Source organism: Hordeum vulgare, chromosome 2H (genome assembly GCF_904849725.1).
Source record: "Hordeum vulgare subsp. vulgare chromosome 2H, MorexV3_pseudomolecules_assembly, whole genome shotgun sequence".
In the NCBI taxonomy this organism is placed as follows: Eukaryota; Viridiplantae; Streptophyta; class Magnoliopsida; order Poales; family Poaceae; genus Hordeum; species Hordeum vulgare.
In genome coordinates, this window is record NC_058519.1 from 597,855,141 (window position 1) to 597,927,229 (window position 72,089).

Here is a 72,089-nt window from a genome sequence, read left to right on the forward strand (position 1 = left end):
GAAAAGTTCAAGCAATTTCAGAGTGAAGTTGAAAATCATCGTAACAAGAAGATCAAGTTCCTACGGTCTGATCGTGGGGGTGAATATCTGAGTTTCGAGTTTGGTGCTCACTTAAGACAATGTGGAATTTTTCACAGTTGACACCGCCTGGAACACCACAGCGTAATGGTGTGTCCGAACGTCGTAATCGTACTTTATTAAAGATGGTGCGATCTATGATGTCTCTTACCGATTTGCTGTTATCGTTTTGGGGTTATGCATTAGACATAGCTGCATTCACTTTAAATAGGGCACCATCAAAATCCGTTGAGACGACACCATACGAACTGTGGTATGGCAAAAGGCCAAAGTTGTCGTTTCTTAAAGTTTGGGGATGTGATGCTTATGTCAAAAAGCTTCAGCCTGAAAAGCTGGAACCCAAAGCGGAAAAGTGCATCTTCATAGGTTACCCAAAAGAGACAGTTGGGTACACCTTCTATCTCAAATCCGAGGGCAAAGTGTTTGTTGCTAAAAACGGAGCTTTTCTCGAGAAGGAGTTTCTCTCGAGAGAATTGAGTGGGAGGAAGATAGAACTTGATGAGGTTGTCGAACCTCTCATCCCTCTGGATGGTGGCGCAGGGCAAGGGGAAACCCCTGTCGTTGCGACGTCGGTTGAGGAGGAAGTTAATGATGATGATGAGGAAACTCCGGTTCAAGTTCCTATCGAACCACGCAGGTCGATGAGACCACGTGCTGCTCTAGAGTGGTACGGTAATCCCGTTTTGTCAATCATGTTGTTAGACAACAATGAACCTGCAAATTATGAAGAAGCAATGGTGGGCCCAGATTCCAACAAATGGCTGGAGGCCATGAAGTCCAAGATAGGATCCATGCATGAAAACAAAGTGTGGACTTTGGAAGTACTACCTGAGGGCCGCAAGGCTATTCAGAACAAATGGATCTTTAAGAAGAAGACGGGCGCTGACGGCAATGTGACTGTTTATAAAGCTCGACTTGTGGCAAAGGGTTTTTCACAAGTTCAAGGAGTTGACTACGATGAGACATTCTCACCCGTAGCGATGCTTAAGTCCGTCAGAATCATGTTAGCAATAGCTGCATTTTTCGATTATGAAATCTGGCAGATGGATGTCAAAACGGCGTTCCTTAACGGTTTCCTTAAGGAAGAGTTGTATATGATGCAACCCGAAGGTTTTGTCGGTCCTAAGAATGCTAACAAGGTGTGCAAGCTCCAGCGATCCATTTATGGACTGGTGCAAGCATCTCGGAGTTGGAACAAACGCTTTGATGAGGTGATCAAAGCATTTGGGTTTATACAAGTGGTTGGAGAATCTTGTATTTACAAGAAAGTGAGTGGGAGATCTGTGGCGTTTCTAATATTATATGCGGATGACGTATTGCTGATTGGAAACAACGTAGAGTTTTTGGAGAGCATAAAGGATTACTTGAATAAAAGTTTCTCTATGAAGGACCTAGGAGAAGTTGCTTACATTCTAGGCATTAAGATCTACATGGATAGATCGAAACGCCTGATAGGACTTTCACAAAGCACATACCTTGATAAAGTTTTGAAGAGGTTCAAAATGGAACAGTCCAAGAAACGGTTCTTGCCAGTTTTACAAGGTACGAGATTGAGTAAGACTCAGTGCCCAGCAACTAATAAAGATAGAGAGCATATGAGCACCGTCCCCTATGCTTCAGCCCTAGGATCTATCATGTATGCAATGTTCTGCACTAGACCGGACGTTAGCCTGGCCATAAGTATGGCAGGCAGGTTCCAGAGTAATCCAGGAGTGGATCACTGGACGGCGGTCAAGAATATCCTGAAGTACCTGAAAAGGACTAAGGAGATGTTTCTCGTGTACGGAGGTGGCGAAGAGCTCGCCGTAAAGGGTTACGTCGATGCAAGCTTTGACACAGATCCGGACGACTCTAAGTCGCAGACCGGATACATATTTATTCTTAATGGGGGTGCGGTAAGCTGGTGCTGTTCCAAGCAAAGCGTCGTAGCTGATTCTACATGTGAAGCGGAGTACATGGCTACCTCGGAGGCGGCTAAGGAGGGTGTCTAGATGAAGCAGTTCATGACGGATCTTGGAGTGGTGCCAAGCGCACTGAATTCAATAACCTTGTTCTATGACAACACGGGTGACATTGCCTTAGCAAAGGAACCACGGTTTCACAAGAAGACCAGACACATCAAACGACGCTTCAACCTCATCCGCGACTACGTCGAAGGGGAGGACGTAAATATATGCAAAGTGCACACGGATCTGAATGTAGCAGACCCGCTGACTAAACCTCTTCCACGGGCAAAGCATGATCAACACCAGAACTGTATGGGTGTTAGATTTATTACAATGTAATTCACATGATGATGTGAGGGCTAGATTATTGACTCTAGTGCAAGTGGGAGACTGTTGGAATTATGCCCTAGAGGCAATAATAAATATAGTTATTATTATAATTCCTGTATCAAGATAATCGTTTATTATCCATGCTATAATTGTATTGAATGAAGACTTATATACATGTGTGGATACATAGACAAAACACTGTCCCTAGCAAGCCTCTAGTTGGCTAGCCAGTTGATCAAAGATAGTCAGGGTCTTCTGATTATATACAAGGTGTTGTTGCTTGATAACTGGATCACGTCATTAGGAGAATCACATGATGGACTAGACCCAAACTAATAGACATAGCATGTTGATCGTGTCATTTTGTTGCTACTGTTTGCTGCGTGTCAAGTATTTGTTCCTATGACCATGAGATCATATAACTCACTGACATCGGAGGAATGCTTTGTGTGTATCAAACGTCGCAACGTAACTGGCTGACTATAAAGATGCTCTACAGGTATTTCCGAAGGTGTTCTTTGAGTTAGTATGGATCGAGACTGAGATTTGTCACTCCGTGTGACGGAGAGGTATCTCGGGGCCCACTCGGTAATACAACATCACACACAAGCCTTGCAAGTAATGTGACTTAGTGTAAGTTGCGGGATCTTGTATTACGGAACGAGTAAAGAGACTTGCCGGTAAAAGAGATTGAAATAGGTATGCGGATACTGACGATCGAATCTCGGGCAAGTAACATACCGAAGGACAAAGGGAATGACATACGGGATTATATGAATCCTTGGCACTGAGGTTCAAATGATAAGATCTTCGTAGAATATGTGGGATCCAATATGGGAATCCAGGTCCCGCTATTGGATATTGACCGAGGACTCACTCGGCTCATGTCTACATAGTTCTCGAACCCGCAGGGTCTGCACACTTAAGGTTCGACGTTGTTTTATGCGTGTTAGAGTTATATGGTTGGTTACCGAATGTTGTTCGGAGTCCCGGATGAGATCACAGACGTCACGAGGGTTTCCGGAATGGTCCGGAAACGAAGATTGATATATAGGATGACCTCATTTGATTACCGGAGGGTTTTCGGAGTTACCGGGAATGTACCGGGAATGACGAATGGGTTCCGGGTGTTCATCGGGGGGGGTGGGCAACCCACCCCGGGGAAGCCCATATGCCTTGAGGGTGGCGCACCAGCCCTTAGTGGGCTGGTGGGACAGCCCAAGAAGGCCCTATGCGCCATGGATAGAAAATCAAAGAGAAAGAAAAAAAAAGGAGGTGGGAAAGGAGAGAAGGACTTCACTTTCCAATCCTAGTTGGACTAGGATTGGAGGAGGAATCCTCCTCCCCTTGGTGCGCACCCCTTGGGGCTCCTTGAGCCTCAAGGCAAGCCTCCCCTCCCTCCTCCTATATATATGGAGCAATTAGGGCTGATTTGAGACAACTTTTCTAAAGCAGCCCGACCACATACCTCCACGGTTTTACCTCTAGATCGCGTTTCTGCGGAGCTCGGGCGGAGCCCTGCCGAGATTAGATCACCACCAACCTCCGGAGCGCTGTCACGCTGCCGGAGAACTCATCTACCTCTCTGTCTCTCTTGCTGGATCAAGAAGGCCGAGATCATCGTCGAGCTGTACGTGTGCTGAACGCGGAGGTGTCGTCCGTTCGGCACTAGATCGTGGGACGGATCGCGGGACGGTTCGTGGGACGGTTCGCGGGGCGGATCGGGGGACGTGAGGACGTTCCACTACATCAACCGCGTTCACTAACGCTTCTGCTATGCGATCTACAAGGGTACGTAGATCGGAAATCCCCTCTCATAGATGGACATCACCATGATAGGTCTTCGTGCGCGTAGAAATTTTTTTGTTTCCCATGCGATGTTCCCCATCACTCGATGAGTCCCTGCCTCCGACCAGATCCACCGCGCACGGTCTATAGTGCTCGTGCCCAAGCCCTCCCTGCAATTGGGTTTCGGGCATGGCTTCACCTTCATCGACGGCGTGGCTCTAGTGTCCGTGGCGGCTCCTCTCTATTGGCGGATGTGCACGACATGTGCTACAAAATTTTCATGGTGAGCGTATCTTTTTCCTTTGTTCTCCGACAGTGTGTGTACACCATGTAGTTCTTCTCATTGTCATGTTGATGTTCATGTAAGCGTAGATGTGCGTACACCATCTCAAAAAAATCATCTTGCTTCCTTCTTGGTTTTGCTTACCTTACTACTAGTAGTTAATTCTATAAATGAGAAAAAGTGCCACATCATCAGTATGTGAAATACCGATGGTGTGGCGGTACGAGCATCATCGTTATTTTGGTAACAATGGCACTATATTAATGACGTCGGATGCCTACGCCAGCAAGGACTTTTTTAGAACGCTAACATTAGGCTTTTCTACACTAGTGCAATGAAAAAAAATCTCCGCTATCGGATCTTTTCCCGACAAGATGGTTATAGCTTTGACGCTTGAGTTGCCGGCTGCGAGCTTCTCTTCGCGAAGCTCGTGCATGCACCACTGGCGCTGACCACAACCACCATCGCCTCCCCTCGGCTCTTGGAGGTTGCACTACCACTACTCCCCACGAAGCCGCCCCAGCCACACCTCCTTCCCCCAACAACACCTTCTCCCCAGCATGTCTCCTCACCACAGCTTCAAAATGACTACCACGCTGGATGGATTGGAGCTTAGGTTGTCGAAATGGGTATACTTTAGTGAATTTGAGGAAAGGATGCAAGAATGGGTGGAAATGGACTAGATCAAGCGAAAAACAAGAAGAGCAGAGAGAGACGCGAGCAAGCACTCGCGTCGTGAGGAAGAAGACAGTCGATCTTATCCCCACCTCTTCGGACTCACGTTGGCCGAAGACTACTCTTCGGTCGCAGGCTGATCGAAGTTACTCTCCTCGACTTACGACCCACCAACAACGGCTCGTCGCCTAGTTATACCACTCTTCGGCCCAACTTAAACCCCAAAAATCCCTTTTTTGCGATCTAGTATAAGGTTTTTATTCCATAATAACAGAGTTACAACCTTCAGCGAGTAAATCGCTAATGCATGGGGGAGGATGACCCAGTCAACAGGCTATGCTATCACCACATCTATCATAGTTCGTTAAACAATGTGCAACTCTATTTTGTTCACGAATAATTTTGACAGGAATAACCACCCTAGTACTGAAGTAAGATTTGATCTCCGAAACCAAATGGCCATACGCCGAACTATCAATGGAAGCCTCAGAAATCGTCTTGAGAGCCATCGCACAATCAGACTGGAGCAAGATTGTGGAATTCGTGTGTTCCAACGACAGCTTGAGACCTTCCATCATATATTGCAATTCTACTTCGAGGGCTTCATTGCAATGAAAGAGTTTGCGATACGAAGCAAAGATAACCCCTCCTTTCTCATCTCTTAGAATCATGCCTGCTCCTGCCGAATGGTCTGCAGGATTGAAACAACCGTCTACTCACAGTGCGAACTCGCCCATAGGTGGATTAGGCCATCGCTTGCAAGGCGCAAATGGTTCTATGAATCTGTTCTTGTTTGTGCATATAAGTTGTTAGAGGAGTTTTCCCTTTGATAATATCCTCAACACTCAACGAAATTTGATTGAAAGTGTTGAAATAACTGGTCAGAAACAATCGAGAAACTTCCAACGGTGGGATTGGTTTACCATGTTAGAGCTCGTTTCGGAGGTGCCAACTTGGCCACAGAACCATAATAATCCTACTTCTGACTTGTTCATGTGATTCAGCCAGTAGATGAAGAAGCCATTCATCCCGTGTACATGCGATATCCAGTTTGTTCGGCAAAGGCCAGACCGAACCCATCGAGTCCCATAAGAGAGCAGTTGTAGGACACGCGAGTAGGGCATGAAAAGAAGATTATATGTCCCGGTCACACGGACTGCACTACGCGAAATCTCCTATGTGTCTCCTGAACTTCTCTGCATTAGCTGGAAGAGAGGCAGAAGTAACTTGCCAAGCAAAGTGTCGCTTCTTGGGAGGGACAGTCGCGCCCCAAATCAACCTCCATATGGGGCGCCCTGAGAGGGGAGGAACTAGACGCCCCTATACCCTCATGGTCGCTGGACACTACAAAATTGTAGACACTCTTCACAGTCAGGTTGCCTGATCTATCCCATTGCCATGATACGAAATCCTGATGTTGCCGCGGAGACGTTCGGATCATCATAATTGAATCAATGTCTGCTTGGCAAAAGAATTGTTGCAGCAGGTCCATTCTCTAGTTACCCCTAACATTGAGGAAATCTGAGACTCGTTGAGACGGCAATTTCGCTTAGGCAGAATTGAAGTAAACGGCGGGCCTTGGGGTCCAAAGGTGACCGGAAAGCTCATCTTCGGCCTAACAAACAACAAATACTCACTCTACGACATAAGTGTGGTTGACGGGGTTATAGTTTTCCTTTCCTGGAATTAGGGCATACATATTTAGGTCATGTTTGGAATATCATTTCCACGAGCAATACACCTGCAAATAATACAGGTGTCCCTTCGTCGTTTTGCTTTCAGGCGGGAATCACTACTGGCCCTGTAAGTTACACATGTAAATTAAATACAGACGTATTTAAATACACCCAATTCACACACGCCTTTAAAATATGTTATAAAAAAATATTTACTCCGTCTTAAAATTATTGTCTTAGATTTGTTTAGATGTGAATGTATCTAATCAAGTTTTAGTACTTAAATACATCTATTTCTAGACAAAGCTAAGACAAAAAAAATAAAACGGAGGAAGCAATATTAGGAAAATCATCAAGCCGGCCAGAAAATGCCACATCAGGAACGACCGAACACGATACCATCCAGTGCCGGTGCTAGGCTGCTGCTAGCCTATGGTAACTCCTTGCAATTGCTGTCGATACTGGGAGCTTTGGAAGTACCCCTACAGCTTCTAGAAGGATGGAAGGAAGGACCCAAGAAGGTGTGCTCCGCTCGGGACGTGGACTCTGAAAGCATATCCTGCACGCAACGCAAGGCAAGGCAGGGCAGCGAGACTTTTCTTCCTTCCGGCTCCGTTGCATCCGTGCGTGGCGAGACCGCGACCCGCGTGATTGATCGGCCGATCGACCCACCTTGTGGGACCCGTGATCCTCTCCTGGTCCACGGTCAAAGTCCGGCTTGACCTTTGACCAGTCCAACTCCCTTCGTTATTTTATTTTATCTTTAAGCCGGTAACCTGTGTGGCTTGTGGACGTTGTGTTGGAAAATGGGAACAGACGGCGGAACTGCGGGACAGCTTGGATCGTGGCCTAGCTGTGAGGTTTTGCAGCGTGGTATGAAAACGTGAGGTTCTAGAATCCGGAGCAAATCTTAGCACCAACTTGTTCCCTGTATATAATGTCACTCAAAGAGACAAAAGCTTCCATTATAAGGACCTAGGCAAAGTTTGATATGCTCGCGAAGCATTGAAAAAATCCCAAAGTATTGAAGAACTACTTCGGCTGCTCATAAATGTAAGATGTTTAAAATATTCTAATACAAACTATACATACGTCCTGGAATGAGTACGGACTAAAATAGTTAAAGAAAACACATCAAAACATGTTTAAATACTACATTCGATTATAAAACAATTAAAAAATAGAACAACATCTTAATAGTGAACAGAGGGAGAGTAATTTAACTTGTTGGTATTGAAGAGTAATGCTATCACCACACTTTTCATCCAATCTTCGTACGACACATATAATCAAACCGTTTTGTGCATGCAACCAAGTGCATCAGAGCATTGGATTCTAGACCATTCGTCACCGTACACACACTAGTTTCGGCTACGAAAATGCTATGTGTACGACCCTTCGCCTTCTCGTGTGTGAAGAAATTAACGAACTGTACTATTCGTCGTACATTAGAGCATCTTTAACAACCGCACTCCGACGCACTCGTATGAAATGTTCCAAAAGCTCATTGTGAGGATAGTTTAGATTTTTGTCACGCCCATTCTCGATGATCATGTTATGCATCATCATACAAACGTGCATGATGTACTAAAGAATCTTTTGATCGCAAAATCCAGCCGGTCCTTTCATAATAGCAAGTTGGGCTTGTAAAATCCCAAAAGCTCCCTCCACATCTTTTTGAGCCGCCGTTTGAGCATTGTGAAGATCTAGATTTTTCTTACCTTCTGGTTTTCAACGGCTTCACAAATGTTTGTCATTTTGGGTAGATACCATCCTCAAGACAGTAGTCATAATTGTATGTATTGCCATTTGCTACAAACTCCACCGATGACGGTTCACCATTTGCAATCTTATTTATAAGTGTTGAGCGGTTAACCACGTTGATGTCATTCAAAGATCGAGACTATCCCAAAAAAGCATGCCAAATCCAAGTTTGTTGACGGGCCACCGCTTTAAGGATTGTAGTAAAACTCTTTTTCTCGTCGTGGAATTGCCCATGCCATGCCTTAGGACAATTCTTCCAACTCCGGTGCATGCAATCTGTTGAGCCAAGCATACCTGGGAACCCGCGAGCTTTGTTCATCTCCAATAACCTTGCGATGTATCCAGCATTTGAATCTCAAATACTCTCGGCCAAACACTTGTTCAATTCCGACTGTGAAGCGCTTGAAACACATGATGGCCTGACTCTCATCCATGGCGAGATGGTCATCAACTAGATCACCCAGAATACCGTATGCCAACATACGCAAAGCGGTTGTCACCTTTTGAAAGGTGTTATGTCCGAGTTCTCCAGCGACATTCCTCCTTTGCTGAAAAAATCGATCATGCATCGTCAGTTTATTTTCAAGCCGTGTGTGAGTCGTCGTTGTCCAGCACGCGGGAGCGGGCGCTCGAAATAAACGACGTACGAGTCGTTCCGTCCCGCACACTGAATCAATTATGCCGCGCACGCATTTTGTATGCCTTCATTGTAACATCTGAAGCGGTTGCGCACGTAAAAAAAAAGATGCCTTTTTTCAACACGACGTTTATATAACATGGTTGTTAGAGATGCTCTTAGAATTTTGACCAGTCTGATTTTATCGTACCTGAAGCATCGTTCAGTCTGCTAGGATCAACGTCCCACTAGAAAAAAAAAAAACAGAGTACGATCGACCCTTCGATAAGCACGATAAGGTGCGGGATCATTATCAGCGCACCTAACATCCCGTCAATGGCATGACCGCTCGAGCTGTAGAAATGCAAGTTTGAAAACACAATTGCTGATCTTATCTAGGCTGGAAGGCATCCTAAACGACAGAGACAGGCTTGTCACGGTCGAACGCCACCAAGCCGTTTCTCCATTTCACTTTGATGACTTCTACGGGCAGCAAGCTCGTTCATCCGCCGTAGTCAAGATCCCAAGAAAATCACGTGCTCTAACGGCACCTTATTTTATCCCCTCACATACCCGTGATGATAAACAGAGATTTTTCTCGGCGTGTCAAAGTTAAACCGGCGACTTCTAAAGTTCAGTCTGCGTGAAAAACACTGAACCCGAAGAGACATGGTTAAATTTGGTTGTGGTGGCAAACCCTACTCTTGGCACTGAAGAAAAAGTAGTACCCCTCGTCCTCTTGCAAGTATAAAATTCACACCCGCAAAAAGAAAGTAATACAAAACTTCACGACGATTTTTTTTAACGGGATCGGGCCCTACAAAACCGTCTTTATCGTCATGTGCGCGAGCGAAAGGAGCATTGTCCAGAAGCATTGCACCGCATGACTTCTACGCAATTTCTTCCTCCGATGGCAAGCCTGAGGTCCACTCGCATTCAATACGGATCCATCGTTTTGTCAGGGTTCAGACGGTCGACCTTTTTTCCTTCCGGCAAAGGCAGATCAATTCGGAAACGAGGACAATGAACAATCACGTAGCCTAGCCCGTGCCGAGCAAGCAGGTGCTATTCCAAGTCCTGAAGTTGATCAGTGTGGTGTGGGAGTGAACAAAGGTGCGCGCTGGGGTGCAAGCAGCCGTCAGATAGCAAGGTGACAAGAGAAGTGAATTGCAGATACTCCTATCCTACTGCACGAGAGGGAATAAAGCAAAAGCGGGGGGATTTCCCGACGTGAAATGCAGTTGACAAGAGAAGCGATTCCGCAGAGATTTCGACCGAACAATGATAGAGGAGCATATATAAAAGAACAAGTCCATCGTAGTATGAATAATGAATCCGAGAATATGGGCAGAGGCCAGAGCAACGCAGCGGTTGCACCGCCACTGCAATTCTAGAATAAAGCATGGGAATATGAATATCAATCGCGCCCGCGCATGCATGTCCCCGCCTCACGATCGATCGCGCCAACGCTCTAACTCCAACGGTGGCGGCCTGGAGGGCCGACGACGTCAGCACTGACGTCACCCCCACCTGCACGGGGCTACCCAACAAAAAACGAAAACAAAACAAAACATGATGAGCAAAAGGCGAGGGCAGCGGCAGCCGCTCCGTAAAATACTCCTCCCACTAAACTAAATTATTATTTTTTGGCTAAAAACTATCTGGACCCTCGCTGCCTCTTGTTCTAGATCACTGTAAGTATTGTTATTATTTTGCTGGTGGAAACAGACCCATTCCGTCACGTGAATCCGGGGCGGGAAAGTTCAACGAACCAGGACCGGGAGGGGGCGAGCACGTCTCCACTTATATATAACCCGCGACCCCGGCCCGATCACACCATTCGACTCCACGCAATCGCCTCGTTCACACACAGTGATCAGCTCACCCACAGACCAGACCACCCCGGAACGCAACAGAGCAGAGGATGCTGCTGAACCCGGCATCGGAGGCGCTGGTGCTGGACAGCATCAGGCAGCACCTCATGGAGGACACGGCGGCCGCGGCGCCGGCGCTGGCGGAGGCGAGGAGGCAGAGGCCGGCCTACTGCCGGAGCGCCAGCTTCGGAAGCCTGGTGGCGGACCAGTGGAGCGAGTCGCTCCCGTTCCGCGCCGACGACTCGGACGACATGGTCGTCTACGGCGCCCTCCGCGACGCCTTCTCCTGCGGCTGGCTCCCCGACGGCTCCTTCGCCGCCGTCAAGCCGGAGCCCCTCCCTTCCCCGGAGTCCTGCTACGGCGGTTTCCTCTACCCGGACACGCCTCCGGCCACGTCTGCCGGCGACGGCGAGGGCGACGGCGAGGAGGAGGAGCCCGCGGCGCTCATGGGCGAGGCGGCGGCCGCGGCCGTGGCCAGGGGGAAGCACTACCGCGGGGTGAGGCAGCGGCCGTGGGGCAAGTTCGCGGCGGAGATCCGGGACCCGGCCAAGAACGGCGCGCGCGTGTGGCTCGGCACCTACGACACCGCCGAGGACGCCGCCGTCGCCTACGACCGCGCCGCGTACCGCATGCGCGGCTCCCGCGCGCTCCTCAACTTCCCGCTCCGCATCGGCTCCGAGATCGCCGCCGCCCACGCCGCAGCCGCGGCCGCCGGCGACAAGCGTCCGTCCCCCGAGCCGGCGACCTCTGACTCGTCCTCCTCGTCCGGGTCCCCGAAAAGGAGGAAGAGGGGCGAGGCCGCGGCCGCGTCCATGGCCATGGCGCTGGTGCCGCCGCCCTCCCAGCTGAGCCGGCCGGCCCAGGCGTGGTACCCCCGCCGCGCCGGCCGAGCAGGTGGCCATGGCGCCGCGCGTGCAGCAGCTGGTCAGCTAGGCGACCCCGCTCGCCAGCCTAACGGCGCTCGATCGTAAAAGACAATGTGCAAGTGCATGGATGCGACAGCAACGGGAGCCCGCCTTTCACTGTTGCGCGGTGCAAGGTGGCGATGGCAATGGAGTGCGATGGCGAGCGAGCAGTGCAATCAGGCAAAGCGACCTCAGCGACGGCTCCATTTGGATATCTGGATGGGTCGAGGATGGAAGATAAGCTTGGAGCAACTGCTGGGTGCTGCAATTTGGCCTGGAATGATAGATATTTCCTGCTCTCTCTGTTAGTGCTCGGTGCATGCGACTCGCCCAAGTGGATCAAAGCGGAACCGTGCTAGTATCGGGGTCGGCGTGGTTCCTTCTGAGTCGTAGGGTTATATTTGCGTCACTGTCCGTGTGCGTGTGGTAAAAATTACACCCTTGTGATCGAATTCGAGCATAATGGAAGTTGTGAACCCGTACAAACATCTGTGAGGCCTTGTTTGGTTAGGCAGGGTTTGAAGAGATTTCTCTTTTTTGATTTTTCATGGGGGAGAGCTTCCTCCATATGAATAGATTGATCTAGGTGGGCTGAATCCTAAAATCCCACATAGTTACAATACACACATTCATGAAAAGGGAGGAGGAACAACTAAGGGAAGAGAGCACCAATCCATGCCTCTAAGTGGTGGCGATGAACAGCCGGCAACCGTCCGCGCCACATCAGCATTAACTCCAGCCCAGGCTCGACAACACGGATCGCGTTGCCCAAGGTCTCCGACGAAGATACCTGCCACGCCCATGCCGTCACTCTTCCAAAAGTCTTTCGCAAAGGGGTAGCAAAACATCAAGTGATCCGTGGTTTCTACCACCGTCCGAGAGAGCGAAGAACCGGCGTCCGCCGCCACCAAAATGCACTTCCAGGCCATGACGTCTTGGGTACGCGTCGCTGCACCAAGAGCCCCAGATCATGTCCGCATAGCCCGCCTCCTCGCTGCCAAACCACATCAACATGTATGTCATGCTTGAAGACAGAGTCCCCCGAGGACCGGAGACATGACGAAGAAGCCGTTCGTCAAGGCCACTTCGGCCCAGAAGACTGTCACACAGGGTGGAGACCATCGCGAGCTCACACTCACCCAGAGTGGCCCAGAAGACCGTCACAGAGGGTGGAGACCATCGCGAGCTCACACTCACCCACCCGAGTGAGCCGAAGAACAACCGAGGCCGCGATCCCACGCGATCGGACCTGCCACACCGTAGCCTTCAGGTTGGCGGCATGTGAGAACAAGGCGTGGAAGGCCGCAACGAGAGACCTGGACGAAAGCGAGGAGTCCGGCCAGAAGGAGTAGGTCTGCCCGTCACCGACCACCACCGAGGGGAGCTCCCCATAGAGAGGCACCAACCCCCCCCCCCCCCCCCCCCCCCCCAAGCGACCGTAGGTGCTCCCCAGCCGCCCGGGCGCCTCGGGCAAGAAGCGAGGGGCAACCCAGGCGGCCGACCGAGACTGAGGCATCGCATGGAGGCGGTGGACCATCTTCAGAAGTAGGCAATTTGTTCTGCCTGGCGAGGTCTCGGACCCCAAACCAGCCCCCAACCTTAGACCGTCACACCCTCTCCCATGCAACTAGGCATTGTGCCCCACAGGCGGGTTCTGCCACGTTCCAGAGAAAGGAGCGGCGAAGGCCGTCAAGCTCGTGCAGGACGGCTGGGGGAGCAGCAGCGCGCCATGGCATATGTGGGGAGAGCGTTGAGAACAACGTTGATGAGGCCGAGGCGCCCAGCCGACGATAGAAGGCGCGCGACCCAGCCAATGAAGGTCGTCAAGCTCGCGGTCCAGGATCGTGCGAAGCCGGGCAGCCCCAACGACACACGCCTTCATGACGATCAACGTGTCGTCAACGTATTGAAGCACCACTGTCGGTGCATTATCCAGGCACAGAACGATGTCATGCCTTGATCATCTCTTGAGGGAGATCCGCGACAATCAGGAATAGGTAAGGGGTTTGAAAAGATTTGACGGGGGTTGAATAGGATTAAATCCCTTGCAAATCAAAATCCTCCTCGAACCTCTCCAATTCCTTTCAATCCTGTGATGAGGAATTAACCGTACATGGCCTAAGAAGGATTCCAGGGAGTGAATTCTTACTACTCCTACTAGTGCTTTGATGATCAATGTATGGGCGTCACGATCGGAGTACTAGCTTAACGGAAACACAAGTCGAGCAGCAATGGCAAGGCAGAAAGAAGCGGCCCTCGAAAACCCCCAAAAAAGACACGAGGCTCCCCAGGTGGAGCGGCAACATGAGCTAATCAATCAATCTCCCATAATTCGAGGGGCAAAAGTTAGCCCGTTGGGGCAAGTGGGCGGGGCGCGAAGGTGTCGCCTTCGGCTTTTGCAACTACGCCGGAGACGATCGAGAGGTGAGAACGAAGGAGAAGCAAAATCCTCGTCGACCTTCAACTGACGACGTCCAACATATAGAAAATGAAATAAAAAATCTTGAGCCCGTGCTTATCCGTGACGTACTTGTAAAATCAGCGATGGTCACCGTCTGACGACGGTGCACTGCAGAGTTGCCCTGCTTCCAGGCAAAATATCCAGTACTAGTGTAGGTCAGGTGTGGTTTTCTGCAAAAGAATATGTCAAAAAAATCAAAGTAGTGTGTGCTGATTGAACTGATTGGAAATATCGAGCAGTGTGTATGTGCTGATTGAACTGATTACAAAGATCCAGTGGAGTACTCCTACTGGAGTGCTGCCGTGTTGCTTCACAGCTGGCTTGGGGAAGGGGGGCTACAGAACACCAGACAGTTCGATGGAGGATCATTCATCGGTGACGCATGTCTGGGTGGAAAGGGGGCTAAATGCTTTCCTGCAATCCGTTCGTAGCGCCTGATTTGATGAATCCAGCGCATGCGCTTATGATTATCTCGTCAGTAGAGGATGATGATAATGGTGGTGTGCAGCCAGTGCAGAAGAAGAGAACACGACAAATGGTCGATGAATGATCCATCACCAGATAAGATCATGAGAGTACGTTGATGTGCTGGACTTGATGAATAAGTTTACTTTTTTTCTTTTCCCTCTTTTTCGCGAATGTGTTGATGAATCTGGTAGGCTTTGGCGTCGCGCACTGGATACTGGGGCTCGGGAATATTCATGGCATCCACTTTCTGATCGGCTGAGGCGAGGCGAAACTAAAAATAAGCCTTTTTCTTAGGAAAAAGGTACAAAAAAAAGTGACGAAAAATAAATGCCTTTTTTTTGTGACGAAAAAACAAATTAATGCGCGATTGTCTGTAGTTGGACGCCTTTCTGATGGGCTGTGACAAAAGGTGATTCCCATTCTTTATTTTCTTGGACATTCCTTTTGAGATGTTATTTGCACCGTCCTTTTGGTTCGCATGCGAAGGACGCACGGGGGCGGCCTTATTTCTGGCCTTCAGCAACTCCGGCTTCTGACTCGCCGGAGGGGAGCGAGATGGGCCGGCCCATGCGCGCGGCAGGCCTCGGCCTCTTTTCTTGTTTTCTATTTTCATTTTACTTTTTTTTGTAATTTTTATACTTTAAATTATATATATGTAACACTGTATAAAATACATTTGAAAAATGTTGAATAAGTATTTTAAAAATGAAGATATTTATTAGAAATGAAGATATTTTATTATAAATATTAGAAATGAAGATATTTATTAGAAATGAAAAATGTTGAATAAGTATTTGAAAAATGTTGAATGTGCATACTAAAACTGTTGATCATTTATTAGAAATGAAGATATTTTATTATATACATATATATAATCTTAATTAATCATTTTGAAAAACAAAATATTGAGTAATTATATAAAAAATGTTAATAAAGCATTTGGGAAATGTTGAATGTGTACAAAATAATGTTGACCATGTATTAACATGATGAACGGATTTGACCACTTATATAAAAATGTTAATCAAGCATTTGAAAAAATAAACAAGAATTTAAAAACATTGAATATGAATAGAAAATTGACCATGTATTTAAAAAATGATTTTTTTTATCATGTATATAAAAAATCAATCAAGCATTTAAAAAATGTTAGTCAAGCGTTTGAAAAATGTTGGATGTGTTAATAAAAATTATTGATTGTTGTCACAGGATTTTTACCTTGTGTGGTGTTGTCGCGGGCCTCTCCTGGCATGCCTTTTACACGGCCTAACCATCGCTTGAGCCCCGCTGAGAAAACGGAGAGTATCCTTCCATAACTTTTGCCTCTTGCGCTGGATCTGCGCCGATTCACGTGGCAGATCGCCGGCACGCCGACTCCGCCTGCTGATTGATTGCTGCCCCGCTAATCCGCTATGGTAAAACCTACTCTATCCCACTTCGATCTTTCTTGCTCTCCCTAGCGAGATCGCCGGCCGGTAGTTGGCTGCTGCCATCGCCGATGCACAGGAAGCGTCCGTCGGCCATGCGTGCGCGCGGCAGCAAGCGCCCTCGACGCACAGCTGACGCCGCCGCCGCCGCCTCTGATGCCTCCGGGTGGGCCTCTCTTCCCGCAGATTTAGTTGGTCTGGTCGGGTGGAGGGTGCTGGCCGGCGACATCCGTGACTACGTCCGGCTCCGCGCAGTTTGCCCCGACTCGCGATCAAGCTCCGACTGCCCTCGCGGCCGCGGCGTAGTCGACCCGCGGTTCTACCCGAGCAGGTGGATGATGCTGCCCGAAGGCCACGGCCTGTATCCTGGCCACGGCAAGCTTCGCGGGTACGTCCGCTTCTTCAACCTCTCCACCGGCGTCATCGTCCGCTGCCTGCTCCCGCTTTTCAAGAATCACTGCATCCTCGACTCGGTCGACGGCCTCCGCCTCCTGCAACGGGACGAAGACACGGCCATCCGTCTCCTCCACCCCTTCACCGGCGACATTGTGGACCTCCCGCCGCTCGCGACCCTCCTACGCCTTCCCGGTGCCAACTTGACCCTCGTCGAAATGGCCCGGCCGTATTTGAGAAGCATCGGTGCCACCTCCGTTAGTGTTTGGGCAGATGAGATGGGGTCATCACTGTCATGATTGTACTAATTTATAAGATATCCGTGTTAGCCTTTGCTACCACGGCATGTTACAAGCTGGAGTCTGCCACCAATTGGGAGGCTGATATCATCCCAAGGCAAGCTATACATGATGGACAGTCCCACATTTCACACTGGTGTTCATGGGGACATCCAGATTTTCCAGATCAGCCCGCCCGAGCACGAGGGGATGGGATCAGGTTCGTCTCTGATGCCATCAAAGAAGTTGATTGCCACATGCCCGGATGGCAAAATGCCTGCCCCTATGCACCTGGCACAATGTGACTCAGAGATCCTGGTGATTGGGTATAGGGACGGATTCATGATGCACCCCTTGGTTTACAGACTGTCCGACCTTATCCTTGACAGGATCGTCCCGGTAACTAGTATCCAAGGCAATGTTCTATTCATTGATGAGAGGATTCTTACTGTGAGCTGTAGTGCCTTGCCGAACCTTGTTGGTGACTCCATTGTAGCCATTCATCCCGTCAAATTATATTTGGCAGAATGCCGCCCCAATACTGATACATGGTTACAGGCAGCGGATGGATGCATCGCAAGATGTAATTTATCGAGGCCTTACAGCCTCATTTATCATATCTTCACTTGTTGCCACCGTGCTTCTTGGTGAGCTAGTTATCCTCCCTAATTTGTTGTTCAATAATCAGGGTCTTTTGTGTTACTTGGCGAGCTAATTATTTTACCAAATATGCCTACAGGAACAAAGGTACAATTCTTTATCAGTTTAAGAAACAGAATAATTGGAAAGTGAAGAGAAAGTGGCGACAGGGGGTAAGTCTCACCAGCAATACCTTTATTCTAGTGCACGCATTCCTTGCTCTTTCCACTTCTGCTGATGATCCAGAGTAAAAGGCGCTGGCGATCTGAGAACTTGTCTTGCGGGTGCACTTAAGTCCCACTACTTGTAAACCGAAAAAACCCGTCACGGAACTTGTGTTGCGGGCTTATCTAGGTCACAACCGTCATTTGGACCGGCCGGCTGCCTGGTTTTCTCCGTTCGAGGTCACGCGAGGCGCATGTGTGGGGTTATTTGTGCACAAAAGACCCTGCTTCCTGTGCTAATCAGTTGGGGACGTCCCTGCCTGCCTTCGTTAACATGTTTCCCGATGTGGGAGGCAACTGGCGGCGGTGCTGCGGGTGCGTCGAGCCGCCCTCGTCGCCTTCCTCGTCGGCATGCCCCGGTACCGGATCTTCACCGTGCAGGGCAGCAGCGCGCTCCTCGAAATCTTCCGGGTGTACGTTGCTGCGATCAGGAACAGGAACCTGCAGCTCCCTGAGAACCCTGGCGAGCAATACGAGATCAGCAGAAGCAAAGCTGCACCTGAGGTGGAGTTCGTGTCCCACAGGGACATGCCATTCAGGTTACGTTCATATTCATTTCCTTCTGCTGGTGTGTGTGGTGTCTACATGCAAATGCGACGATGTTTACTGAACAAGTGTATATGCTCAGGTTCCAGGACAGGGCGGCGATTGTTCAGGCACCGACGGCGGAGACGCCGAGCCCGTGGCAGCAGTGCCGGGTGAAGCACGTGGAGCACGCCAAGACCGTGCTGGCCATGGTGCCAATCTTCTGCAGCGCCATCATCATGGGCACCTGCCTGGCCCAGTTCCAGACCTTCTCCATCCAGCAGGGCTCCACCATGAACACGTGGGTCGGGAGCTTCCAGATGCAGCCGGCGACGCTGCCCATCTTGGCCGTGCCCATCTACGAGCGCCTCTTCGTGCCCTTCGCCCGCGGCGTCACGGGCCACCCCAACGGCATCCCCTACCTGCAGCGCATCGGCGTCGGCCTCGTGCTCTCAATCGTCTCCATGTGCATCGTCGCCGTCGTGGAGATGTACCGCAAGAAGGTGGCCGTCCGTAACGGCATGCTGGACGCGATCCACATGGTGCGCCCGCTGCCCATGTCCGTCTTCTGGTTGGCCCCGCAGTACGGCGTGTTCGGCATCGCCGACATGTTCACCTACATCGGCCTGCTCGAGTTCTTCTACTCGCAGGCGCTGCCTGCGCACAAGTCCATGTCGTCGGCGTTCCTCTGGGCCTGCATGTACCGGGGCGTGCCGACGAGGAAGGCGATGAGGGTGAGGCCAGTCGCAGCTCGACGCACCCGCAGCGCCGCCGCCAGTCGCCTCCCACATCGGGAAACAGGTCAACGAAGGCAGGCAGGGACGTCCCGAACTGATTAGCATAGGAAGCAGGGTCTTTTATGCAAAAATAACCCCACACGTGCGCCTCGCGTGACCTCGAGCGGAGAAAACCGGGCAGAAGACCGGTCCAACTGGTGGTTGTGACCTAGATAAGCCCGAAACGCAAGTTCTGTGACCGGTTTTTTTGGTTTACAAGTAGTGGGACTTAAGTGCACCCGCAACACAAGTTCTCAGACCGCGAGCGCCTTTTACTCGATGATCCACTACCCAGCCTTAATACAGCAACTTGTATAAAACCATCCACAATCCAAGATCAAAGGGCCGGCCTTTTTCTTGACCTTTCATTATCATCAAATTTTGCGTGACATATTGCCAAATATAAAAATATTTCTAAATCAGACTTAATTCTTATACTACATACTTTTCTTGGCATGCTGAAAGCGATTACGTTATGGTTATAAGTTACGTCCATTATTTCGTCAACTTATGCTCCACAATCAACCTTTGTGATGTACTCATGCAACAACTTCGGTCTTCGCAAGTTTGGAATTGTTTTTATAGACAAACAATGCAAAAAAGCAGTATCATTTCTCAAGAAATTTCTTATTTTGTCTCTTCACAGCTGTAAAATGCACTTGACCTTGAATATTTGTTCATCAACTCCAGATCTTGTACCAAAAATAGTAGTATTTACACCAAAGCAAACTAAATGATTTCTTTGTTTTACATCTCGACGCATTGTTTTTGGCGCATGTGTAGAAGCTCATAAATTCTCTGTCTCGATAATACTTCCTTTTGCATGTTTTCTTCTTCCTTTGCATTTAAATCAGATTGGTTTGGATTTTTACATGTTCTCTTTTTGCTAGGCATAAATGATTACGAACCACATACGTGGTGGTTGGCTTTCCTCTACATCGCTGCTACCAAGGAGGAGAGGAGAGGGGGCTTATTTGTTTGCTTGCTTTGTGGTAGCGACAGACAAATCGTAATATTTTGCATTACGTTCTTGTTGCTTTGGCATGGATGTCATCTTAAGAATTACTATATGATGCTGCAAATGTTGCTCCAGGAACCTTTTTAAAAAAAACCAGTGTTGCTAAGAAACACCTAAAACTAATAGGAAGCAAAAGTAAGCTTAAAAACAAAACAAATACAAATGGTATGAAAATTAACTGCAGTTAAAAGAATGTCATTTCTAACAAACATATGAAGGGTGAACCACATAGGTATGCTGCAATCGCCAACACATACTACCAATACAAAATCTAATGCAAAAAAAAAAAAAAAACTTATGACTAACATGCTTGAATTGATGTTTCCGACTTGCTTATGTGGCATGGTTGCATGTCTAAAAAATAGATAGTGAGTTGTAGCCATTTAGAAATAGATGACTTGAATGCATGACTTGTTTATGTGACATGGTTGCATGTCCAGAAAAAATATGAGTTATAACTATTTAGAAATAAAAGATTAGGAAGTATTGAATTGCTCAACGGGCTTTGCGGACAACAACAAAGCATGGACACCACACGATGGAAATTAGCATCTTCAAACAACTAAGGCTCCGTTTGGAAGCTAAGTTTTTGAAAAACCTAAGCATTTCAACACTATAGTTTTTTATACCGATGACAACTAAAGTATTACTTAGGCAGTGCCATGTTTGGCAATCAAAGTATACAATGTTGTATTTACTAACCGCATGAGAGAACTTTTGTTGTGTTTCTCAGTTTTTTTTTTTTGAAAGATCCAGCTTCGAATGCTGGCATATATTAAAACATAGCAGGTAGAAAGGCGGTTACAAAAGGGTCGGGGGATACGATCGAAAGATCAAGGAGAAAACGGCAGAGAAAGGAAAAAAATGGAAGAGGAAATAACAGTGTCGATCCTTCACGGTGGTTCCCAGAAAGGGTGCTCTAAGAATGATGCTCCAGCTTGTCTCCATAGCTCGACGGTTCTCGTGATTGCGCTCTTTATATCTTGCATGTGCGCCTGCTTGTTTGTGAAGGTGCAATCGTTTCTGTGCTTCCAAATCTCCGATAGGATCAGGACGATCATCGTCCTGGTAGCCTTGCGGTGTACTGGTTGAGCCGTTTCTATTATTGTGGCTATTTTTTCTGCTGACCCCGTCTTTGTTGCCCATGTGGGAGGGTACAAAGAGGCGCATCCGGCCCTCGAGGCGGCGTGTGTCCAAATTTGCAGTGCCATGGGGCATTCCCAGAACAAATGAGTTGATGTCTCTAGGTTCCGCAGGCATAGCTGACAGAAATATCCGTTTGGCCATCCTCGTCGTTGCAGCCGGTCATTGCACCATAGCCTGTCGCGTAGGAGGAGCCAGGCAAAGATCTTGAGCCTAGGGGGTGCCCAAGTCTTCCAGATTATCTTCTTGAAATCGGACTTCATCATTCCTTGGAATTGTGCTTTGTACGCCGATCTAGCTGAATACGATTGCGAGGCCTCAAGGTTCCATGTGATAGTGTCAGCAGTTTCTACATGGAGTTGAAAATTCCTATCTTGTAGCCATCTATGTAGCCTAATCGCCTCCTCCCAAAGGTGCGCATTGCTACCATGCGCTAAGTCTGCTAACCAGGTGTTGTTCCGAAGTGCCTCCTGCATTGTTCTGTATTTCCTCCTGGAGTGCTTAAAAAGGGACGGGAACGTCGTCTTGAGGGTGTCTGTTCCCGTCCACGAGCAATGCCAGGAGGATGCCGTTGCGCCGTTGCCTAGGGTCACAGTTGTTGATGCGTTGAACATGTCTCTGTCCGCTTCATCACAAGGCAGATTCATGCCCCGCCAGGCCCTGTCATTGCTCGTCCATTCCAGCCAAAGCCATCTTAGCCTGAGGGCTCGACTGAAGCGGTTTAGGTCAAGGATGCCCAAACCCCCATTCTCCATAGGGGAGTAGACTGTAGGCCAATTTACTTTACTCTTGCCTCCACCGAGCTCGTCGTCTTCTTGTGCCCACAGAAAACGTTGTCTAGCTTTGTCTACCTCGTCGAAAAACTTCCTTGGCGCCCTTAGCACAGAGAGTGCGAAGGTGGGTAGGGCTGAGAGGACGTTACGGACCAGGACTCGCCTGCCGGCAACGTTAAGTAGTTTTCCCTTCCATCCAGCTAGCCTAGCTGTGATCCTGTCTAAGATGAACTGAATGTGGACTAGCCTAAGCCTCGACAAAGTGATCGGAAGCCCTAGGTAAGTCAGCGGGAAAGCGACAACTTTCCCTCCGAAGCTAGCTAAGGTGTGTTGCAGGTCTGTGTTGTCGCATTTAATTGGAGCAGCTGTGGATTTTGACGGATTGATGTGCAGCCCCGATGCTCGTCCAAAGTCACGTAGGATAGCCATCAGAACTTCGATTTCTTCTCTCGCCGGATTGGCGAAGATGACGGCGTCGTCTGCCTAGAGGCTCACTCTGAGGGGGATTCCCCTGCCTGGTAGCGGTGCAATTTCGTGCAACTCTGTTGCCTTCTCTAGTAGTCGGTGGAGGGTGTCGATGGCGATGATGAAAAGCAGTGGGGAGAGCGAGTCTCCTTGCCGTAGGCCTCGCTGATGTGTGAAGTAATTGCCGATAGTGCCGTTTAACATGACGGCCGAAGAGGCCGTGCACAAGAGCACGGAGACCCAGTCCCGCCAGCGCGCCGGGAAACCAAGTTGTTGCAGTACCTCTAGAAGGTACTCCCATGAGACGCTATCAAAAGCTTTTGCAATGTCTAGCTTAAGCAGTAGGGCTGGTTGCTTTTTCCTATGCAGAGATCGCACTATATTCTGCACGTAGAGGAAACTATCTTGCGTTGATTTGGAGCGAAGGAATGCTGATTGCGCCGGTGAGATTATGCTACTGATCACCGTGGATAGGCGCTTGGAGAGGACTTTGGTGATGAGCTTGGCCACCGAATAAATTAGACTAATAGGTCTGAAATCCTGGATCGTATTTGCACCGTCTTTCTTTGGTAACAGTATTACCAGAGCTGTGTTTAACTTGCCGAAGTCCCCTCTAGTCAGGTTGTAGAAATTAGTGAATGCTGCCATGATGTCCTCTTTGATAATGTGCCAGCAGGATCTGTAGAAGACCCCGGAGAATCCGTCCGGCCCTGGGGCCTTCTCCGCCGGTCATGCTTTGATCGCCTCCCAAACCTCTTCCTCAGAGAAAGGGTTGTCTAAACCTCTATTGTGGACAGAAGGTAGGTCGAAGATCGACGAGTCTACTTGTAGTGGTCGCGCTACCCTGCTACCCATGGAGAGCTTGAAGTGGTTGTGAATGGCCTCCTCCTTGTGTTCGTGAGCCGTTAGTACGTCATCCCCTACTCGGAGGCACTGAATAAAATTTTTCCGCTTCCTTGTCGTCGCCTTGGCATGAAAGAACTTAGTGCCCGCATCTCCTAGCCGAAGCCAGGTGAGCCGTGAGGCCTGTCGTCTGCGAGCACGTTCTAATGCCGCGAGTCCCAGCAGACGGAGCTTGAGCAGCTTACGGAGGGTAAACTCCGCGTCTGAGAGACGGCGTCTCTCCTGTGCGACATCGAGACGTAGCACTATTTCTGCCGCCATGTGGAATTGTATCTTGGCTTGACTAAAGAAACTCTTGCTCCAACTCTTCAGCTCCCTGGCAGTCCTAACCATCTTCGTGGCGAGATGTTGGAAAGGACAAGAGGACTGCTCCGGCCTTTTCCACGCCCGTTCCACCGTGGTATGGAAACGAGGGAAACTCGGCCAGAAGCTCTCGAATCTGAAGAGGGCTGTCCGGGGGGAGGCGGATGTGTCAGCTAGAATCAGCGGGCAGTGGTCTGATGTTGCTGTCGACGTTGCGATGAGTGACACCGATGGGGAAATGCATTCCCAGGATGTATTGCAGAAGAACTTATCGATGCTCACTAGGGTAGGATCTTGGTGCTCGTTGCTCCACGTGTATCTACGGTTCTTACACTTAATTTCCTTTAAGCCCTTCGCGTCGATGGCTGATCTGAACCTACCCATCAACGTACGGTTGAGATTGGTGTTGTTCTTCTCACGCGCCTCGTATATGAGGTTGAAATCCTCGTTGATAAGCCAAGAATCGTTGGGTGATGGCGCCGAGAGTGAAAGTTCCCGAAGGAAATCTTCCTTTCTCGCGTCGTCCGCCGGACCGTAGACCGTCGATAACCAGAAATTTTGGGCCTGTCCGAGGAAGGTCACTTTAGCTGTAATAGCAAAGATCCCTATCGCATGCGATGAGACTGTGGCTAGCTCCCTGTCCCAAAGGATCGTCGCACCTCCGCTAGTGCCTATTGCCGGTAGAGTGATACATCCTGTGAGCTTGGCGCCCCCTATCTCGCGGACTAACTCTGGTGACCAGGCGGCGATCTTGGTCTCCTCGATGCAGAGAATGGCTATGCGGTGGGCGGCCGCCATCTCCCCGACTGCTGCCCTCTTGGCTGGGTTGTTTAAGCCATGAACATTCCAGCACATGATGGGGTGAATCTTGTCATACATCTAAAACACGAAAGTAGCTCCGATGACTAAAACTAGACGGCCATAGGCCTAGAAATGACACCACCATCATAAAAGCTGGGGCCGGCGCCCACCAGCAGAACCCAAGATGTGTCGGCTCTAATGATCTATCCTACTGCCCATATGAACTGGGAACCAAACTAGATTGAACCGGTCGGGGATCGGTCGCCATCGGAGATAGAAACTATGGACGACTAACATGATCACACGGTGGCCTCATCGGCAGCTCCGTCGGGGCCGTTCATGCGAGCCATGACCCGCAGTGCCTCACTATCCAGGTGGGTCAACCTGGCGATGACCGAGATGTCGCTGTCGGACAGGGGCTCTTCGAAACGCTGCACGAGCGCCTTCGCGACTTCTGCCGTCAGCCTGTCCCGAGGGCCGAGCAGGCCGAGCTCCTTCACGATGCGCAAGGAAGCGTGCTGTGCCACTGGCACTGACGACCCGATGGCAGCTTGCCGCGCGCTAGAGCGAGTCGGGGTAGAGGTGGCCCTAGTCTTCGGTGGCGCCGCGGGATGGCGCGCGGGTGCAGTGGCAATGAGAGGCTGCTGCTTGGAGGTCCGGAAGAGGCCCCGCGACTCCGGCCCGGCTGCTGCTCCTCCGATCTCCAGCTCCCTGACGCGTCCAGTAACAGCCCCGAGTTGGACCTCCATCGTGCTGGCTGCTGATGGGGTGGCCTTGTGAAACTATCCCAGCTCGGATGTCGCGGCCGACAGTGTCGGACTGAAGGCGTCCAGCTTCACTGACTCGCCCGAGGCCTAGAGCAGGGTTGCGTCGACGAACTCGAGGGGGGCTGCCACTGCCGCCTCCGCGGCGATGTGGACGTCGGTCGCCAGGCCGTCGACGACGACGGAGGCCAAGGTGGGCTTCTTTGCGGTCCTCAAGAACTCCTCGACCGGGTCCTTGCCGCTGGCACTGGTCCTCGCGACTAGTGTGGGCTGGGTGGCCGCCGCAGCGGAGCCCGCGTTCTTGGCAACCACTGCCCGATTTGCTCTTTCACTAGAGCGCCTCGACTGGCGCCTAGCTGGCGCAGTGTTCCTCCCAGCTCCCGAGCGACGGTCCGAGGACTCCCTCGAACCGCGTCTGGCCGGCGGGGATCTGCTACGACGGCGCTACGAAGGTGAAGCGCGAGGGGCACGCGAGGCGCCGCGGCGAAGGAGGACGTCCTTCCAGGACCTGCGGCCGCCTGCACCCGGTCCTCCCTCATCATCACGGTCCCTCGGACGGCCGTCTCTAGGTCCGCCCCGGCACCCTAGGCTGGCAACGGGTGCACGAGGCAGTCGCTGCGAGCGGTCTCCCCCCTGGCCATCTTCCACCCCCGGCGTCCAAGACAGAGGGGCCACCAAAGGGAAAGGAGGGCCCTCGTCGTCGGAGCCGGACGATGGCAGACCGCTCTGGGCGGAGTGAGATGAGCGCGGAGAGGGCTGCGTCCAATCCTCCACCCCGTCGACGTGAATGAGCATGGCGTACTCCGCCGATGCCGGCGGTGGCGCAACTCTCCTGTCTGGTGGGGAGAATCCCTCCATCTCCTCCACCCTGCCGGCTCCGCGAGGAAGGACCCCCAGAGTGTGCGACGTCGGAATGTCAGCTATGTCCCTGGCCCAGACCCAACAGGCAAAGGTCTTGGTGTGACCCCGCTCTAGGGTCCGGCTGTCGAGACGGTCGACGCGCACCCGCCTGCCGAGGATCTCTTCCGCCCCCTCCACCGACCAGAAGTGCATGGGAACCTTCTCGATGACGACGCAGACGTGGAGCAGAAGGGAGTCGAACGTGGCGAGGTCGTCCTCGTGCCACGGGCTGATGTTGAAGCAGGCGCCGTCGACACAGATGGAGCCCCGGCGCACGGCGTTCACCTGATGAGTTGGCTGCGTGAAGGTGACGAAGAAATGCTCGGGGTGGTGAGCCGTGACCCGCAAGGAGTGCACTAGCACAGAGAGCTGGGCCTCCAGAGCCTTTCCCACAGCCATCGGCGAGGAGACGTTGACCCCATCAGCTGCGAAAAGCGTCACGGCGTGACTGCGGAGGAAGAACATGGCCTGATCCAGAGCAGGGGAGAGCACCGTGGTGGAGCGGCTCTCCCTGGGGCGCCGAGATGGGTCGAGGTGGCGGAGCATGGATGGCGCCGACGGAGCCATGGCCGTAGGTGGTGGAGGAGGGTACCGGAGGCGGTCGGACAACTGAATCGCGCGAGGCGTCGGACCCAACCTATCCCTAAGCGAGCTACTTGCCTTACGATTTCGGGGGCACCGAGAGGCGATGTGCCCTGCTCGTCTACAGCTGAGGCAGTGAACTGGGTCGCGGCAGGCAGCTAGGCGATGGCGCTTGCTAAGACAGCGAAAACAGCGACCGGCGAACGGGTTTAAAAGGTGCGGCGCAGCTTGCGGGCCACCAGCAGAGGGGACGCCGCGGCGGTCCGACCGGCGCGTACCTCGGAGAGACCGGGGGACCGAGGGCTCCGCCGGTGTCAGGCGGCTTCCCCGCCGGGCCACCTCAGTCCAGCCCGGATCCGGACCCGAAATGGTAACCTCGGTCCCCGAGGAGTCAACGATGATGGACTTGACGCGCGGGCCTTGAAAGCGCCCGGACTCCTGTGGGACAGGTGATGGATCCCGATCCCGCGGATCCCGTCCCATGCCCCCCATCGGCGTCGGGGAGGAGGCACGCGGCAGACCGTCGGTTGCTGCGTAGGAGCACTCTCCTCGGAGCAACATCCTCGGCGTGGGAGCTGGATCTGGTAGGAGACGGTGAAGAACCCGGGACGACGCAGGAGGTGTAGGCGATGGACCGCGGGGCGGTGCGGCGTCGCGCGGACCGGCGCCTGGAGAGGCCGGGAGAGCCGGCGGACCGCCGGGGGTAGGCCCGCCCCGGCCGGTCATAAGTGCTTGGAGGGTGGCCGCCGCGGCCGGAGTGGCCAGCGGCGCGGGGTGGGAGCGCGTGCTCTCTCGAGCAGGGTGGGACTCTCTCGGGGACCCGAGCAGATGCGTTCTTAGTTTTTTTTCAAAAGAGGTCTTGACCTCTTTTTTAATACAGCAAAAATACCATGGTTTTGTGCATACTATGGTTTATACTCCGTGCGTTCCTAAATATAAGTCTTTTAAGATATTTCACTAAGAATCTACATAAGAAGCAAAATGAGTGAATCTACACTCTAAAGTATATCTATATACATCCGTATGTAGTCCACTAATGAAACCTCTTTAAAGACTTATATTTAGGAACGGAGGGAGTAATATGCAACTTTAACTAGAACCAAACACTGTTGTATTCTTGAAATACTTTGAAAATCCCTTTGCAACCAAACCCACCCTAAGCAATTGTTAGATCCCTAGGGAAAAGGCCTAATCGGCTGTTGGATCACCATCTACTTAATGGTAAAGTATAAATAAACTATTGATTTTGATGGCTAGAAAGACTACTATAAATACTCACAGTCGATGGCTACCGTAGAACTGTACACGTGAAATTATTGAGCTGAAAGATGGATGCATATGTTGTATTTTATTTTGCTAAATGATATCAACCGAATGGTGTGTCAGTTTCATAAAGTGCATATACAAATAAATAAATCAACAAAGAAAATCTAATATTTTAGATAGAAAAACATTTTTCCTATCTAATATAAAAGAATGTACACTTCTATCCAAATTTCGGTAGTAGTTGAATAATTGCAAAGTATTGTTTGGCAACGTATTAGAACAACCACGTGTTTCGGTAATACCCCCTTTTTAATACATACAAAAAAATGTTTCTATGTTTTGAAAAAATCTGGACAAAAAATCACTCGCACATATCTCGAGTAGAAACTTACCCATTCATCCTTTCTTTTTTGCCAGTTGTTGGGATTTTGGGCCTATGTCGTGTTATGTTTTTATTCTATTTTTTGAGTTATGGGCTTGGCCCGTTTATTGTTTTCTATTGTTAGGCTAAGATTTGTTCTTTATGTTTGATTTTATGCCACAAGTCTCATTGCTACTTCTTTATTTTATCCTTTTTTTGTTTGCTTGGTTGCTCTTTGATACTTGTATTTTTACGGAGGATCATTGTTTGTCGGATTTGGCAAAATCGCCTAAACGCTAGCGAATGCGTTTGTGAACATTGACTGGTCATTCCTCATCTCTATGTGTGCATAGCCGCCCCCCTCATATCCGGTCCTGAAATCCATATTACCTATGCAACGTAAAGAGAAACTACTACGTAGATCCACATTGCAAACATAACGGACATAAGATTATCCATACATAAGTCATCGCATTTCCTTGAACAAAGCAATAAAATTTCATCACCGGATAGGACACCCTCAAGATACATAAGCTAAATACTAAACGGAGACGACAGTCACCCGTGTGGCTATAGCCCTCCGCGTAGGCGTCGTTTGAGTCGTCGGAGTAGTCAGTGAAAATATCGTACAAGGAGGAGATGATGTCGTCCATATAATGGATGGTGCGCGCCTGCTACTTCGCTAGCGAGGCGGCTTTTGATGCCGAGCTAGAGCGGGGAGGTGTTCTTGCGGTGGAGGCATCGCGCATATGTCTCTGCTATGATGTGCGTTCGGTGGAGGACCATTGCAAGGATATGATACTTTGGATCTACCAGCATGGCGATGCGGTGTCAGCAGGAGGAAGTTGCCTTCGTCGGCACCGCCCTTTGCCTGGTTTGTGTCTGGGCTTAAAGGCTGGGCACGCGGACCAACCCGTTTACATTTTTTATTTTATATGTAGTTATTCTTCATCCGAAATAATCATAAATAAATTACATTTAAAATAAAAATAGTTATATTTATATTGATTCACTACATAAGGTTTGACATAAGAAAACAAAAATATAGGTCATAAGACCAGAAAATATAGTTTTATGTATATTTTACACTATGTTTTTGTGTTTCTAATTTTACATTAGATAACATATTTTTTATGGTGATTATTTATTTATTACGGTCTTTTTTTTATGTATTAAATAAGACAAAATTTATGGAATGTAAAATTACCGTGCATTGATGTGAAAATAAAAGAAAGTGAAAATAACTATTCCTCACCCCTTGGGTGAGGAATAGTCATATACACACATATAGAGAGACCAACAGATCAAAATTGCCCAAAAACAGCCTAAAATTGACTCAAAATCGGACCTGACATGCCAATAGACCGATCCGTATAGGTTCCGTACAGTATTTGGATCTAAAAGTTGCGCACGTAGATCGAACGGTACCTAATATTCGTATTTGGACGAGTCGGGTTGTGTCAGGCCTGTCCACGGCAGGGCCGGCCCTTTTGGCCAGGTAACACCACTGATGCTTCCCCAGGGGACCGTTCGACACGCGGCAAATCGAACGGCCACAAGCCCACAACCTCGTGCGTATCGCCAGGCGGACGAGGGCGACACCTCACCGGCCACGCCAGCACAGGTGTCGCGGCGCGCCCGACACGAGTGCTCGCATGCGTCCCACGCGGCCGCTCCAGCTCCGGCCTCCACGTAATACCATGCACCGCGCTCCTCTATAACCCCACCCCCCTACCCTCCGCTTCCTTCACTCGCAGCGACCGTGCTCTGGTAGTGCCCATCTCTCCTCCACACGTACCACCTTCCTTCACATGGCGGCTGAACACCACAGAGACAGGGGCGTCCTAGGCGGCGGCGGCGCCTTCGCCGACCGCAGTGGCCAGGGCGGCTACGGCGGCGACCACCACGACCAGCAGAAGCAGCCCGCGATGATGTGCGCCCTGAAGGCCGCGACGGCGGCCACGGCCGCCGGGTCGTTGCTTGTGCTGTCCGGGCTGATCCTGGCCGGCACCGTCATCGCGCTCACCGTGGCGACGCCCGTGCTGGTCATCTTCAGCCCGGTGCTGGTGCCGGCGGCCATCGCCCTGGCGCTCATGTCCGCCGGCTTCGTCACGTCCGGCGGGCTGGGCGTGGCTGCGCTGTCCGTGTTCTCGTGGATGTACAAGTACCTCACCGGCAAGCACCCGCCGGGCGCCGACCAGCTGGACCACGCCAAGGCGCGGCTCGCGACCAAGGCCCGCGACATCAAGGACGCCGCGCAGACCCGCATCGACCAGGCGCAGGGGGCTTGAAGAGAGAGGTTCGTGCTCCGACGCGCGGCCGATGCGTCGATGGTGAACGGTGTAGCGCACGGTTGCGCGCGTTCAATCGCCGCCGTGCCCGCCGCGCGAGCAAGTCGACGACGACGACGTTTACCGCCTGTTGTGTTATCCGACCGAGTGCGTGTTTAGACTTTTGTTGCCAAGTAGTTGTTGTCCTACTACAGTAGTACCCTAGCAGTATGTTTCCGTGGTCGGAAGTCGGGAGAGGTTCTGCATGTTGGATGTATGCTGTCTGAGTTTGTGGTGAATAAATTGCCTGAGTCCGGGCGGAGTGTGTATATCCATCTCTACTGAAATGCAACTTGCAGAAGAGACTAGGTCCTCCTCTCGCGTTTTTCTACATGTTAAAATCAACTTAATACCGACTTGCCAAGTGACTCTGCAAGCATACGGTTAATTTGTTAACAAGAGATCTGATATCGCAGAGATTGACAATAACATACTCTAGTGTTTATGAAACGTTGAAGTGAACACACAAAGCAATTATTTTCGTTAAAGTGAACACACGAAGCAATTATTTTCCAAAGAAATTTATGAAGGAAATGCTTGTCGATGTTTCTAGTAGGTTGGATCGCTTTCGGAGTGATACTATTTCAAGGGAGGACTGAATATTCTGTTGCTCTGTTCTGATGTACGCACCTAAATGTAAAGTCTTTTTTAAAATGTATATAGACATATTAGAAAGATGTATATAGACATATTTTAGGAAAATATTAGAAAGATGTATATAGACATATTTTAGGAAAACTCGTTCGGCCGTGAACCGGCTCCTGTGTCAGACAGCTCAAATCGCTTGTCGACGTTTCTAGTAGTTGTATCGCTTTCGGAGTGATACTGTTTCAAGGGGGGACTGGATATTCTGTTGCTCTGTTCTGTTGTGATGTACGCACTTCAATATAAGTCCTTGTAGAGAGGTATATAGACATATTTTGAGGGGTAGGTTTACGCTTCTGTTGTGATGTATTCTTCCATCTTAAAATAAATATCTTAACTTTATATTAGCATCTTAACTTTATATTAGCATTAATATGATGACCCCCCGACGCGGCGTTTCGCCTCTCGGTTGCACCCGCGCCGACGAAAAAATCAAAATAAATACTAAACAAATTCATTTTTTTGTCTGGTAGATACTTTGATGCGTGAGGTTCGTTTTAAATTTCAAGTTATTTGAACATCTGAGCATCTTTCGATAAAAAAGACAAAATTTGGGTCTGTGAAAAAGGTTGACTGTACATAATATTTTGACCCGGTTTTGTCTTTTTTGCCGAGAGCTGCTCGGATGTCCAAATAACTTGAAATTTGAAGCGAACCTCATGCATCAAAATATCTATCATCCAAAAAAATGGAATTTTTTGGATTTATTTAGTATTGTTTTAGAGTTTTTTCGTGAAAGGGAACACATGAGCTCGGGCTCAGAAGAGGATTTCTCGACCCCCCCCCCACTCCTCTATATATATGATGCATTATTATACCAATTTAATCTAGACCTCTCAATTTACTAAGAACTACAATAACCAACTAGAACTTTTCATTCCATGTGCTTATTTTATTTTTTCAGGTTTTCTTCCATTTCAAATAGCCGTCGGGCTGGTCCATTGTTAAAAACCAGCCCTTTTATGACTATTTCTCTTTCGTCAGTCCTTTGTTTTCATTTCCTTCTTCTTTTTCAGAAATGCTCACAATTATAAAAAAAATGAAAATTTAAAAGACTGTTCGTTTTTTTAAAAACAAAATCAAAAGTACAAATATTCATTTTTTGAAAAGTAAATATATGTTAAAATTTTATTCAGTCAAACAGGAAAATGCTCACATCAGTGTAATTAAAATTTTGAACATCTATTAAATAAAAAAAAATCCATTTAAACAAAAATGTTCATTAAATAGAAAATTTTCACATAAAAAATTGATCACTTTTAAATTTTGCGAACTTATGTTAAAAATGAAAACAATAATATCAATCAGTGATTGGTTTATTGTTCTTTTTTGTTTCTTTTCCATTCTTATTATTTTTTGTTTTCCCTTTTATGTTCTTTCTAATTTTCTTTAGAAGATGCCCAAATCAATATAATGGATCAAAAAAATTCTGACACACTAGCATCACGCTGCAACATGATGCAACATGCCAAACATGACGAAACATGCGTTTAATGAAACCCCCTAAAAAGTTAGGTCCGTTTGATGAAGAGGACAAACATATTCGCATTATAACACCCTTCCGCCTGTACCGATACTTGTGGTTTGCACATGATGTAAATGCATACATGCATGAAATCTACCCAACTTTTGCAGCCACGTGTTAATAGCCATCCAAGTGTCTCATGCAAAATTTGAACGAAACCGCGTCACGTCTGGCAAATGTGCTTGCGTGTTTTCGCATGAAAAATCATAGAAAATGCGCGGAATGTTAGAAAATAAAAAAAAATTGTCATGCCTCCTTGTGATGATCATTAGAGCGCGTGAAAAAAAGCTGGGTTCGTTTGATGAAGAGGAGAAACATCATCACATTATAACACTCCTTCCGCATGTATCGACATCCGTGATTTGCATATGATGTACACGCATACATGCACGAAATATACCCAACCTTTGCAGCCAAGTGTGAATGCCCATCAAAGTGTTCCACGTAAAATTTAAACGAAATCGGTGACCAAACGCACATTGCGTCACGTACGGCAATTGTTGTTGCGTGTTTTCGCATGAAAAATCATAGAAAATGCACGAAATGTCGAAAAATAAAAAAATGCCGTGACTCCTTGTGATGATCATTAGAGCGTGTGAAAAAAAGTTGAGTCCGTTTCATGAAGATGAGAAACATCATCGCATTATAACGCCCCTTCCGCCCGTACCGACACCCGTGGTTTGCACATGATATACATGCATACATGCACGAAATGTACCCAGCTTTTGCAGCCATGTGTGAATGCCCATCCAAGTGTCCCTCACAAAAGTTGAACAAAATCGGTGACCAAAGGCACGTCGCGCCACGTCCGATAACTATTTTTGCGTGTTTTCGTATGAAAAATCATAGAAGATATACAGAATGTCGGAAAATAAAAAAATGTGTGCCTCCTTGCGAAGATGAGTAGAGGGTGTGAAAAAAAGTTGGCTTCATTTGATGAACAGAATAAACATCATCGTATTGTGACAATCCTTCCGTCCACGCTCGTGGTTTGCACATGATGTACATGTATACATGCATGAAATCTATCAAACTTTTGCAGCCAAGTGTGTATGCCCATCCAAGTGTCCCACCCAGAATTTGAACGAAATCGGTGACTAAACGCACATTGTTTAACGTGTGGCAAATGTTCTTGCGTGTTTTTCATGGAAAATTATAGAAAATGCACAAAATGTCAAAAAATAAAAAAAATTAATGTGCCGCCTTGTGATGACCATTAAAGCGTGTGAAAAAAAGTTGGCTTCATTTGATGAAGAGGAGAAACATCATCGCATTATGACAATCCTTCCGCCCGTACCGACATCCGTGGTTTACACATAATGTACATGCATACATGCATGAAATATACCCAACTTTTGCGGCTAAGTGTGAATGCCCATCCAAGTGCCCCACACAAATTTTGAACCAAATCGGTGATCAAACGCACGTTGCGTCATGCCCGACAACTATTTTTGCGTGTTTTTGCATGAAAAATCATAAAAAATGCACGAAATGTCAGAAAATAAAAAATAATTGGCGTGCCTCCTTGTGATGATCATTAGAGCATGTGATAAAAAGTTGGGGTCGTTTGATAAAGAGGAGAAACTTCGTCGCGTTATAACCCTTTTCGTCTGTACCGACACCCATTGGTTGCACATGATGTACATCCATACATGCGTGAAATCTATCCAACTTTTGCAGCCACCTGTGAATGTCCATCCAAGTGTCCCACACAAAATTTGAACTAAGTCGGTGACCAAACGCACGTCGTGTCACGTCCGAAAACTTTTTTGCGTGTTTTCACATGTAAAATCACAGATAATGCACTCGATGTCAGAAAAAGAATTGCCGCGTCTCCTTGTTATAATCATTATAGCACGTGAAAAAAAGTGATGGTTTGGATAGGCCGGTAGGACAAGTCTGGATGCACTTTTTCTTCACATGAATAAAATGGACCCATTTTTTTTGCACACACTAGTTTCACTATGCCAAGTATCCATGATAAAATTATTTGAGTTATAACATTTTATGCATTTTGTACCATTTTCCCGTGAGAAAATAGTAAAATAATTCGCTCTATTTAAAATATGTATGTGTTAAGACATTCTGAGCAATTTTGAAAGACACAGACTATTTTTGACTTATCTATACAAATTTTTTAAATGCAAATATTTTTAATCTATGAGCAAAAAATTAAAAGGCAAACATTTTTTAAGAATTTAAACAAAATGCAATAAGCGTGAGCATTTTTTGAGAAAACAAAAGGAATGAAAAAGTAAAAAAGAATGAATAGAAAAATGAAAAATAAGATAGTGATAAAAGGATCAATTCAACAATGGGCCTGCCCAGACGCAAATTCAAATAGAAGAAAATAAAACAAAAAGTAAATATTCACAAGCACTATGATGTCCAAGGTGGTTATTGTGGTCCTTCTTATAGCATGAGGTCTTGAGTTCAAATCAAGTTATGTGCTCTTTTTTTTCTTGTAAAGAAAAGTGAAAAGCAAATCAAATCGAAAAGTGAAAAGCAAATCAAATCCAACGCTATTGTATACTCTTTGATAGATATAGCGCAACCCAAGTTAATCCCTAATTCTTATTTTACAAGTTCTTAATAGGTCTCTTTTTTCTTGTAAAGAAAAGTGAAAAGCAAATCAAATCGAAAAGTGAAAAGCAAATCAAATCAAACGCTATTGTATACTCTTTGATAGATATAGCGCAACCCAAGTTAATCCCTAATTCTTATTTTACAAGTTCTTAATAGGTCTCTTTTCTTACCCCATTAATGTGTAAGGTTTTCAATGCAAACTTTGATGGATATCAAATGGGTGTTCATCTACCTTTATCCTTGGAAGCTTAGACGGAAGCCCACAAGAACTTTTTTAAGACGTATTAGCCGACCCGGCTTACGAATTTATACCAACTATCAAGGAATTCCTAAAGTTTTGGGTGGAATGGAGACACTTAATTTGGGACGTAGGGTATTTACATGTGTACATGATGATTTATTGTGATGACTATGATCGGGTTTCGAGTCAAGGGGTGTGCTTCCAACTTGTATGGCGAGAACACCTACGGGCATGTTGCAACTCGATTTATGACTTGCAAGTGGGACAACACCTTCTACGAGCCCAGTTGTGATTGAAGTATGGACTTGCAAGTGAGTCCAAAAAATGGTGAGCATAGTTGTGAGTCGGGGGTGGACTTGCAACTAGTGTGAAAATAAAGGATTGAGCGTAGTTGTGAGTCGGGGGTGGACTTGCAACTAGTGTGGAAATAAAGGATTGAGCGTAGTTGCAACTAGAAGGTGAACTTGCAACTATGAAAAAACTTTGAGCCCCGGTGTGGGTCGAGGGTGAACTTGCAACCGAGACAGAATAAAGACCAGGCTGAGTTGCAAGTTAAGAGTTACTTCGCAACTAATACAAAAAAGTTGGGCCTTAATCAAGCGTAGTTGCGAGTTGATGATAGACTTGTAACTAATGTAAAAAAAAGGGTCATGCCCAGTTGCAAATCAAGGATCTGCTTGCAATTGGGTCAAAAAAGGTCGAGGGTGACCTTGCAACTAAAGAGAAAAAAGGTAGGGCACTAGATCGAGCCCAGTTGCAAGTCAATGGTGGACATGCAACAGACACAACAAGAAACTTCAGCCTCAATTACGAGTCGAGGATATATTGAAAACTTGGACAAGTAAAAATTAGGCCGAGTTGCAAGTCAATAGTAGATTTGCAACTAGGACAAAAAGAAAGTTTGACCCCAATTACGAGTCAAGGATATACTTGCAATTGGGTAAAAATGGTTGCCCCCCGCTGCTCCGTTGAAAAATGTTGCGTGTCGAGGACAAACCTGCAATTTAGGACAATAAAAAAAGAGCTGATAATTGCATATCGTGGTATGGAGTTGCAACTCGGATAAAAAAGGGTCGGACATCTTAGTTGCATGTCAATAGAATGCACTTGCAAAAATGGAACAAAAATGGATCAGTCAAAGTTTAGTATAGACGGATGGACTTGCAAATGGTACACAAAAGGCAGCTCAGCTGCATGCCGGGGCTAGAGTTACAATTAAGACCAAAAAAATTCACTTTATAAAATAAAGAATTATAAAAATGCAAAATCATAAAATACAAAATGTCAATAGGGTGGCCGACTAGTGAACACCATACATATAATGAGACATGGGAGTATGGATAGGCGTGACACATAGCCCGTGACCAACATTTGCACAACATTTCGAAACAATGAGGAATTTAGATGAGACACTTTCCAGTTTGTTTAAAAAGTTCATGGATATAAAACAAGTAAATAAAGAGGGGGGAAATAAGTAAATATATGAGACACTTTTGAGGTTTTAGCACCGAGTGTTCTTATCTATTTCATCCGTTCCTAAATATAATTCTTTCTAGATGTTCAACTAATGGACTACATACGGATGTATATCGACATATTTTAGATTATTAATTCGTTCATTTTGCTTCGTATGTAGACGTCTAGTAAAATATCTTAAAAGATTTATATTTAGCTAGTACGGAGGGAGTATGAGAAATGTTTTTCTCTATAAGGGCATGGCCATCGCTCCAGGGTGGACCGCTGCCTCATGAATCCACGTCGGATGAGCTGCTGCCGTGGAGGAGAATAGGTAAAAGGCAGTCGCTTGCAGAGCCAAACGGGCTCTTGCAGAGGAGTCCGCTTCCTCGTTGAAAAAGGCAGAAGGAAAGCACAGACCGGAGGAGAGAGGGGAGAAAGAATGAGCTATGAAGTAAAAAAGTAGTGACGGAGAGAGAGATAGGTGGACCACTAGAAGAGGTGCTGCTTGTGATGGATGTGAGATAATCATACGGTGGTTTCATTATTATTTTTCTTAGGTGAAGGCTGGAACCACAGCGAGGTGATGCCCCCATGGATCATCCCCTAATGACCTGCAATCACTCACCCAGTCCACGTTTCTCTGTGAAAAAAGAACGTATGTCCCCATCTTCGCCACGTCACGGATCCGCACCACCAGCCTCCCACCGCATCCCACGTTCTGATCACAATCCAACGGCCCGACTCCACCATCCCACGGATCGACCCAGCACACACCTCCCGCCTCCGACCCCCAAAATTTCGGGCCTCCCTCCCAACTCCTCCCCATATAAACCGCTCACCACCGATTCCCCAATCCATCACTAGCTTCAACATCCGCGCCACTCCCTTCTTCTCCCAAATCCAGCGACGATGTCAGGGCGCGGCAAGGGCGGCAAGGGGCTGGGAAAGGGCGGCGCCAAGCGCCATCGGAAGGTCCTCCGCGACAACATCCAGGGCATCACCAAGCCGGCGATCCGGAGGCTTGCCAGGAGGGGCGGCGTCAAGCGCATCTCCGGCCTCATCTACGAGGAGACCCGCGGCGTCCTCAAGATCTTCCTCGAGAACGTCATCCGCGACGCCGTCACCTACACCGAGCACGCTCGCCGCAAGACCGTCACCGCCATGGACGTCGTCTACGCGCTCAAGCGCCAGGGCCGCACCCTCTACGGCTTCGGAGGCTAGATCCGTTGCGTAGTGGAGCAACTTCCTCGTTTGCTCTCTGTGATCTGTGCTGTGGTGGATGAGATTTACTGATTTTGTGTGCGTCGTTGTGTTCTGCCTTGGGTTCAGTAGGCTGTGTAATACCATGTTCTGTTCAATGCAATCAGTTCGGTTCTGAATCCTGACGAAATGCTTCACTGTTGAATTGCGTTTTGTTTTTTCTAATACTGATTGGCTCTATCTGTTTGGACACTGCAGCTGCACTGACTTAAGTACTTGACACTCATTTCTTCCCAGATTAGATTGTACTGCTACTGAATCCGGCTTTCGTTTGTTCAGTTATTTGGCGCTAATTGTTTCTCACTGAAAAGTTCTCTGTTTAGATCGCTTATCTGTACTGAATCAACATTCGTCTATCTGGCACTCGTTGCAATCTGTAGAAGAGATGGAATTCTTCCGCTCAGGCAAGTACAGGGTCCGGTGTTTTGGTTTGGCATCACTGCGGAATGAACCTCGAATGTTTCTGTTGTTTTCAGTGGTATGAATACTCAAAAATTTGGCTTCTGTTCCTGAAGGTCTTCACCAAACACATTTCTTTGTCCTAACTGTACTGTTCCTTTGAGAAATAAACAGTAGAGATTATATCCTTTTCTTAAAAATTTTGCTCCTCATCAGTGCAACCAATTCATAGGTGTTGTTTCTCAGTTCCTTTTGAGATATTGTGTGGCATTATTGTTCATTCTCTAGGGTAGGAATTGTGTGACTCAGTTCCTTAATCTTCATTAATCAAGCTAAAAGAAAGAAGATCCTCACTGATGTGATATCGCCAGGGCCACCTATGATTACTGATCAGGACTGTTATGACTCAAGAATAAGCTATCTTGAAGGTCCAAGATACGAAGAAGCTCTTCCCGGGGAGTGGGAATACACTCGTTTATTTGTTCTCGAAGAACATTGACTGCCACCACACCTTTCTCACTTCTTTTTTTTACAACGAGCCTCCTAGCCATTAAAAAAACCAGACAAGGCCAATTCTAGTTTACTACATACTCCCTCCGTTTTTAAAAATCTTGTCTTAGATTTATCTAGATATGAATGTATCTAGTCATATTTTAGTATTTTGATACATCCATTCCTAGACAAATTTAAAACAAATTTTTTGTGACGGAGGGAGTATAAAATATGCACATGTTAATAACTTAATATTACGAAGGGCAAAAGATAAGTAATACTTTGGGTCTATTAACCCCTTTTATTTTGGGTTCAAATTTGACCGTAAAATTAACTTGGAAAATACTCCCTACATTTTTAAATGTAAGCTTTTTAAATATTTAACTAGGAAACTACATACGGATATATATAAACATATTTTAGAGTGTATATTCATTCATTTTGCTCCGTATTTAGCCCCTTAGTGAAATCTTATACTCCCTCCGTCCCAAAATTCTTGTCTTACATTTGTTTAGATGTAATTGTATGTAGTCAAGTTTTAGTATTTTGATACATTCATTTTTAGACAAAGCTAAGACAAGAATATGTCACAAAAAGTGTATTATGGGAAGACTCCATTAAATACGAATCCAACAATATGTTTTTATATCATATACGTAGTTTATATTTAAAAAAAAAACCTGATAGCTGAAACAAACTCCCACTAATCATATTCGGCGCCACGTCATCGATCCAGTCCACCACCGTCCCGCCCATCCCACCCTTCTGATCTGAATCCAACGTCCCATCCCCACCCTCTCACGGATCGACCCAGCAAAACCTCCCGCCCGAAGCCCCCCAAAAGTTCGCGCTTCCCTCCAAAATCCTTCCCATATAAACCAGCCCCCACCCTGAAATCCCCAATCCCACCACAAGCTACAGCCCCCAAAGGAGTTCCTCTTCTTCCTAATCACACACTCTCTCGGAGCGGAGCGGAGCGAAGCGGCGATGTCAGGGCGCGGCAAGGGCGGCAAGGGGCTGGGCAAGGGCGGCGCCAAGCGCCACCGGAAGGTCCTCCGCGACAACATCCAGGGCATCACCAAGCCGGCGATCCGGAGGCTGGCCAGGAGGGGAGGCGTCAAGCGCATCTCCGGCCTCATCTACGAGGAGACCCGCGGCGTCCTCAAGATCTTCCTTGAGAACGTCATCCGCGACGCCGTCACCTACACCGAGCACGCCCGCCGCAAGACCGTCACCGCCATGGATGTCGTCTACGCGCTCAAGCGCCAGGGCCGCACCCTCTACGGCTTCGGAGGCTAGATTCTTGCCGTGCTGTGCTGTTGGCAGCTGTATGCCCTGTGTGATATGCGCCCTGGTGGATGGGATTTACTTCTCTGTCGTTCGTTTGTGCTCAGTACGCTGTAGTAACAGTATATGCGTTCAATGAAACTACTCCGATCCTGAATTCTGATGAAACTCTTCAGTTATGAATCGTGTTACCGTTTTTCCAAGACTTTCTGATTTGATCTGTGCAGCTAGAATTTTACACAGTTGCAATCTGATCAGTCTTTTCTTTTGTCACGCATTGCAATCTGGACCAGTGCTTCTGCTATAGTTGCCATGTTTTAATTTGGGTTAAGTGGGAATGAATCCTTTTCTTTTCTGCAGTATTGTGGGTAAAATCCCTTTCTTCCGCTGTAGTAGTACACAAGGATCAGGATTCGGCATCTAAAGATGCTGAGATGGTGGAGTGCTGCAAATATTTCTGAATGAAACCAATGAAGCATCTATCAGTTGAAATGGTACATGCTACATTTATAAGTCTGTAGAATGCGGAACAACTATCTGACGCTCTGCACTAAGCAGAATTTTTCTTCTTAGTAATATTCTCATTCCTCAGAGGATTATACTGCAGAGATTATCTTCTTTTCCTAATAACCTTGTTCCTAAAAGGGAGCCAACTCACAAGATGGTTTCCATTTTTCTTTCTTCGAAATTGCAAGTTGCTGTCACTAATTCTCTAGAGCAGTAAATGCTTACCGGTGTATGTTTTGCCAAATTCCCAAGCATCGGCCACAGCACTAAAATTGGTCACTGATCAGGCTGCGCGGTCGCTTGAGGCCTGTTCGAAAGCAACCTACCCTATGTGATAATTTCGGCCAACAATCTCACATCTGTTTATATGTTCTTTCAACAGGCTATTACCAGTGGATTTATTACCTGACCACGTGAATTTTTGTTGCTCTGAAACAGTGGTGTAGCTGGCTCGGTGAACGAGGGTGGTACAATAATAAAAATTTCATTTAATTTCATGCATTGTTAAAAAATATATATCTTTTTTTTACCCTACATATTGGCTATGATGGAATTTCAGGATGGTCCATGGACCACCCTGTCCACCCCCTAGCTACGCCACTGCTGTGAAACAGCGGTTCATTCTGTACATCTACTCTCTCTTTGTTGAGCTTGATGTGCCATCGGCGTGAGTGGGTTGTACCCTGGATGTTTTGGTTTTCGCTCGGTTTTCTGTAATTAACCGAGCAACTCTTTTCTTGTTAATTAATGAAAAGGCAAAGCTTTTGCCCTGGTTTCAAATAAAAAGCTTTCCAGCTGATGAAGTTGAAGTCTAACATAATTTAGACCCAAAGCGCAGAAGGTTGGATATTTCTGCCATTTCCTTCATGCAAATTCTTCTCTGAAACATTAAATCTAGAGGATAGAAAGACGACAATAACAACATATTTATTAAACAATTTATTCATGGAACCATCTAGAAGATACATCTATTTAAGTATGCCATAGCAGTACTTGCCAATTTACTGAATTTGAGTGTGAAGTATTATAAAATCCTAACACGTGCATTTGGAATACTGTTCTCTTTTCACCCATTTTTCAGATTATTTGTAGTCATAGCTTTGCCTCAAGTCAAATTTCTCAACATTTGACCAAGTCTATGGAACAAGTTGTACTAGAGCCGCGACCAGTGGCGAAGGACCCGATAGGGCAAGGCCTGGCGGCCGCCCTACCTTGATTTCGCTGGTGCAGGCTGCATGAAAGGCGACGCATCGGCGCAACGGCGTTGTCGATGACGAGTGATCAAAGCCCGCCCTACCTCAACTTTTGTCCGTCCTCCGTCACTGGCCGCGACTAATTTAGATTGAAGGGAGTACTAGTATCTACAACATCAAATATACATAGCACGGAAATATATTTTATGACAGATCTACTGAAACTAATTTGGTGCCGTAAAAGTAATACTATATTTTTCTGTAAACCTCGTCAAACTTAATAAATTTGTCTTAGGACCGAGTTAGAAATTTGGATAATTTGGAAGACATGGAGTAATACTCAATGGCAAATAGTAAGCTATTATGTCATTATTAAAATCCCCTTTTAACACAATTTTAGCAACACGAATTACTAACAAAATAGCAAAGCACGCCCACAATCCCATGCACTCCTAGGGGACGCCTTCTAGAAGGCCCACGAGGCCATGACGCTCGGCCTAACATGGCCAGGGTTTTCACCTCAGGAATTGGGGAAGGACGAGGGATTTTGAATGCCCCCTCATAAGGGAGAATGGGGCAAGAACGCTATTGTCAACTTTGACTTTGACGTGAAATCAACCAGGGATCCCCCCGGTGTTTGGACTCCCACCACCACAACGTCGGTTAAATGCATGTGGTGGCTGCAGGCTTTGGGGCATTTAATGTCCTAGTTGGTGGTAATAGGAGTATCATAGTTAGTATCATGCATGCCAACTAGACAATCTTGATGATGTGACATAAAATTAAATGAAGAAAGAGAGAGTTGAGTATCATACTATTATCATGATACTGTATCATATTAAATAGTGTGTTGCTATGTGTCATGCATGATAATAATGAACTATCCTATGATACTAACATATGATACTATGCATTACGAATGTAGTATCATATACTAGTACCATATGCATGATATACTAGTACATGATACTCCCCATTACAACCAGCCTAAGTTTGAAGCCAATCCCCAGACCTCATCCATTCCTTCTCTTATGCCTGAGCGAATGAGCACAGACCGACCAGAGGCGGCTAGGGTTTACAGTGGCCAGTCGCCCCCGTCGATGACCATTCCCGACTTGCATTTTCTGGACACCTCCTTATCCCCTTGCGGAGAACTAGGCTGCAGCCTAGTGGCAGAGGGTCGCAGTGGCGAACCCAACACCTAGAGTTCGACTCCCGCCGGGAGCGAATTTCTGGTGCCTCACCCCGGGTGGGATTCCTCTATAAAAGTATGAACTTTCCCTTTGTCATTCGACCATTAGATGTCGACATCCCTAGCTAAGTTTCTTCAAAAGTTTCCGCTACCACCTCCAAGTTGTCACAAATGGATAGGCAATAAGCATGCAAAACTTCTTGACTTGGGTGGCTTTGTGTAAGTTTTGCTTCAAAGAACAATAAGGTGTTTGCAAATAATAAGTGCGAGATGCCGGGAGCACGATGACAATCTTTAATTGGAGAGATATTTCCAACAACAATTCCTTTATGAAGGAGAGAAGATAGACCATCAACAACGAAAATGAATAAATATGGGGACAATGGATCACCTTGTCATACCCATGTGACATTGCAAATGGATTCGAGCAAGTTCCATTAAACTGGAGTATCTCACATCTGTGAGACACATCATTATCCTGTTAATCCATGTGTGAGCGAAACCACACATTTTCCTGTTTTAAAGGTAGCTTCATTCTATCCTATCATATGCCTCAAGAGATCAAACTTATAAGTACCAAAACTCTTATTCGAATCGTTCTATTTTTTAATGTGGTGGATGCATTCAAAGACAATTTGAGCATTATCACCAATCATCCTTGTAGGGATAAACACACTTTGTGTGGGTGAAATAATATAATCCAAAAGAGGTTGAAGCCTATTGACCAGTCACTTTGCAATAATTTTGTATATGAAATGGCACAAATTGATAGGTCAAAAATCCGTTTCCCGAAGTGGGTTTACAATTTTTAGGATAATAACGATGATGGTGTCATTAACATGTTTCGGCATGACGTGTGCGACAAAAAACACCTTCAATGCAGCCACCACCTACTTTTAAAATCCCATCTTGCTTGTTTGTAAATGTATTAAAGAGCGAAACATCACATCTCCATAAAACCAAAAAACCCGTGAAAAGGAGAGGGAGGGCTTGATGTGCCGGATCTCATCGCTCGCCGTCACAAAGGAGGTGAACGTCGTTGCCCCGAGGCAGAACAAATAAGTGTAGCAAGATTTTCGTGATAAAAGGTGGATTTTATTCACTCAAAATAAAGCATCAAGTGGATACAAACACAATGGATACACACCTAGTCACTACATAGCTAGGATGCACAATGCCAACACCAACACATGCACACTAAAAAACACACCGACAAAAAGCAAAATCATACAAGACCAAGTGAAAGGACGTGGATGTCGCCTAGAGGGGGTGAATAGGTGCTTTGATATAATTACAATTTAGGGTTGAACAAATGCGGAATAAAACTTACGTTTAATTAGTCAAGCACATAACCTAAAACAGCTAGGCTCACATATGTGCACCAACAACTTATGCTAAGCAAGATAAACAACTAAGTGGTAGCAAGATATATAACAAGAAACAATATGGCTGCCACAAAGTAATGTGGATAAGTAAAGGGTTCGAGTAAGAGATAACCGAGGCACACAGAGACGACGATGTATCCCGAAGTTCACACCCTTGCGGATGCTAATCTCCGTTTGGAGTGGTGTGGAGGCATAATGCTCCCCAAGAAGCCACTAAGGCCACCATAATCTCATCACGCCCTCGCATAGTGCAAGATGTCGTTTATTCCACCAAGGGAACCATGAGGGTGGTTATCGAACCCGTAGAAACAAGGTTGGTGCAATCTCCACAATTTAACTGGAGGCTCCCAACAACACCACGAAGCTTCACCACAATGGATTATGGCTCCGAGGTAACCACGAATGCTCGGGCAATCTCCACAACCTAATTGGAGACCTAGACGCTTTCCCGAAGCTTTACACCATAATGATTGAGCTCTGAGGCACCACCAAGCTTCTAGGACACCAAAGCACCCAAGAAGAACAAGCTCTAAGGTACCAATCACCCAAGAGTAATAAGCTTCTCAAACTTCACTTCCACGTATCATCGTGGAGAACTCAAACCTATGCAACAAATGCAATGACAAGGGCACGCGGAGTACCCAAGTCCTTATCTATCAAATCCCACCACAACAACTAATGCTATGAAAGAAAATGAGAGGAAGAACGAAGAAGAACACGAAGAACTCCAAGATTTAGATCCAAGAGGGTCCCCTCACATATAGGAGAAAGTGATTGGTGGAAATGTTGATCTAGATCTCTCTCTTTTCCCTCAAGAACTAGCAAGAACCATTGGAGGGATCGAGATATAGAAAGCTCGAAGAAGGTCAACAATGGGGTGGCAAAAACAAGGTCAAAGGATCGGGTTCAATGGGCGAGAAGAACCCCTTTTATAGGAAGGGAAAAATCCAACAGTTGCCCCCTCAACCCGCACATGAGCGGTACTACCGCTCCAGGGAGCGGTACTACCGCCCATTAGAGATAGTACCGCTCCAATGGGGAGCAGTACTACTGGTGGGGTAGAGGGAAACAATCAACGAGGGATGCACATGCTGGTAGTACAGCCGGAGTGGTACTACCGCCACCAGGAGCGGTACTAACGATCATAAGAGGTAGTACCGCCTCCTATATCCGCTCACGACATGCTGCAGACCTATCCCAGAAATACCAAACGGTTCTAGCATGGTAGTAACAAGCGGTACTACCGCTTGCTGGGCTGTACTACCGTCCTACATTACCGCTCGAGAAATCGCTCGGTCTAACATGAAAAGTGTCGAGACCCACGGGCAGTGGCACTAGCTAGCGGAACTAGCCAAATCACTTACGCCCTAGAACGGTACTACTGCAGCCAGGGCGGTACTACCGATCATAAGAGGTAGTACCGCTCCAGGGAGCGGTGCTACTGCTTGGATCTTTCTAGGCAGGGCTCGGGCAACAAATGAAAAGCAAGAATACCAAAAGTGCCATATCTCTCGCATATGAGCTCCAAATTGAGCAAACTCAAGCTAGTTGGTTATCTTAAGCAGAGGAAGTATAAAAATGCCAATGATATAGAGATGTGAAACCTCTATGAGTGAAGAGCCGGCAAAAACTCCAACATAAAAAACATCATAGAAGATACATATGAACTCCATTTTCGATGAACTTGACCTTGTCATAAAGATGACCATAAGCTCTAAAACTCAAAAAGAGAAACACCAAACAAGAACCAAGAAAGACGATGCAAGGATGCAAATGGTTTGAGCTCTCAACGAACAATATAATCAAGCTACTCACTTGAGAGCCCCCCTTGATAGTATGACAATCTATCCAAAATAGAAAACCTACCAAGGGAAACCTATAACTTGCACATAGTCCACTTGAGCTAGATGATGACGATCTTGACTTACTCAAGATGGACCACCTTTCTTGATTGTGTTGGCTCGATGAAGACTATTTGATTGCTCCACCATACTCACTATGGGTGAGCCACTCTTCACCACATCTTCGCTAGTCCATTGCCACCATAATGGACGACAAGCTTCAAGCATGATGTCTTCGTGATGCTCCAGTTGAAGTTGCACACCACAATCTTGATGACGATCACCACTTTATGTCATCCTTAATGGGTTGTATGACATATTCCTCTTGACGTAAGCCCATGGAAACACACCTAACCCCACATAGAACTCTCACGAAGAGCATGTGTTAGTACACAAAGCGTAATGGACAATTGTTACCATACCATGGGATCACTTGATCCCTCTGGTACATCTTGCATGCTTTGTGTGTTGATCAACTTGATTCACTCTTTGACTTAGTCTTAATCAACCTTGTGTCTTTATGACCAATCTTTGGATAAAACCTTGAATACCACCTTGGTCATCATATAAACTCCTTGAAAACCAACATATGGACTTCAAGAAGTGCCCATGGACAAATCCTTCAAATATAACTCAAGGTAACCATTAGTCCATCCATAGGGATCACCATCAATTACCAAAACCACATATGGAGAAATATTCTCTAACAATCTCCCCCATTTTAGTAATGGATGACAATCACTTTCAAGAGAGTTTATATAAGGAAATAAGCACAAGCAAGCACACACATGCAAAGCAATAATGCATGGGTATGAGATGCAAATGCTTACAGAAAAAATGCAAAACTCTTTAAAAACTACAAACTAAACTCTCTAAACTTCTCCCCATTGGCATCGATTACCAAAATGACGAAAAGCTTAGAAAGCCAATACAATAGGTGTTCCTCCAAAAAGTGTGTATTTCTCAAAATATGATTGCAATGAAATACACATATCCAATGATAAATAGTTGGAGGAAGACAAGCTATATTGAGGATTCAAAGATTGTAAAAAGAATGATATGTCACAGAGACTTACCAAAGAGTGAAGCAAGCAATCAAAAGATACCAATTGAAACAAACAATCACATGGTCCTAGGAGCCACATGAATAAAAGACATTAGTACATGGGCAAATGAGTGTTTTATCGAAACTCGAGAAGCTCCCCATGATTTGTGCACTATTAAGATTTTTTGTATTTGATACAAGTGAAAAAAGGATCATTACTCCCCCAAAATCAATAAAAACACACAAGTGAAAGCAAGTAGATAAGACAATAAGCATAGAACTTGCACGAAACATATGGTTGAGCAACATCTAAAAGAGGCAACTTAAGAATTGGCTGAGCCAAAATGATGTGTGTGAGTCATGGCAAAGCACTTTAAGAAGACTAATATAAGGACGAGCGTTAAGCATCAACATAGTCTTGATGAAATGAGCACAAAGTGCAAGACATATCCTTCCCACACACACACTACTATCAAATGGGTTCACAAGCTTACTAATAAACAAATTAAGAACCAACGCTTGTGACAACCCATGGTGAAGATAGGAAATAATAGCGTTTTCAAGAGGAGGGGTACCAATCGAATGGCAAACCCTCGTCAAGAAAAGCATGAGGAAAAATAATCTTCACCGTCAATGAGTGCATCAAGATGCAAGGATATGAGATCCGCACTCAAAACAAATCCTTTCAAAAAACCACCAAAGACTGAAAAAGGAAATGCAACGGTGGACGTGAAAGAAAATAGGATGTCAACTACAGATGTAACTTCTCTCATGTGTACAAAATTCTAGGTAGAAGACAATCATGATGATATATATCCACAAAGAAGGTTGTACACATGAACTAGTTACAAGACGGAACGAACAAGATATACAAAAGGAAGTCACAAATATACCAATAAGAGCTTTGCCTGAAAGTATAGCACATGGCCTAATATTTTCTTATTGTACAAAAGTGAACTTCCAACACACGAACATCCAATACATCACAACTAGCAATAAGACTTCATCGTTGGGATGCATTGAGAAAGGAAACAAGTACCGCAAGAATGCATCAATAAATCCATGTCATGATGCAACCTACAAAATGTTGTATGCAAGAAATGTATGCATGAAGTAGATACTTGTTACCGAGATAGTATTGGACTGATGTAGTAGATAAATGTTCATTGATCATCCTATCTCGGCTCCAATAAGCGCATGGTTTCAACACCTTCCTGTAAGTGAGCCGAGCATACAATGCATCTCCACTTGTTCCTAGAACAACAACGCAAACAAAATGGTACCCAAACTCATTGGGACCAAAGAGTTACAAAACCAACAATACATAGGACAAACTCCACATAAATATGTGGATATAGGTATGAAACTGAATTTCATGCACAATTTAGCCAGTTTATGACATGGTGGAGTTTCCCCTATATATTGGGTCAAAGAAAGAAAGCATGCCAAAGAAGTAAATATAGTAAATATGCATGCTCAAGTCTTTCAAGAATCAAATCAAGAGACAATTGATAATATACCAAAAGACAAGGTATGAAGTGAGAATAAAATACCAAACGAAAAATTATCACTTGAAGGATACCAATCAAAAGATACATCAATGAATGTGATATCCATTAACATATTCCAAACAGGAAACAATATACCAATTGAAGGAAAACAAACAAGAGGTATCGAGTTCCCGAAGGAGAGCTAGGTTCCAAACAAACCAAATCGTCGACAAATTTTCATGATGGCACAAAGCACCATAAAGAGAAATACTTGGCTCCCACCAGCACACACTTGACGGGGATCAAAAGATTTTAATGATAAACACATACAAAGAGTGTTCTAAAGAAAATAGGATAACTCCCCCAAGATATGTGCATTAGATAGAATTTGCATTTGAATACAAAATGCACATGATGGGATCATCACTTTCTCTATATCTATAAAAACACTAGACATGTTCAAAAAGATCAACGAGGGGCATGGAAGACAAATGATAAACAAAACCCACTTTAGCAATTTCTACCACTTTAAAGGGAATACCAATTGTCACAGGACAAGAAGTATTTGGAAATAATTCCCATTGGAAAATTGCAAAAAGATTCAACATCATCTTTACTCCTAAATCATAAACAAATGACACTTGTAGAGCTAACATGACACCTAGGAACAAGGTAATTTACAATATGAACACTAAGTGGCAATACCTCAAATATACACATTTTCTAGGCTTGTAATATGCATATAGCATATTACTCCCCAGTAATGTGATAACCCAACATTATTGACAAGTGGCAAATGAAAACCAACAATAGATAATTAACGGAACATTCATAATTTGAATTTCTCATGGGTAAGACATACCACATAGTGACTAGATAATCTTGAAATATCAATACTAAGTGGTATTCCTCATGTATACACATTTATAGGATTGTGAGGTGTGCAAAGCACATCACTCCCTCAAAATGGGATAATCCATTAATCTCTCAAAGGAGCCAACAAAGATACAAACAAGTTGCAAAAAGGCTCAACACAAGACTCACATGTACATGATGTGCAAAATAATATACACATACTTAATTACTCAAGATAAGCAAGTTAAAAGCACAACATATACACACACACATGCAAGGTACAAAACCACAACATGCAAAGGGGCAAGTAACTAACAATGTAAACAATCTAAGTACAAGTTACCGCAAGGAGGAACATTGGTTATAAGATAGAAACTTGATGATCCAAATGACTTGGTTGGGACAATATGAATGGTGAAGACCCCTTAATTCTTCATAATGTAGCCAACTCTCCAATGCCCTCCACCATCACCTATTGATCAAGTTTGAGCTTGTTGGTCCCCAACCACGTTGGGTCCCAAATGGATCTTTTGTTGACACCACTTTGAGTACCAACAAACTTGGCAAACACATTGCCAACCTTATACTTCCCAAGAGAATAAATATCATAAATTAGAATAGGGTTAGATAAGGTACCGTTCGTGCATGAAGAAGCAAAGTGACCCTTCTCAGGCATAAGTAGCAACATCTACCATTTACTTTCTTCTCAATTGATTTATCAACTAGAGGAGCGTTGGACTCGGTATTCTTGGGAAGGGCCTTTCTTCAACTTGTAGTTGAGTATGTGATTGAACTTGTGGCCGCTTCCCTTGTTGCTTGTGACTATGGGGCTTCTTCATTAATGGGAAAGATTTGTTGGAAATATGCCCTAGAGGCAATAATAAATTAGTTATTATTATATTTCCATGTTCATGATAATCATTTATTATCCATGCTAGAATTGTATTGATTGGAAACTCAAATACATGTGTGGATACATAGACAACATACTGTCCCTAGTGAGCCTATAAGGACTAGCTCATTGATCAAAGATGGTCAAGGTTTCCTGACCATAGACATGAGTTGTCATTTGATAATGGTATCACATCATTAGGACATTGATGTGATGGACAAGACCCAAACTATGAATGTAGCATGTGATCATGTCAATTTATTGCTACTGTTTTCTACATGTCAAGTATATGTTTCTATGACCATGAGATCATGCAACCCCCAGGCACCGAGGGGATGCCTTATGTGTATAAAACATCACAACGTAGCTGGGTGACTATAAAGGTGCTCTAGAGGTATTTCCGAAGGCGTCTGTTGGGTTGGTGTGAATCCAAACTAGGATTTGTCACTCCGTATGATGGAGAGGTATCTCTAGGGCCCACTCGGTAATACAACATCACAATGAGCTTGAAAGAAATGTGACTAAGGACTTAGTCATGTTATCTTGTATTACGGAACGAGTAAATAGACTTGTCGGTAATGATATTGAACTAGGGATGGAGATACCAACGATCGAATCTCGGGCAAGTAACATACCGATGGAAAAAGGGAACAATATACAGGATTGATTGAATCCTTGACATCGTGGTTCGACCGATAAAGATCTTCATAGAATTTGTAGGAGCCAATATGGGCATCCAGGTCCTGCTATTGGTTATTGACCGGAGAGTGTCACGGTCATGTGTGCATAGTTCTCGAACCCGCAAGGTCTGCACACTTAAGGTTCAGTGACAATTTCGTATTAATGAGTTATGTGTGATGGTAACCGAAAGTTGTTCGGATTCCCGGATGAGATCCCGGACGTCATGAGGAGCTCTAGAATGGTCCATAGGTAAAGAATTATATATGGGATATCATATTTTGGCTACCGGAAAAGTTTCAAGTTTTTTCGGCATTGTATCGGGAAGCTTCTAGAAGGTTACGGAAACTTCCGGGGGAGTACGAAAGTCCACCAAGGGTTCTACCACGTTGCAAGGATTTGCATGGGCTGAGGGGAGACGTCGTGGCCTAATTGGGCCAAGCGCATGAGTCCCTCAAGGCCCATGTAGTTGGGAAAGGTGGAAAGTCCACTTTTGTATGGAAGGGAAGGAAGGGGGAGTAGGATTCCACCTCCTCCCCCCTTGAATGCGCCCTAGGGCTTGGAGGGGTTGTTCCCGACGCCCATCCACCTATATATATAGAGGGGAGGGGGCGCCCCAAGAGGACGCACGAAGCCCTTGGCACCCCTCTCTCTCTCCCTAGATCGTTTTCTCCTTCGTTTGCGGTTTTGGTAGCGCTAGGCGTAGCCCTGCAGGGGTAGCACCACCACAACGGCCACCACACCGTCGTGTTGCCGGAGAACTCATCTATTACTACTCCCTCACTTGCTGGATCGAGGAGGCGAGACGTCATTGAGTTGTACGTGTGCTGAACGCGGAGGTGCCGTCCGTTTGACGCTTGATCGGGAGTTCATGGGACGGAACGTGATTGGATCGTGAAGACGTACCACTACATCAACCGCGTTCTTTAACGCTTCCACTTAGCGATCTAGAAGGGTATATGAATCCGATCTCTCCTCACGTAGATGATCATCACCATGGATAGATCTTGTATGTACGTAGGATTTTTTTGTTTCCCATGCAACGTTCCCCAATAGTGGCATCATGAGCTAGGTCTATGCGTAGATGACATCACGCGTAGAACACAAAGGTGTTTGTGGGTGTTGATATTCAAATTGCTTCCTTCCTTAGTCTTTTCTTGATTCATCGGTATTGTTGGATGAAGCGGCCCAGACCAACCTTACTCGTACGCTTACGACAGACCGGTTCCATCGAATGACATGCAACTGTTGCATAAAGATGGCTCGCGGGTGTTTGTTTCTCCTACTTTAGTTGAATCATATTTGACAAAGGTGGTCCTTGTAGAAGGTTAAATAGCAACTTGTGTATCACCGTTGTGTCTTTGCAAAGGTAAGAATCGTTCTTGCTAGATACCCATAGTAGCCACGTAAAACATGCAACAACACATTAGAGGACGTCTAACTTGTTTTTGCAGGGTATGCATGTGATGTGATATGGCCAACGACATGATGTGATATATTTGATGTATGAGATGATCATGTTGTAATAGTTAAATATCGACTTGCATGTCGATGCTACGGCAACCGACATGAGCCATATGATTGTCTTTAATTATTTTGCGTTTGGTGATGCTTTACTTTATCACTAAGAGGTAGAAATAGTAGTACAAGCATAGTTGGCGTGACGACCTCAATGGCAGCACGATGATGGAGATCATGGTGTTGTGCTGGTGACGATGGAGATCATGCCGGTGCTTTGAAGATGGAGATAAAAATCACAAGTTCATGGCCATATCATGTCACTTATGATTTGCATGTGACGTTAATATTTTTATGCACCTTGTTTGGCTTAGGACGATGGTAGAATTATAAGGTGACCCCTCACTAAAATTTCAAGATAAAATTGTGTTCTCCCCGAGTGTGCACCATTGCGAAAGTTTTTCGTTTCATGACACCACGTGATGATCCGGTGTGATAGACTCTACGTACATATACAATGGGTGCAAGACAGTTTTGCACACGTGAAATACTCGGGTTAAACTTGACGAGCCTAGCATGTACACACACGGCTTTGGAACACATGAGATCAAAAGGTCGAACATGAGTCATATAGTAGATATGATCAACATGGAGATATTCAACATTGAAGCCAACTCATCTCACGTGATGATCGTACTTGGGTTGGTGAATTTGGATCATGTGTCACTCGAATGACTAGAGGGATGTTAGTTTGAGTGGGAGTTCTTAAGTAATATGATCAACTGAACTCATTATCATGAACATAGTCACAATGTCTTTGCAAATTATGTTGTAGATGATTGGCTTGCACTATAGCTCCCGTGTATTTTGATATGTTCCTAGAGAAAACTAAGTTGAAAGATGATAGTAGCAGTTATGCAGATTGGATCCGTAAACTAAATATTGTCCTCATTGTTGCGCAGAAAGTTTATGTCCTCAATGCACTGCTCGGTGAGCTATTTAAGACAATGTGGAAATTGTTTCACAACTAATGCCACCTGGAACACCCTAGTGTGATGGTGCGTCCGAACATCGTAGTCGCGCCCTATTAGATATGGTGCCTACTATGATGTTTCTTATCAAATTACCACTATTGTTTTGGGGTTATGCATTAGAGTCAACCACATTCACTTTAAATAGGGCACCATTTAAATCTCTTGAGATGACACCGTATGAACTATGGTTTAGTGAAACCTAAGATGTCGTTTCTCAAAGTTTGGGGCTGCGATGCTTATATGAAAAGGCTTCATCCTAATAAGCTCAAACCCAAAGCGGATAAATGCATCTTCATAGGATACCCAAAGGAATCAGTTGGGTATACCTCCTATCTTAGATCCTAAAGCAAAGTGTTTGTTGATGAAAACGGGTCCTTTCTCGAGAAAGAATTGAGTGGGAGGATGGTGGAACTTGATGAGGTTGTTGAACCATCACTTCAAACAGAGTCTAGAGGGCGCATGAAGTTGTTCCTGTGGCGCCTACACCAAATTTAAGAGGAAGCCAATGATGATGATCATAAATATTCAAATTAAGTTACTTCCAAACGTAGTATGTCGACAAGGACATGCACTACTCCAAGATGGTACAGTAATCCTGTCTTGGAGGTCATTTGTTGGACAACAATGAACCTACGAGCTATGGAGAAGCGATAGTGGGCCTCGATTCTGACGAATGGCTGGACGCCATGAAATCCGAGATAGGATCCATGTATGAAAAAAAAGTATAGACTTTGGAAGAACCACTTGATGGTCGTAAGGCTATTAAGTACAATTGGATCTTTAAAAGGAAGACATACGATGATGGTGAATGTCACCATTTAGAAAGCTCGACTTGTTGCAAAGATCTTTCCAACAAGTTCAAGGAGTTGACTATGATGAGACTTTATCAACCGTAGCGATGCTAAAGTCTGTTGGAATTATGTTAGCAGTTGCTGCATTTTTCAATTATGATATCTTGCAGATGGATGTCAAAACATTGTTTCCTCGACGGTTTCCTTGAGGAAAGGTTGTATGTGATACAACCAGAAGGTTTGTCGATCCTAAGGATGCTGACAAGTATGTAAACTCCAGCAATCCTTCTATGGACTGGAGCAAGCATATCAGAGTTGTAATATGTGCTTTGATAAGATGATCAAAGCTTTTAGGTTCATACAAAGTTTATGAGAAACTTGTATTTACAAGAAAGTTAGTGAGAGCACTATAGAATTTCTGATAAGTATATGTGGTTGACATACTATTGATCGGAAATGATGTAGAATTTCTGAAAAGCATATAGGGTTGTTTGAAATGAGTTTTTCAAAAGAAAACCTGAATTAAGCTGCTTGAACATTGGGCATCAAGATCTATATAGATAGATCAAGATGCTTGATAAAACTTTCAATAAAGAGATGCCTTGACAAATTTTTTGAAGGAGTTCAAAATGGATGAGTCAAAGAAGGAGTTCAAAATGGATGAGACTCAAAGCCCGACCATGGCAGAAGAAAGAGAAAGGACGAATGTCGTTCCCTATGCCTTAGCCATAGGCTCTATAGTATGCCATGTTGTGTACACACCTGATGTGTGCCTTACCATGAGTGTGTCAAGGGGTACAAAGAGTGATCTACGAATGAATCACTGAACAACGGTCAAAGATATCCTTAGTAACTAGTGGACTACGAATTTTTTCTTGATTATGGAGGTGATAAAAGAGTTCGTTGTAAAGGGTTACGACGATGCAAGATTTGACACCAATCTGGATGACTCTGCGTAGCAAACCGGATTCGTATAGTGGAGCAGTCATTTGGAATGGTTCCAAATGGCGCGTGGTAGCGACATCTATAGGATGACATAGAGATTTGTAAAGCACACACAGATCTGAAAGGTTCACACCCGCTGACTAAAACCTCTCTCACAAGCAAACATGATTAAACCCTAGAACTTATTAGGCGTGAATCACATAGTGATGTGAACTGTTGGAAATATGCCCTAGAGGCAATAATAAATTAGTTATTATTATATTTCCTTGTTCATGATAATCGTTTATTATTGATGTCTACTACACAACCTTCTTCTTGTAGACTCGTGTTGGGCCTCCAAGCGCAGAGTTTTGTAGGACAATAGCAAGTTTCTCTCAAGTGGATGACCTAAGGTTTATCAATTCGTGGGAGGCGTATGATGAAGATGGTCTCTCTCAAGCAACCCTGCAATCAAATATCAAAGAGTCTCTCGTGTCCTCAACACACCAAATACAATGGCAAATTGTATAGGTGTACTAGTTCAGCGAAGAGATGGGGATACAAGTGTAATATGGATGGTAGATATAGGTTTTTATAATCTGAAAATATAAAAACAGCAACGTAACTAATGATAAAAGTGAGCACAAACAGTATTGCAATGCTTATAAACAAGGCCTAGGGTTCATACTTTCACTAGTGCAAGTTCTCCCAACAATACTAACATAGTTGAATCATATATAAATCCCTCACGTGCGAGAAAGAGTTCACTCCAAAGTCACAAATAGCAGAGAACAATCGAAGAAATTATTGTAGGGTACGAAACGACCTCAAAGTTATCTTCTCTGATCAATCTTATGAGCTATCCCTATAAGTGTCACGAACAACCCTAGAGTTCGTACTAAAATAACACCTTAAGATACACATCAACCAAAACCCTAATGTCACCTAGATACTCCATTGTCACCACAAGTACCCATGGGCTTGATTATACGATATGCATCACACAATTTAAGATTCATCATGTTCAATCCAACACAAAGAACTTCAAAGAGTGCTCCAATGTTTCTACCGGAGAGTCAAGACGACAACATGTGCCAACCCCTATGCATAGATTCCCAAGGTCACGAAACCAGCAAGTTGACCACCAAAACATACATCAAGTGGATCAATAGAAAACCCATTGTCACCATGGCTATCCCATCGCAAGACAAACATCAAGTGTTCTCAAATCCTTAAAGACTCGATCCGATAAGAAAACTTCAAAGGGAAAACTCAATACATCACAAGAAGATAGAGAGGGGAAAACTCCATATGATTCATCTATATTAATAAAGCTCGCGATACATGAAGATCGTGTGATGACCCACAAGTATAGGGGACCAATCATAGTCCTTTCGATAAGTAAGAGTGTCGAACCCAACGAGGAGCACAAGGATCTGACAAGTGGTTTTCAGCAAGGTAAAATCTGCTGGCACTGAAATTGTCGGTAACAAGTGATTGTGTGGTGAGACGATTCGTAGCAAGCAACAAGTAACAAAACTAGCAACGGTGCAGCAAAGTGGCCCAATCCGTTTTGTAGCAAGGGACAAGCCTGGACAAAGTCTTCTAGGAGGAAAAACGCTCCCGAGGACACACGGGAATTTCTGTCATGCTAGTTTCATCATGTTCATATGATTCGCGTTTGTTACTTTGATAGTTTGATATGTGGGTGGACCAGCGCTTGGGTACTGCCCTTACATGGACAAGCATCCCACTTATGATTAACCCCTCTCGCAAGCATCCACAACTACGAAAGAAGAAATAATACAAAGTCTAACCATAGCATTAAACTAGTGGATCCAAATCAGCCCCTTACGAAGCAACACATAAACTAGGGTTTAAGCTTCTGTCACTCTAGCAACCCATCATCTACTTACTACTTCCCAGTGCCTTCCTCTAGGCCCAAATAATGGTGAAGTGTTATGTAGTTGACGTTCACATAACACCACTAGAGGAAAAACAACATACAACATATCAAAATACCGAACGAATACCAAATTCACATGACTATTATTAGCATGACTTATCCCATGTCCTCAGGAACAAAAGTAACTATTCACAAAGCATAATCATAATCATGATCAGAGGTGTAATGAGTAGCATCAAGGATCTGAACATAAACTCTTCCACCAAGTAATCCAACTAGCATCAACTACAAAGAGTAATCAACACTACTAGCAACCTTACAAGTACCAATTGGAGTCGCGAGACAGAGATTGGTTACAAGAGATGAACTAGGGTTTGGAGATGAGATGGTACTGATGAAGATGTTGATGGTGACGAGTCCCCTCCGGTGAGAGGAGTGTTGGTGATGACGATGGCGACGATTTCCCCCTTCGGGAGGGAAGTTTCCCCGGCAGGATCGTCCTGTCGGAGCTCTAGATTGGTTCTGCTCAAGTTCCGCCTCGTGGCAGCGGCGAAACCACGAAAAATATCCTCTCTGAATTTTTTCTAGACGAAACCCTCCATATAACAAAAGAGGGGGGCAAGTGGGCTAGCAGGGTGCCCACAAGCCCCCATGGCGCGGCCTAGGGGGGTGGCCGCACCGTGCAGGCTTGTGGCCACCCCCTGGTGGCCCTCTGGCGCTTCTTCGGCCCAGTATTTTTTATATATTCGGAAAAAATCTCCGTCGATTTCCACGGCGTTTGGAGTTGTGCAGAATAGGTATCTCAACTTTGCCCCACTTTCAGGCTTGAATTCCAGTTGTCGGTATTCTCCCTCTTCATGTAAACCTTGCAAAATAAGAGAGAAAAGGCATAAGAATAGTACCGTGAAGTGAATAACAGCCAAAGAACCGATAAATATCAACATGAAAACATGATGCAAAATGGACGTATCAACTCCCCCAAGCTTAGACCTCGCTTGTCCTCAAGCGAAAGCCTAGCTCATTAAATATGTCCACATGTTTAGGGAGAGAGGTGTCGACAAAACAAGATACAAACATGCATGCATCATGATCAAGCTCAGAACAGCAATACCAACATATAATTTCTCATGCTAAAGTGATAATTCCTTCACAAAGTAAAGCATGGATCAAGAACCTTACCGAGACGTAACAACCGATAGCCTTTAATCATTGAAGCAATTGCAATTTATCACAACATCAGAAAGAGTCAAATAAGAGCTTGTAAAGCAAATCCATATACTCAATCATTCTTTCGTTCTCTACAATTGCTACAACTCACGTGATACTCATGAGATCAAAGTTTCAGGTAAACACAGAGAAAGATAGGGGCTTATATTTGCCTCCCAACTGCTTACCTCAAGGGTAATATCAACAATAATAATTCATGGATACCTACCTCCAAGTTGACATATGAATATAGATCTTTCCCAAGCATGTGACGGTAGGCAAGACAAAGGCAAAATAGGGAATTGGTGAAGATCACCATGACTCTTTCAACGACAAAAAGTAAAGGTACAAGATAGGCCCTTCACAGAGGGAAGCACAGGTTGTCATGCGCTTTTGAGGTTTGGATGCGTGTCCTCTTAGTGCGGGAGAACGTCACTTTATATTGCCCCCTGTGATAAAGAACTTTATTATGCAGTATGTCGCTTTTATGTCTTCCTCATCACAGGTTCGTATAAAGCTTATTTTCCACACACTAATAGATCATACATATTAGAGAGCAATTTTTATTGCTTGCACCGATGACAACTTACTTGAGGGATCTTATTCTATCCATAGGTAGGTATAGTGGACACTCATGGCAAAACTGGTTTGAAGGTTTATGGATGCACAAGTAGTATCTCTACGTGGTGCGGGAGGTTTTGGCTAATATGAGGTAGAAGCAATCGTCACATGCTAAGGGATCTCTAATCATATAACATTGTTCAGAGCCAAGCAAACACAATTCATTACGTTGTCTTCCCTGTCCAACATCTACTTCTAGTCATGCAATAGTTTGGTGAGTGTTCACAATCATAGATGGTGTCAGAGATGATATATTTATAGGTGAACCTCTCCTTCTTTATCGCTTCCTATTAATTGCTACAATGACCAAGGTCTACATTTTCTTACCCTCAACAAGTTTCAATCCTCATTCTTTTTATATGTGAAGCCATCACTTCCCATAAGATCATTACATGATCTTTCATGCTTTTGTTCTATTCTCACTCTTTTGATCATGGCAAGAGGCAATGCCCTTCAACTAAGACACTCTTTATTATAAAGCTCACGAGCAAGATAAAATCGGGGGTGACACAAAGCAAAACTCAAGACTAAAACACTAAGACTTTTAAACTACTAGAGAAAAAGAAAACTGAAAAGGAAAACTAAAAAGGAAAACTAAAACAAAGGTAAAGGCAAAAGATGTGATGGTGATACGATACCGGGGCAACTCCCCCAAGCTTGGAAAAAGCCAAGGGGATTGCCCGTACCAATGCTCAGTTGTCTTCCTTTGGTGGTGATGGTGGTGGAGTTGTTGCAACATGAGTTTGATCCTCTGTCTTCCAAGGCATTGCTCCACCATGGAAAGATGAACGAGTCTCCGGAATCCTCAAATGCAGCCAACCTTATTGATTTAAATCTATACTCATACTCATAGTTTTGGTTGTGCAGGTCATAGATCTGGCCCTGGAGTTGATCAACCCTGTCATAGAGCCTGGAGAGGTGCTTCCCAATGTCATTGGCATCAATCCTATGCTTGTTGGTGAACTCCGTGATCATCATGTGGTTGGCGTTGAGTCCACGCTCCACCATCCCTTGGCACTTGAAGACTTGTTGCTCCATTGCCTCGAGCCTCGTCTCCACGCTTTCGGTCTTCTTAGGCCCCTCAACATCACGGATGTGCAACATCCCCTCACGCATCTCGATAGATTGAGGGTGTTGCAGCACTTCCGTGAGGTAGGGATTGATGACCTTCTCGAAGATCTTGTCCTTAGGAGCTTTTCGGGAAGTCATGGCGATCTAGATCTGCAACAGAAACAGGCTCGAAACGAAAAACAGAGGAAATCTGCGTGATCCACGGGTCAGACCAAACGGAAGTATATATAATAATTTTTTAGACCAGAACGAGTCCCCTCATGAAAACAGAGTCCGGGAGGCGCACGAGGTGGCCACAAGCCCTCACGGCGTGGCCAGGGGGTGGGCCCGTGCCGTGCAGGCTTGTCGCCTCCTCGCGCACTTTCCGGACTACTTCCAATTTTTGTATTTTTCTAATATTCCAAAACGGAGAAAATTTCCTATGGGGAACGTTTTGGACTCTGTTTTCTTACCGAATCTCATACCTCTTCGTTTTCGGAGTGTGAAACAGGCTGATAAATGTCCCTTAGGTATTCTTCCGGAGTTATGGTATTGAATATTGCTTTCAACATTTATGGGAGTACCTGAGATATAATGCTTGATTCTGTGCCCATTTACCACTCTCGGACAATTACCTTCCGTGTTGTTGATCTTGATAGCACCGGAACGATATACTTCCTCAACAACATAGGGACCTTCCCATTTGGAGAGAAGCTTGCCTGCAAAGAATCTTAAACGAGAGTTATATAGCAAGACATAATCACCTACGTTGAACTCACGCTTTTGTATCCTCTTATCATGCCACCTCTTAACCTTCTCTTTGAAAAGCTTGGCATTCTCATATGCCTGAGTTCTCCACTCATCAAGCGAGCTAATATCAAATAACCTCTTCTCACCGGCAAGTTTGAAATCAAAGTTGAGCTCTTTGATTGCCCAATAAGCTTTATGCTCAAGCTCAATAGGTTATTTGATACGGAGACATGCCCATGGGATTCTTATAGGCAGTCCTATAAGCCCACAGTGCATCATCGAGCTTCTTAGACCAATTCTTTCTAGACCTGTTGACAGTCTTTTGCAGAATCAGTTTAATCTCTCTATTACTTAGCTCTACTTGACCACTGGACTGAGGGTGATAGGGAGATGCAATTCTATGGTTGACATCGTACTTAGCAAGCGTTTTACGGAAAGCACCATGGATGAAGTGTGAACCACCGTCGGTCATTAGATATCTAGGGACTCCAAATCTAGGGAAGATAACTTCTTTCAGCATCTTGATAGAGGTGTTGTGATCAGCACTACTAGTGTGGATAGCTTCTACCCACTTAGTGACATAATCAACAACAACTAAGATATGCGTATACCCGTTGGATTTTGGAAAAAGGTCCCATATAATCAAAGCCCCAAACGTCAAATGGTTCAATGACAAGTGAATAGTTCATAGGCATTTCCTGACGTTTGCTAATATTTCCTATTCTTTGACATTCTTCACAAGACAAGACAAACTTACGGGCATCCTTGAAGAGAGTGGGCCAATAGAAACCTGATTGCAATACCTTGTGTGCAGTTCTATCTCCCGCATGGTGTCCTCCGTAGGCCTGGAGTGACACTTCTATAGGATCTGTCCCTGTTCATGTTCAGGTACACAACGTCTAATAACGCCATCTACTCCTTCCTTATAAAGGTGAGGATCATCCCAAAAGTAGTGTCTCAAGTCAAACAAGAATTTCTTCTTTTGCTGGTACGTGAAACTAGGTGGTATATATTTGGCAACGATATAGTTTGCATAATCAGCATACCACGGTGCACTACGTGAAGCATTGATGACATTCAGTTGCTCATCAAGAAAGCTATCATCAAGAGGTTGTGGGTCATCAAGAACGTTCTCCAACCTAGACAAGTTATCTGCTACTGGGTTATGAGCACCCTTTCTGTCGACAACGTGCAAATCAAATTCTTGTAGCAATAGAACCCATCTGATAAGTCTAGGTTTAGCGTCTTTCTTCTCCATGAGGTACTTAATAGCAGCATGATCAGTGTGAATAGTGACTTTGGAATCAACTATGTAAGACCTGAACTTTTCACATGCAAACACGACTGCTAAAAATTCCTTCTCTGTAGTGGCATAGTTTCTTTGGGCATTGTCTAGAGTTTTACTAGCATAATGAATAACATTCAACTTCTTGTCAACTCTTTGCCCTAGAACAACACCAACATCATAATCGCTAGCATCACACATGATCTCAAAAGGCAAGTTCCAATTAGGTGGTTGAACAATAGGTGCAGTTATCAAAGCCCTCTTAAGTATTTCGAAGGCTTCCTCACAATCATCGTCAAAGACAAAAGGAATATCCTTTTGCAAGAGATTGGTAAGAGGCCTAGATATCTTAGAGAAGTCTTTAATGAACCTTATATAGAAACGAGCATGACCAAGGAAACTTCTTATACCTCAGATATTTGTGGGGTATTGCATTTTCTCGATTGCATCAGCCTTAGCCTTATCGACTTCAATACCTCTTTCAGAAATTTTATGTCCTAAGACGATGCCTTCATTAACCATAAAGTGGCACTTCTCCCAATTCAAGATAGGATTGGTGTCTTTACATCTCTGTAAGACTCGCTCAAGGTTGCTGAGGCAATCATCAATGGAAGACCCGTAAACGGAGAAGTCATCCATGAAAACCTCGACAATCTTTTCACAAAAGTCAGAGAATATAGCCATCATACATCTTTCAAAGGTGGCAGGTTCATTACATAAGCCAAAAGGCATACGTCTATAAGCAAAGGTACCGAAAGGGCAGGTGAAAGTGGCTTTCTCCTCATCAGATTGTGCAACTGGTATTTGGGAGAAACCAGAATAACCGTCTAGAAAGCAGAAGTGTGTGTGTTTGGATAGCCTTTCTAGCATTTGGTCGATAAAAGGCAAAGGGTAATGATCTTTCCTAGTGGCTTTATTCAACTTCCTAAAATCAATCACCATCCTATAGCCAGTGATAATCCTCTGTGGGATCAATTCATCCTTATCATTAGGGACAACGGTAATGCCTCCCTTCTTAGGAACGCAATGCACCGGACTCATCCAATCGCTATGAGCAACAGGATAGATAATACTCGCTTCCAGGAGCTTTAGTATTTCTTTTCTTACCACTTCTTTCATCTTAGGATTCAATCTCCTTTGATGATCAACAACTGGTTTGAATTCAGGATCAGCTTTGATCTTGTGCTCGCATAGAGTGGGACTAATGCCCTTAAGATCATTAAGAGTATATCCTATAACAGCACGGTGCTTCCTCAGAGTTTTTAGTAACTTCTTTTCTTCCTGCTCTGAGAGGCTAGCACTAATAATAACAGGATATATCTCCTTTTCATGAAGATAGGCATACTTAAGAGTATGAGACAACTGTTTAAGCTCGAACACAGGATCACCCTTTGGTGGGGGTGGATCCCCAAGCAGTTCAACAGGCAAGTTATTCTTAAGGATAGGATATTGTTCTAAGACAACTCTATCTATCTCATCCCTTTCATCCATATGCATATCATTTTCATGCTCAAGCAAGTATTGCTCTAAGGGATCAGTAGGAGGCACGACAATAGAGGCTAAGGCAATAGTTTCATCCCTACTAGGCAACTCCTTTTCATGAGGTTGTCTACCAAACTTAGAGAAATTAAACTCATGTGACACATCTTCAAAGCCAACAGTGACAGTTTGCTTCTCACAATCAATATGAGCATTGACAACATTGAGAAAGGCTCTACCAAATATGATGGGACAAAAGCTATCTTGTGTAGTAGCAAGAACGAGGAAATCAGCAGGATACTTAAAGAAGACCATTATCAGGTCGTACAAAGTTTATTTTCCACACACTAATAGATCATACATATTAGAGAGCAATTTTTATTGCTTGCACCGATGACAACTTACTTGAAAGATCTTATTCAATCCATAGGTAGGTATGGTGGACTCTCATGGCAAAACTGGGTTGGAGGTTTATGGATGCACAAGTAGTATCTCTACTTGGTGCGGGAGTTTTGGATAATATGAGGTGGAAGCAATCGTCACATGCCAAGGGATCTCTAATCATATAACATTGTTTGGAACCAAGCAAACACAATTCATTATGTTGTCTTCCTCGTCCAACATCTACTCCTAAGCATGTAATAGTTTGGTGAGTGCTCACAATTGTAAAAGTGTCTAAGATGATATATTTATATGTGAACCTCTCTTTCCTTATTACTTCTTATTAATTGCAACAATGACTGAGGTTTATGTTGATTTATTTTCAACAAGTTTCAATCATCATACGTGTCATAAGTGAAGTTATCACTTTCCATAAGATCGTCTCATGATCTTTCATGCTATCGTTCTTTTCATACTTTTGATCATGGCACAAAGCAAAGCCCTTGACTAAGATACTCTTTATCATATAGCTCGTAAGCTCGAATACATCAGGGGAGAGACAAAAGTAGAAGACTCAAACTAAACACTAAAGACTTATTCCTCTAAGAGAAGAAATAAAAACTGAAAAGGAAAGAACTAAAACAAAGGTAAAAACAAAAGATATAAAGGTGATACGATACCAGGGCAACTCCCCCAAGCTTGGCAGAATACAAGGGGATTGCCCATACCAATGCTTAGTTGTCTTCCTTCGGTGGTGATGGTGGTGGATTGTTGAAGCAGTCTTGAGCTTGTCTAATTTCCACTTGAGCAAAAAGTTCTGCTCCCTTAGATCGTCATTTTCCTCCTCAAGTTTCAACATTCGATGGCAAAGTTCCTGCTTACTCTCCTGCAAGAAACGAGAAGGGATAAACAAGGTCTTAGGCTTCTTCCTATGGTCAGGGAGGCTTGACTTCTTGAACTCCACATGGGTGTTTGCAGGTTGAGGTAGAGGAGCCTCCTCTTCATCGGAACTCGTTTGTTCCTTCCCTTTGGGCTCATAGTCCTCTTCCTCATCAGTGGTCCAGCCATATGGTTCCAAATCCCCATAGACCTTGGGGTTAGCAAGGTAGTCAGCCACATAGCTCTCCCCCTCTGAATCATGAGAAGACATCTTGACCTAGATCTGCGGCAGAAACAAGCTCGAAACAAAAACAGAGGAAAACTGCGCGATACGGAGATCAAAACCTTCGGGAGAGTATATATTGATTTTTTCTGGGTCAGAAGGAGTCCTCCGCAAGAAAACAGAGTCCGGGAGGCACACGAGGTGCCCACAAGCTTGCCCTCTGCCACCAGGGGGTAGGGGGCGGTGGAAGGGCTTGTGGCCGCCTCGTTCGCTCTCCGGACTGCTCTTTATTTTTCTATTTTTCCAAAAATTCCAAAACGGAGGAAATTTCCTATTGGAAAAGCATCGGAGTCCAATTTCTTACCGAAACAGATACATCTTCGTTTTCAGGGTCTGAAACAGGCTGATAAACATCCCTTATGTACTCCTCTGGAGTTATGACATTGATGATATTGGCCTCAACATTTATGGGGGTACCAGAGATGTAATGCTTGATTCTTTGCCCATTTACCACTCTAGGAAAATTTCCTTCCGTGTTATTAATTTTGATGGCACCGGAACGATATACTTCCTCGATAACATAGGGGCCTTCCCATTTAGAGAGAAGCTTGCCTGCAAAGAATCTCAAACGAGAATTGTATAGAAGGACATAATCACCTACATTGAACTCTCATTTCTGTATTCATTTGTCGTGCCATCTCTTAACCTTTTCCTTGAACAACCTGACATTCTCATATGTCTGGGCTCTCCATTCATATAACGAGCTGATATCAAACAACCGCTTCTCACCGGCAAGTTTGAAATCAAAGTTGAGCTCTTTGATTGCCCAATAAGCTTTGTGTTCCAGCTCAAGAGGTAAATGACAGGCTTTACAGTAAACCATTTTATACGGTGAGATGTCCATGGGATTCTTATAAGCAGTCCTATAAGCCCATAGTGCACCATCAAGTTTGCTAGACTAGTTCTTTCGAGATCTATTGATGGTCTTTTGTAGGATCAACTTGATCTCCCTATTAGTCAACTCCACTTGACCACTAGACTGAGGATGATAAGGAGATGCAACTCTATGGTTGACATCATACTTAGCTAGCATCTTGCGGAAAACACCATGAATGAAGTGTGAACCGCCATCAGTCATCAAATATCTAGGGACTCCAAATCTTGGGAATATGACTTCTTTAAGCATCCTAATAGAGGTATGGTGATCAGCATTTTTAGCGGGGATAGCCTCTACCCACTTAGTAACGTCATCCACATCAACTAAGGTGTGAGTGTACCCATTGGAACTCGGGAAGGGTCCCATATAATCAAAGCCCCAAACATCAAATGGTTCAATGACAAGTGAATAGTTCATATGCATTTCCTGACGCTTACTGATGTTCCCTATTCTTTGGCATTAGTCACAAGACAAGACAAACTTACGAGCATCCTTGAAGAGAGTGGACCAATAGAAACCTGATTGCAATACCTTATGGGCAGTTTTATCTCCAGCATGGTGTCCTCCATAGGCTTCGGAATGGCACTTCTGCAAGATCTGTCCCTGTTCATGTTCAGGCACACAACTTCTAATAACACCATCTACTCCTTTCCTTATAAAGGTGAGGGTCATCCCAAAAGTAGTGTCTCAAATCAAAGAAGAATTTCTTCTTTTGCTGATAGGTGAAACTGGGTGGTATGTATTTGGCTACAATATAGTTTGCATAATCGGCATACCACAGTGCACTATGTGAAGTACAGATGACATTTAATTACTCATCAGGAAAGCTGTCATCAATTGGTAGTGGGTCATCAAGGACATTCTCTAACCTAGACAAGTTATCTGCTACAAGGTTATTAGCACCCTTTCGGTCAACGACGTGCAAATCAAATTCCTGTAGCAGGAGAACCCATCTGATCAGCCTAGGCTTAGCGTCCTTCTTCTCCATAAGGTACTTAATAGCACCATGATCAGAGTGAATAGTGACTTTGGAGTCAACTATGTAAGATCTGAACTTTTCACATGCAAACACGACTGCTAAAAATTCCTTCTCCGTAGTGGCATAGTTTCTTTGGGCACTGTCTAGAGTTTTACTAGCATACTGAATGACATTCAACTTCTTGTCAACTCTTTGTCCTACAACAGCACCAACAACATAATCACTAGCTTCGCACATGATTTCAAAGGGCAAGTTCCAGTCTGGTGGTTGAACAATAGGTGCGGTTATCAAAGCCTTCTTAAGTATTTCGAAGGCTTCCTCACAATCCTCATCAAAAACAAAAGGAACATCCTTCTGCATGAGGTTGGTAAGAGGCCTAGAATTCTTAGAGAAGTCTTTAATGAACCTTCTATAGAAACCAGCATGACCTAGGAAACTTCGTGTACCTCTGATATCTGTGGGGCAAGGCATTTCCTCAATTGCATCAACCTTAGCCTTATCAACTTCAATGCCTCTTTCAAAGATTTGTGTCCTAAGACGATACCTTCATTAACCATAAAGTGGCACTTCTCCCAATTCAAGACGAGGTGGGTTTCTTCGCATCTTTGTAAGACTCGATCAAGGTTGCTGAGGCAATCATCAAAGGAAGACCCGTAAACGGAGAAGTCATCCATGAAAACCTCGACAATCTTTTCACAAAAGCCAGAGAATATAGCCATCATACATCTTTGGAAGGTGGCAGGTGCATTGCATAAGCCAAAAGGCATACGTCTATAAGCAAAGGTACCGAAAGGGCAAGTGAAAGTGGTTTTCTCTTGATCAGATTATGCGACAGGTATTTGCGAGAAACCTGAATAACCGTCTAGAAAGCACAAGTGTGTGTGTTTTGATAGCCTTTCTAGCATTTGGTCGATAAACGGCAAAGGATAATGATCTTTCCTGGTTGCCTTGTTAGTTTCCGGAAGTCTATCACCATCCTATAGCCGGTAATAATCCTTTGTGGGATTAGTTCATCCTTATCATTAGGAATGACGGTGATACCTCCCTTCTTATGTACGCAATGTACTGGACTTACCCAATCACTATGAGCAACAGGATAAATGATTCCTGCTTCCAGAAGCTTTAATATTTCTTTTCTAACGACCTCTTTCATCTTAGGATTTAATCTCCTTTGATGATCAGCAGCTGGTTTAAAGTCAGGATCGGTTTTAATCTTGTGCTGACATAGAGTGGGACTAATACCCTTAAGATCATCAAGAGTATGTCCAATAGCAGCACGGTGCTTCCTCAGAGTTCTTAGTAACTTCTTCTCTTCATGCTCTGATAGGAGAGCACTAATAATGACAGGATATATCTCCTTCTCATCAAGATAGGCATACTTAAGAGTATCAGGCAACTGTTTAAGCTCGAACACAGGATCACCCTTTGGTGGGGGAGGATCCCCAAGCAGTTCAACAGGCAGATTATTCTTGAGAATAGGATATTGTTCTAAGACAATTTTATCTATCTCATCTCTCTCCTCCATATGCATATCATTTTCATGCTCAAGAAGATATTGCTCTAAAGGATCCGTAGGAGGTACGGCAATAGAGGCAAGAGCAATAATTTCATCTCTACCAGACGACTCTCTTTCATGAGGTTGTCTTCCAAACTTGGAGAAGTTAAATTCATGAGACACACCCTCGAAACAAACTGTGTCAGTCTGCTTAATGCAATCAATGTGAGCATTGAAAGTGTTGAGAAAGGGTCTACCAAATATGATGGGACAAAAGCTAACTTGTGCAGTACCAAGGACGAGGAAATCAGTAGGATACTCCGTCTTACCACACAGGACTTCTACGTCTCTCACAATTCCCAGAGGGCAGATAGTGTCTCTATTAGCTAGCGTAATAGTGACATCAATGGGTTCTAACTTAGCAGGTGCAATCTCATCTTTGATTTCATCATATAGAGAACGGGGTATTGCACTAACACTAGCACCCATATCACATAAACCATGGTAACAGTGATCTCCTATCTTGACAGAAACAACGGGCAGGTCAACTACAGGTCCATATTTGTGTTTCGCGTGAGGTTTAGTAATTCTAGCGGAGTCCTCACAGAATTTGATAACATGCCCATCTATGTCTTCGGTTAAGAGATCTTTGATAATAGCAACACTAGGTTCAACTCTAATCTCCTCAGGGGGTGCAAGTGGTCTAATGTAATCCCTACGTATCACAGTTGGACCTTTAGAATAATCCTTTATCCTAGCAGGGTATGGTGGTTTCTCAGTGTAAGCACAAGGAACAACAGGATCACTAAAAGCAATGACTTTCTCCTCAACTAGATTGGTTTTGGCTATGTTGCTTTCTACAGGAGGATGATATTTAAACCACTTCTCTTTGGGAAGATCAACATGAGCAGCAAAAGATTCACAAAGAGAAGCTACTATCTCAGAGTCAAGTCCATACTTAGCGCTAAAATCTCTAGAAGTGTTTGTCTCAACAAAAGATTTAACGCAATCAAACTAGAAATTCATACCTGACTCCTTACCTTCCTCCAGCTCCCAATCTTCAGAGTTGCGTTTGATTCTTTCCAATAAATTCCACTTGTGATCAATATCCTTCTTCATAAAAGAACCGGTACAAGAAGTGTCAAGCATGGTACGATCTTCATGAGAAAGCCGAGCATAAAAGTTTTGAGTGATGATTTCTCTCGAGAGCTCGTGATTGGGGCATGGATATAGCATTGATTTAAGCCTCCCCCAAGCTTGAGCTATGCTTTCCCTGTCACGAGGCCAAAAGTTATAAATAAAGTTCCGATCACGATGTACTAAATGCATAGGATAGAACTTTTGATGAAATTCCAATTTCAACCGATTGTAGCCCCATGATCCAGTATCATCACATAGCATATACCATGTCAACGCCTTATCCTTCAAAGATAAAGGAAAGACTTTCTTATTTACCTCATCCTCGGGCAAACCTGCAAGCTTAAATAAACCACAAACTTCATCTACATAGATCAGATGCAAGTCTCGATGTGAAGATCCATCTCCTGTGAAAGGATTAGCCAGCAGTTTCTCAAGCATACCCGAAGGAATTTCATAAAAGATATTTTCAGTAGGTACCTCAGGTTGAGGAACAAATCCTCGTGCTTCCGTTCGTGGTGAAGATACCCCGAACAAACTCCTCAAAGGAACAGTCTCCATAGTGACAAGTGATAATAAATTTTAGCACAGTATAAAAATGTTTCCTTACCAATTTCCACTTAACAAAGGCGCTTCACTCCCCGGCAACGGCGCCAGAAAAGAGTCTTGATGACCCACAAGTATAGGGGATCAATCGTAGTCCTTTCGATAAGTAAGAGTGTCGAACCCAACAAGGAGCAGAAGGCTCTGATAAACGGATTTCAGCAAGGTAATAACTGCAAGCACTGAAAGTAGCGGTAACAAGTGATTGTGTAGCGAGGTGAAACGTAGCAAGCAAAAGGTAACAAATAACAAGTAGTAGCAATGGTGCAACAAGTGGCCCAATCCCTTTTGTAGCAAGGGACAATCCTGAACAAAGTCTTATAGGAGGAAAAACGCCCCCGAGGACACACGGGAATTTCTGTCATGCTAGTTTCATCATGTTCATATGATTCACGTTCGTTACTTTGATAGTTTGATATGTGGGTGGACCGGCGCTTGGGTACTGCCCTTACTTGGAGAAGCATCCCACTTATGATTAACCTCTCTCGCAAGCATCCGAAACTACAAAAGAAGAATTAAGACAAAGTCTAACCATAGCATTAAACTAGTGGATCCAAATCAGCCCCTCATGAAGCAACACATAGACTGGGGTTTAAGCTTCTGTCACTCCAGCAACCCATCATCTACTTACTACTTCCCAATGCCTTCCTCTAGGCCCAAGTATGATGAAGTGTTATGTAGTCGACGTTCACATAACACCACTAGAGTAAAAGACAACATACAACATATCAAAATACCGAACGAATATCAAATTCACATGACTATTATTAACATGACTTATCCCATGTCCTCAGGAACAAAAGTAACTACTCACAAAGCATAATCATAATCATGATCAGAGGTGTAATGAATAGAATCAAGGATCTGAACATAAACTCTTCCACCAAGTAATCCAACTAGCATCAACTACAAAGAGTAATCAACACTACTAGCAACCTTACAAGTACCAATCGGAATCGTGAGACGAAGATTGGTTACAAGAGATGAACTAGGGATTGGAGAGGTGATAGTGCTGATGAAGATGTTGATGAAGATGCCTCCCCTCCGACGAGAGGAGTGTTGGTGATGACAATGGCGATGATTTCCCCCTCTGGGAGGGAAGTTTCCCCGGCAGGATCGTCCTGCTGGAGCTCTAGATTGGATTTGCTCAAGTTCCGCCTCGTGGCGGCGGCGAAACCACGAAAAAGCTCCCCTCTGATTTTTTCTGGACCCAGACGCTTCATATAGCAAAAGAGGGGGCTAGCT

General features: G+C 45.2%; 2 protein-coding genes and 2 pseudogenes across 4 annotated transcripts; all 4 read left to right on the forward strand.

Annotated features, from left to right (window-relative positions):
* The first annotated feature begins 10,765 nt into the window (after nucleotides 1-10,765).
* LOC123427582 lies at nucleotides 10,766-12,417 on the forward strand (annotated as a pseudogene). The gene has a single exon (XR_006622408.1). The product of XR_006622408.1 is annotated as an ethylene-responsive transcription factor 2-like (transcript).
* A 3,945-nt stretch (nucleotides 12,418-16,362) lies between these two features.
* LOC123428702 lies at nucleotides 16,363-19,189 on the forward strand. Its single transcript, XM_045112882.1, has 5 exons — nucleotides 16,363-16,980; nucleotides 17,014-17,609; nucleotides 17,702-17,848; nucleotides 18,119-18,364; nucleotides 18,454-19,189. The coding sequence occupies exons 1-5, from the start codon at nucleotides 16,363-16,365 to the stop codon at nucleotides 19,187-19,189; spliced, it is 2,343 nt and encodes a 780-aa protein (XP_044968817.1).
* A 10,958-nt stretch (nucleotides 19,190-30,147) lies between these two features.
* Nucleotides 30,148-31,004, forward strand: LOC123430702 (oleosin 16 kDa-like). Its single transcript, XM_045114550.1, has one exon. The coding sequence runs from the start codon at nucleotides 30,217-30,219 to the stop codon at nucleotides 30,694-30,696; it is 480 nt and encodes a 159-aa protein (XP_044970485.1). The 5' UTR covers nucleotides 30,148-30,216; the 3' UTR covers nucleotides 30,697-31,004.
* Nucleotides 31,005-38,039: 7,035 nt separating this feature from the next.
* LOC123428703 lies at nucleotides 38,040-40,896 on the forward strand (annotated as a pseudogene). The gene is made up of 4 exons (XR_006622598.1): nucleotides 38,040-38,567; nucleotides 38,649-38,662; nucleotides 38,774-38,854; nucleotides 40,237-40,896. The product of XR_006622598.1 is annotated as an uncharacterized LOC123428703 (transcript).
* The last annotated feature ends 31,193 nt before the right edge of the window (nucleotides 40,897-72,089 follow it).

Excerpts from the sequence above, each read along its gene's own strand:
- LOC123428702 (XM_045112882.1), top strand. The coding sequence starts at position 16,363 with ATGCACAGGAAGCGTCCGTCGGCCATGCGTGCGCGCGGCAGCAAGCGC. Across the intron at positions 17,610-17,701 it reads TGTTGCCACCGTGCTTCTTG|GAACAAAGGTACAATTCTTT; the intron begins GTGAGCTAGTTA and ends ATATGCCTACAG. Across the intron at positions 17,849-18,118 it reads ACTTCTGCTGATGATCCAGA|GCAACTGGCGGCGGTGCTGC; the intron begins GTAAAAGGCGCT and ends CCGATGTGGGAG.
- LOC123430702 (XM_045114550.1), top strand. The coding sequence starts at position 30,217 with ATGGCGGCTGAACACCACAGAGACAGGGGCGTCCTAGGCGGCGGCGGC.